Here is a 60948-nt window from a genome sequence, read left to right as displayed (position 1 = left end):
CTTCACCAATTCCCAATGACCTGCGTGGCGAGGTCTGGTGAGACAATTGGACGTCTATATTCTTGGTTCTTTCGGTAAAGTCACGTAGAAGGGAAATAATACATTTTATTGCTGTGGGTTTCACACCTGATGATGATTGCTTGTGTTGCAATTGAAACGTGAGAATTTTTTTTATTTCCCTTCTACGTGACTTTACCGAAAGAACCAAGAATATGAATATAAAATGTACCCAAAAAAGTGTTGATTCTACTTTGGCATTGGAGCACAAATCACATATTACACAAACTCAATCTATTAGTCTATAACACTACCATAAAAGGAAAAGTGGATGACAACATTTTGGGCAAAGCAGATCTTGACTTAAAATTTCCCAAAACGCTGCCTATATAATGTAATTTTGTATTACTGTATTTTTTAAAAGCGTAATCTCAGTGTGCTCTCTGAATCTCTGCACTGCTGCACTACATTTGTACCATTATAGACATCAGCTTACGTGGTATCTGACGGATTTATAGGGTTTCAACGCCAAAGCAAAACGTATTGAATCACTGCATTTGAATCTCCACAGTGAGCCGCTGTGGGCCATCGAGGCAAGGAACGCTGCCATCTCCAACATTTGAAATAACAATTTTATAAAAATGTTCTTGCTGTGGATTTCACACCTGATGATGATTGCTTGTGTTGCAGTCGAAACGTGATAATTTTTATTGTTTAATATTTTTATTATTTCCCTTCTACGTGACTTTTCCGAAAGAACCAAGAATATTAATACCTGCAGTCACAAAAGCTTTATATCAAAATTGGACGTCTGTGAAAAGAGCTTTACAGCTCATGGGATTTCTCCACGGCTTAGTTCGGCCCATTGCATACATTTTTTAAAATATATATCGGTCCCATTGATTTTCGAAACAACTTTACAGCGCACAAACAGTTGAGTTGGCAAAGTAGTCATATTTAATGTATGAGTTTAACGACGTGGGTTCGTTTAATATTTAAGCACATGTCCTTGCTTCTTGACAGCTTGACACGCTTGCCCCCTGAGCCAGCATTTTGCCGAGTCAAAAGTCTGCCGTGTGAAGTGGACATTGAAGACCCCGTGACCTTACCGAACGTAAGCCAGTGAGTGTGTGTTGGTGTCACGGCTCAGTTCCCAAGTTTTTTTTTTAATATATATGCATAATTGCAAAATATGTTTAGTAATGAAAATGGCAGAAATTCAGTGTCACACGTCTGTGAATTGTTTTTTTGCACATGTATTTATTTAAGCACTATTCATCCTGTTTTCAGTAAGTTTAGGCATGTTTCGTGTAAATAATTAATGTTTTTGCTTTTGTTTGCACATTCCCACCCTGCTATGTCCTGTGCTGCCACTGCCAATGATCTTGGGCCGTGGTCATTCTTGTCAGAGAGATGTTTAACTTAATGGTGCTTACAACCTGAAATAATAAGTCTGAGCTGAACACTTTATTTTTTCACATAATTGAAATTGGACAAATAATAGCTGTAACAAAATTAACTATAGCATTCTGAAAGGAAGGGCATGTGACTGCATTGTGTAAATAGTTTGACAATTGAATATACATTATACCACATTATACTACGCAAAGTCCTAATACCTCATAACACTGAGCCAATATTACAGTATTGAAGACCTGGGTTCGAGTCCAGGTTTTATGCACCTCTAATGAAACAGCATTTTAAAAATAACAACTTAATGGTCTACGCCGAGTCACAAATGGCAACATATATAAACCCATCAAATGCAGAACGAAATTTGGTACTGCACCTTGTTTTACTTATTGCAGCCCTGTGAAAAAACGTTGTTTTGACTGACATGTGATGAACATTTTGCTGGGTATATGAAATGCATGTCCACTGGTGTGGATAAAAAAAAAACCTCATGTGGTTACTTCAGAGTTATGATTCATCATCCAGGGGAATTATCCGATACAAAGCTGGGAGACATGACAATGCTGACAGCATAATTGGAATATAATTATTGGTGGACAAAAAGTACCCCCCTCCCAAAAGATACTTGTTGTGATCAGCCTATGGCAGGATTCCTTAAATATATTTTCCGGTGAGTCAATTAAATTGACATTTACTGGTGGGCCACATACGTAATTACGCCAGACGGCGTGATTTCATGATGTTTGTACAGTACAGGAATAGCTCTTCGATGTGTTTTTGGGGTTGTACCGCGTGTTATTTTGCATGAGCATTCAGTTTCTGAAAAAGCTCCCAGCACATGGAGCGAAACGTCGGACATCATGCAGAACAACACCCGGTACAACCCTATAATGTGGGCACGCTATGCAACACAATAGCAAAAACCTAAGCAGAATTCTATGCAGGTGATCACTAATCTGTACCGCGTGTCTCCAGGTCTCATCTCTCGCGTTTATCTCACTATCATCTCACTAACCTTCATCTCTTATCTGCAGCTCTTTAATTTCAATCACTTGTTTAACTACCTTTCAACTTAATAATACTCATCTCTTGTCTACACTCTGTCATCTATGTCTCATGTTTAGTTCTGTTTAATATCGTTAACCTGTATATTACGTATATCTCTTGGCGGGCCACTCAAAGATCCTGTGCGAGCCAGATGTAGCCTGTAGGCCGCCAGTTGAATATCTGTAGCTTATGAGTTAGACAACCTAGAATGGCTGTAGTATAACATAATCACGAAGCAAGCTGCATTTGAGCGTGCAACCTCCTGTGTGACGCAAGAGGTCTTTGTGTGGGTGGTAGGCGGAGTCACGCTGATTTGTATTTGTTTATGAAATTGTACGCGGGCGAATAATAAACACATCTCTCCATTTCTTGGTACAGATTTTTTTTCCTTAGGATGCAGTGCGTGCTTGGCTCCCAGCCATTGCGAGAGGTTATGGTCACATTCATCATAAGCGTCCACATTGTTGCACCAGTTCAGCAAACCAAATGTCGTATTGGAGGTCCGCCCATCGCACCATTTAAAAGCCAATTGGATCGGAGATCCTATTGCAACTTTTATATTCGAGTGTTGGTAGTTTGGCTGAGTGGTGGGGAAACATCGGTAGCTGTATACGCTTGCAGGTGTGATGTATTTATAAACTAAGCCGTGTTCTATAGGATACATGAGTTGAATTCTGAAGCCAAAATTTACTGCAGATACCACAAGAAAATAACAGGAATATTAGATAACATTTCATTTTAAAGCCTCTATATTTCTTCCACCAATCTTTCGACATGTATTAAATCTCTGTTTCTCTGCAAGATATACATCCATTGCTTTCATTAAAACCTGTTGAGACGAAAGAGGGTCTTTAGAAATCAGTCGGGTATCTATAAATGGATTGCCCTGTCTAATCTTTACGTATAAATTATTTTTTTATACCCTGTGTGCCACGACGATTGCCAGCTATTGCAGGGGTCAGAGTACTAAACCAGGTCTGCTGAAATCCTGGGTTTCAAATTTGTATTTCAAGCATGGGTGATGAAATCTGGTTCTCAAGTGTAACAAGTTCATGGTTTTAGTCTGGCCACCAATTGCAAGCACGTGAAAAATCCCATCAAGTTCAATTTAGTTTTAAAGTCATGTTGGCAAAATTCCAACTCTATAGCAGGAAATTCCAGTACCATTGTGTGATCACTTAAAGGGATCTCAAGAAGCAGTTCTGTGATATCAACTTCTGTGGGTCATTCTCTCACAGTAGTTGGTGCACATTTCTTTTGAGAGTTTCTAATGGACATTTCGTTGTCTTCTATCATGATTCAGATTAAATTATAATACAATATAAATAAAGATAAATACAAATCTACTCCATAATTCCCAATATAGTTTGGAGTGTGTGTTTGCACAAAATTTAAAATATGTTTATCTAGTAATGGGAATATGTCACAGTTAAATGTTAAATGGTGAGAATTGCAGAAATCTCATATATATTTAGACTTGTAAGTTATAAATGAATATGCCTGTTTATTGTGTAACCACAAGCATGCAGGCAGCATGCAGGCAGCATACTGGCAGCAAGCCACCAATCAAGAATAGCAGGCTGTTGCTAATTGAAGAGGTGGGGCAATACACGCTTCACAAATTGGCATTACGAAGATCCTGGATGACATTATTTATCATTTTTAGCATGTTGTACACAAAGCGCGTAATATTCCTGGATTTGTACCAATGGGAACTTTCACAAAATGTGATTCACACAGCTTGTGAACCAGTTGTGTGTTTTTTGTTAGCACATTTCGATTCATTGCTAAAAATGGCACTTTTTAAACAAACAAAGAACTAAGCAACAAATCCTGGCATTCAAAAGAATCTGCGCTGAGATTGAAGCAGCAGTGGCGGCGTCTGTGAGGTCTGTTGCATATTCATCGTGCCGAGTGAGTCACAAAGTGGGCTTCTGTCTGCATGTGATTTTCTTGTCCGCCTTCCTTTGGATCCCCATGTGTGCATGCGTCCATGCGTGCTTTGGGATTGTGACCCTGCAGCCACACTAACCCAGCTCGGACCTTTACCAAGTGTGACACGATGACCTTTTTCAGATGAGAAGGCAAATATTGTGCTGAAATGTTCTTCATTTTGAGCTGCTCAGGTCAAAATTCCATTTGAAAAAAGGCAAACTGCCGTGATTCCTCGTGACTGAAATGTGCATAATTATAGCAAATGTTTATTCATTACAGTGACATTATGGATTTTTTTTGCTTGAACGTTACTCCCTTTGTATATTTAAATGTTTTCTGCTGTAAAAACGAATGCAGGGATTAATTTTAGGCAGGTAAATGACACCAGATTCAGTATACCACTTGTTATGGCTGTAGCTAAGTCTAGTGCCTATCTACTTTAGTGTACCAGCGACCCGGAAAATACTGTGCGAGAAATTAAGCCCTTGATGAATGTATTTCAGAATTTAAATACAAGTATTTTTTGTATAATATTGAATTCTACTTATGCAAATTTCCATTTGAAAATATTTCTTTTCGTTTCACTTGCACATTATTCTCAACCACTAGTTGAGGCAATGGCAGGCTTTACTCGACAGAGTACTGTATTTTAATAATTAAGTCGAAATAAAGTAACTGTTTCAGTCCAGTATAGCTGCATTCATTGAACTAACTTTTAGTTATAGTAATAGGTTTTTTACCCTTTCAACTGGTACAAAACTGACATCTTTATATAAGGGATCATGTTTGCAATAACCACAACACAAGCAGTTAAAATGCAAACAAAAAGAAACAACTCTGATAATGATAATGATATGCACTGTCCTTGAAGTTGATTGGTCCACACCCGAGACAGCTTTTCTTAGAGCCTAGTCTCCATTGGTGTTGGACCAGATGACGCCAAAAGACGCCTTTTGACGTCATCTGGTCCAACACCAATGGAGACTAGGCTCTAAGAAAAGCTGTCTCGGGTGTGGACCAATCAACTTCAAGGACAGTGCATATCATTATCAGAGTTGTTTCTTTTCGTTTGCATTTTGACTGCTTGTGTTGTGGTTATTGCAAACATGATCCCTTGTATAAAGGTGTCAGTTTTGTACCAGTTGAAAGGGTAAAAACCTATTACTATATTTTGCCACTGGTAAAGGAGACCTCATAATGTCACTTTTAGTTGTGCTTCATCATTTCAAATTGAGTGACCCATAGCCATGAATGCCACAGTACCATCGAAGGCTCTTGTAATTTGACTACGTATCTTTCCAGGTAGCTGACATACACTTTAAAAAAGATACACCTCCACTTTTTCATGCTGCCACCTCCATCAGTGCATATTAATACATCTATTAACATCACTTGCAATTTCCAGTTTTATTTTAATGTAACCTTGTTTGCTATTTATTTTAAACCAATAGGCTAAACCTATGACATGAATTGCCTCATTTTCCCAATTTAATTAATTTTTCCAGTTTTGTGGGGGCAATCGGCAGTTTAAAATGACTGCTTAATTTTTGGTTAATGCACAAATTGCAAGAAGAAAAAACATATCGCGTAAAAAATATCATTAGGATGGTAATGCTAATTTCAGGGTACTCTTTGTGAATTGCCACACACCCCCTGGGCATACTGATGTGGAACACTTGCAGCTAACGATTCTTGGAGGGATGAGAGTTTCCTTTGGGGCGTCTCGCACCGGTTAATATGCTGCTCGTCGAATATTGGGCAATCCTACAACTGTTGCCAGAGAAGCAGGCGGATAATGTACTAAGCCTTTAATTCCTTCGGCCCACTCCTGTTGCTGAGCACCCCCACCTCCCGACCCAGTTATCGATTGGCGATGCGCATTAAATGAACCCTGTTATGCCAGAGTGGCATGCATGCTGTGTCACTGGCAGGACCAGCATAATTTCTGCATGAATTATTTACAGTGCAGATCGCTCACATTACTAAAAGCCAAAGCACATGTTAGGTCAGCACATGTTGTAATCAAAAGGCAAAAGCCGTACTGCTACATCTGTATAAATCCCTCCAATAAGCCTCAGAACTCAATGAATTATGTTTCCGTTTATGGAAAGACTTTGGAATTAATGGAATCTAAGATCTTTTGGACCAGGATCACATTTTTTTCTCCAGGACTAAGGGAAAAGAAATACAAATGAGGATATCATCTTTGTTCTTATGGTAATTTCCAAGACCTCTAGAGGAATGGTTGAGTGGATCGGTGGGTGATGATAGATTTTAAGGGGTATACTCGCTTCTCCTGGGTCAGAGGTCTCCCGCACAGACCTCGAACAATATCTTTCTGGGAATAAAATCGTATCTGGTGCAATCCAAGAACAAGATTGCATTCTCATCTGGAAAGCTGCTTTTCGTGGTATTCTATCAGCTCCATTGAGGATTTCACAATTTCTATTTCTCCACATTGTGCAAATTTTATGAATACATATAGGGCCAAATTCACACAAACATACGATCATGCTCTTGGTCGTAAAAAGATGAGAATATATTCAGTCGTTATTTGATTATTTAACCGCATAATATCTGCATCGGTTATTCCTACCTTGGAAGTCCGTCTTCTAAGCCATCCACCCCTAACTACCACTTACTAAAAACTACAGACTACGCCTTAAGATGTTCTGTATCATGGTCAGACTTACCAAATTTCAAGAATGAAATGAACTTTGTAGACCAAACAAAGATTAATGTTTGGCTTCAAAAATGCCCGAGGACATGTGAATTACTCTCCCAAGGGTGAATTAGCAAATGCAAACGCAATGGGGACCCTTTCTAGAAGCCAATTACTTTCCACCAGATTCATAGAATGTTTCATTTTCGGCCAAAACCGAAACCAGACCAAAAGTAAAAAAATGACTTTCGGCCGAAACGGAAGCCAAAACCGAAAGTTTAACTACACTTTCGACCGAGACCGAAACAGAAAGGTATATAACCGAAGTACCGAACACAAGATTTATGAAATATGTCATGATGCAATGCTACTTTAATTAAATATAGATCGAGAACTAATCATTCAGAGCCTGCAGTAAGAGTCGCTAAATATCACATTTTTAGGTGTTACTTAGTAATTATATCCAAACATACGAATGTTGTAGTTAAGAAACAAACGTTTTTCCGCATTCAGCCAGACAGTCTGTTGACCGGTCGTATAAACATTAGCAGACCATGGTTGCGGCTGTAACCTCGCTCCCAAGCTGCTGCTGCTGACGTGTGTGTTTGCAGCCTATTGCATAGGATTGCCTAGCGCCGACTGACCGGCCGATAGGCAGAGTGATAGACGTAGCACACGTTATATTCTAAAAATAGATCTTCGGTTGACGAATGTCGACCGAAAGTCAATATCAGTTTCGGCCGAAACCGAAACCAGAACGAAAGTAAAAAAATAACTTTCGGCCGAAACCAAAACTATGCCGAATTTCGGTTGGCCTCTAGTTCAGTCCATCGTTATTAAGAACCGCAACTGCACATTGTGATTAATCAAAATGAGCAGGAATAAACCTCACAAAAGATAATGATCCCCCTATAGTTGTATAGACTGTTGGGACAAAGGCTGTTAGTGAGTAAAAAAACACATCTTCAGAGCAGCTTGCATACATTCTGAAATCGGCTCGCATTCTTCGGCGGAGTCAAGTCACCTTGTTGGCTTCTGCGCAGATCAAACGTATAACTGAGGAAATTATAAGAGGCAGGGGAAACGAAGGGGGGATTGGGCAGCAGTGGAGCCTCTGCTGCAGCTAGTGGGGGCTGGGCAGGAGCTCCTGTTTGCGCAGAATTTAGTGGAAGTGCAGACATATGTTTCTGCTGATAATTAATAAGGTCGAGGCAGGCAAGACATCCAGAGCTGAATGGCTTTTGGGGAGATGAGGGGCAGCAGGAGTAGAGCTGAGGATGATTTTAAGGTGGTTCGGGTGAGGATTGGCTCGTGACATTTTTGAAGACAGCATGTGGGGGCTTTGGTAAAAGCACAGCATGGTGGGATTTTTATTTCATTGGCTTTGCATCGTTGGCATGGGCCCTGGTGCAAGGAATACAATTGGGGGGGGCCCCTTGTCCAATTACCTCCCTGTTTGTAGCCCCACACCTGGGCCCTCGCATCCTTGGGCCCCGGTGCAGTTGGACCGCCTGCACGCCCCGTGTAGCTACGCCACTGGCCATGTTTGTATATGGAAGCCCAGTTTTTTTTTATTGTGGAGCGGTGGGGAGTATTTGGAGGCAAGGTTATATATAGGAAGTCGATGTGGGGTTGTCATGTGTTGGTGGTTATTGGGGATGGAATCATTCACTCACTCCGTAATTCAAATAATTTCGACGATTTGTGGGTCAATTGATTTACGTATAAAATATTTTTTTCACCACGGCATTTAAAACCCATTGTAGTTGCAGGGTTTTTCACAAACCACACATGTATAGTTTATACGATTGGGGAATAATATATTCGTACATGCATTACTTAATACGTGTATCATGAAAGTAAGAATTTCTGGGCAAGTATTGATGACCCCTTATATCCCTACCAGTTGGTATGAGACAAGGGCAGTGGTTGGGAGCAGTCAGGAAATAATAAATATATTGGTGGTGCACAGAAACCCGTGTGGGAGGGGAGGTTGTGGAGAAAGGAAGCAGATGCAGTTTATAATTTTCATAATGAGCAGGTAAGTATTTTAAACATGTTTTACTTTTTCAGAATCTGTATTTATCCTGGAGAAATCCGATGAGATATGAAGCTCTTTTTGACAGATGTCTAGTAGAGGGACCTGGCCACACCGGCCCGCTAAAGACCAGCCACCACTGGCTGGGAGCAGGAGGGTCAGATGGGCAGTGCTTTGATGGGGTTGGAGGCCTGTTACGATGTGGTCGGAATGTTTGGGTTCCCACCACCCCACCCTGGTCCACTACTGTGCCCTGGGGTCCTTGGCATCATGAAACCTGAACCACGGGTGGCCGACTTGCTCAACACGCCTGCACTTTAAAAAGCCACGCTGGTATCCCATGGTGGGTGGGAAAAAAATTGTTTTAAACAAATGCCGTGTTGTAAATAAAAAAATTTTTGATTTTTTTGTTACACTCGTTTAGACGTGTCTACAAAGCAGAACCGTGTTTTGGTCAGGAGAATAAAATGCTATTTCAGGAAAGCCTTCAGCATTCTCAACATTTTTTAAGGATGGTCCTGCTACATTTAAGTGGAAAGTTTTGGCAATTCAATTCGCGAGTGTTTCATAAGTGAGAGGAAACCAGAGAACAGAGAGAAAACCAACTCAGCATAGAAGCTCTGCACAGATGGATTCAATTCAATTCAATTTCTGTACTCCCATTTCTAGGCCACCTCAGCCCAGTGAATTTGGGAGTTTCACACATCTGTAATTCACCAACCCTAGCCTCCAAAGTGCTGGATTCCAATCATGTTTCACCATGCCAAGTGTTTTTACCATAATCCCAATGAGAAAGTATTTTTAAACTATAACATGTTCTTAATTACATCGTTAGATTTAAATGTTTTTCATGGCTAAGTGTTTAAGATTGTAACGTATCACCTTTTCATGGAAACTTTTTTTACGTGCAAACATATTAAAGCCATATTTGGTTAAAGATTTAAGTAATTAATTATTGCTTTCATGAAATGTATTTAATTAATTGCAGTGCACCATATTCTTTGAATAACCATTGCATTGCAAGGGCACTGAGCCAGAAATGTTGAGATCCCGGGTTCAAGGCTAGAACAGTGAAAAGCCAACATCTGGTGTGGAATCTCATGATTATAATCCAACTATCCGCATACAGTTACAACACAACACAGCTTGAATTTACATAGCTTATAAATGCAACCACATCTCAAGAAATTTATATAAATGGGGGGAGAACTTGTTGTATAGAGAGAAATAAGCAGTCACAAGCGGAGGATACAAAAGGAAGGGCTTGATATCCTGGACTTGAACAAGGGTCAGCTGTATAAGGCTCTGCCTCCTAAAACAATTGGTATGTGTTTCATGCAACCACAAGTTCTGGGAGTGTAAATTGGTTGATGGCGAGTGTGAAAGTTAATGCGGCTTGTCATTTCAGCAGGGGGCGTCCACCCGATTTGGCGGTTTAGGGCAAGAACTGCCGCGTAGAGTAACCGAGTTGGCTTTTGTAAGTGAAGCGTACCATTCGTAAGAAGCCGAAAAGTGGTTCACAGTTCATGCACTACCCCAGCGACTGTCTAAAACCGCAGTCTCTACCAACTTAAAAGAGTACGTGTGTGGAACTCAATACTGTACTTCTGGACATTGGCAGCATTCTCGCGATTCACATTGCAAGTTGTGCATCGGCGAGTTTCCTTGCCCTGCTCGATTCAGATGCTCTGGTAGATTAGTACAAGCGCACCGTGAGAGAGAGAAGCAGACAGAATTGGTATTGAGTTGACGCTTTAGGGAAGGGCAGTGTTCGGATTAAAGCTCTTCTCTTGGTCAGCCCGTGCAGTGGAAACAAGCATCAAGTCACATAAGCAGCCATCAAACATTCCTGGAAATTATCTTAACGTGTCTGCTGCCTGACCCAGGCTTTGACAAATATACATAGGCCACTTGACGACGTTCGTTTTTTGATGCAAACAAAATCCGACGCGCAGATGGTGAACCTCGTTTGTTGGTCCGTTTCGGTGCCAATCCCATCGCCCACACACACACCGACACACGCGCGCGACGCTTAAATGTTTTTTGTGTAAAAAAAAAACATCAAAAAGTTGGTTAATGGAAAAAATGTGTGTACAGTACACAACTTGCACACATAACGTGATTAAAGCGTACAGAATTTGTCGGCGAATAACACGTGCCGGGCTAAGATGTAAGGTGCAGGATTTTGAAACAAGGGAACTCGATGAATGCACGCTCATGAACACAGGCTGAATGTGAACTTGATATATGTTTTCTTGGTTCTTTCGGTAAAGTCACGTAGAAGGGAAGTAATAAAATAATAAAAATAAAACATAATAAAATAAGACGCTGTCGCCTCGACAGACCTGGTTTTCACCTGAGGATGGCTGCTTGCGTTGTGGCCGAAACGTCGTGAGAATTATTTTATTATGTTTTATTTTTATTATTTTATTACTTCCCTTCTACGTGACTTTACCGAAAGAACCAAGAAGATGAATCCCTGCAGTCACGAAAGCTTTAAATCGAAAAAATTATATATGTTTTGAATCCATATATTGTGTGTGTATATACAATATCGTATCGAGGTGCAGTGACCTTTTTATAAAGTTGGAGCTTGATGCTGCACTTCTTGACGTAGATCGCACTGACAGACAATCTGACGCACGTGCCCAGGGGGCCAGATCCACATATAGACCAAACCGCTAAGGTCCATCGCACTGCTACGACAATTCACCGCAATCCTCACCATTGTCGTCGGCTCGTTTTGCCAAATATTGTACAAACGGGAGCCTTTCAGTAACAGCGCATGAAATGGGCCCCAATATGCGTTTTCAGATGAATGACTGAATACAAGTGTCCAAAGAAAGTGTCAGGGTCTTGCTTGTAACATCGTGTCAGATTGTACGAACCCCAAAAATATCGAGTTAAACGGCTTGGAAATGCAGTCCAGTTGCACTATGATAGATTATAAAGGTAAATTTGTAGTTAAAGCCATAGCATCTCTGTGCATTACTATAAGTTGTTTTGTCTGTTTTAACTTTGATTGAACTTTGCAATTCGTATATCACATTAAAAAACTATCACTTAAATAATTAAGGTATAGGCATAACGAGATGGAGCAATGATATCAGTTCCTGTGTAGGTGCTTGGTGGATTTATACATTTCAGGATCGTGATATGTGGCAGCAGCTTGGGTAGGCCCTCATCCAGCATGATTGATGATGATAACGATAACGAAATAATGACGTGTTTGGCACCGGGCATGGTCAGTAGTAAAACAGTAAAGGGAAGGAATTGAATATACACAAAGAGGGGGGGGGCCCAAAATTATAACAGCCCTAGGGCCCCCCTCATCCAAACGCCAGGCTGGTCCAAGGATCAGGGCACTGCATCTGGTTTGAGTTCAGTCTTTCTCTCTGCCACAGCGGCGGGACGTCCGGCAAGGAAACGATGGTGAGCGTTTTGCCGGCCGTGGCGGAGCAGCTGCTGGCCGAGATCCACAGGAGCTTTCAAACGAAGGGCAAAGGTCAGGTTCAAACTGAGGGCACGCTGGGCCGTGGCCTCCAATGGTAGTTTCGATTTCCCAACTTGATGAGGGGAGGTGCCCTAAAAATGTTTTTGAGGGGTCCGCTAAATAAAAGTAAAGATTCTATCGTTTCAAAAATGTCATGGGTTACACTCCCGTCTCAATTACAATTTGATGTTGATTCTTTATGTTAACTTCATTTGCAATTGCTTTTGATGTATTTCCTTCTTTGTTTGCATATTAGTACAATAATAAACCTATATATCTTTTTAATGTTTCTGTTGCTTATTTGTGTAATTTGTGCTTTGATCAATCTGAAAGTAATCTGCTCGAGTGGATTTGCACTGCAAGGAATTTAATATTTAGCTTTGATTTAACATTGATTTGTGTTTACAATATTTTGACTTCCTCATGTGACTAGTTTTTATTAGATTTTGGTTTTGATTTGCTAGTTGCTTAATCGCTGTACTTTGTTTTGTTTGTTTTACTTTTGTCATTTGTAGTGACCCAGATCATCACGCTTTTGCAAATGAGTCTATCTCCTGGTCTCTTGAGTTCTCAACCTGGTCAAACAAAATAGACCTGAAACTCATTTCCCAACAACAGTCACCACGCGGGTCAATGGGGGCTGTTGCAGACGTCACTTGCCATCGATGCTAGCCGCACCTCCGATGAGCACGGTTGGCTACGTATGGTGCAAAAGAAATTCAACATACATATTTCTAGATTTGAAGCTTTCGTGACTGCAAGGATTCATACTCTTAGGTTTTTTCGGTAAAGTCACTTAGGTAAAAACTAAAATAAAAAATTACTAAAAGTAATAATATAAATAAAATAAAATAATAAATCACGACGCTTCATACATAGCCATGGCCGAGACTCACCGAGCTTGGAGTGCAGTGTGCAAACCACTGTGTCACCGCTCTACCCCATGATGCACGATGATGTACTGTGACCAAATAACAATAGTGCAATCCTATCGACTGGTATAAGCAATCGGGGTGAACTTTATACGATTGTGGCCTCCCAACTACTGTCTGATGCCAAACGCATTTCACAATAAGTCCAGCAAGAAGAAAACTGCTCATCCCTCATACTTTGCACACTCTTGCTTATGCTGCATTTTAAACATCTTCTGGTGGGAAAAACTCTTTCGTGGGCAATCATATTTCATATTAAGTGATGTTGATCTGACGTAGCAGTGTGTAGTGTTTGTTTCCCCTGCACTGTTGACAAAACTAATCTCATCGGGTGGGATTAGTGCTGAGAAAATAAAGCAAACTTTCTCGACAGTTCAGTGCAGATGAGTGTTACTGTGTCACACCTGTGCAGCACCTTCAAGGCTGTTGTGGTGTACACAGGTTGCGATTCGTTAACTGCAATGTGGAACCTTCAATCGCAACACGTTCTGTCAATGATGAGAAAACCTATGACAACAAGAAAATACGTGCAGGCACGTTAACAAATAGATATAATAACACAGAAAGGTGGTGCTGTTCACAAACAGCATGAAGGCACGACTCCCATCATACCTTGCATGCATGTCATAGGATTCCCACATTGCATGTAGAAGCAACCCCTACCCCAGCCGGTCACCTCTCTGTCGGCAGTTGCTCAGCTGAATGACCCCATGTGGGATTTCTACGGTTGATCCAATCCTGCAGTCGCTTTAGGGATTGAATGTGCCCGTGCTCGTGATCATTAAATCCCTGTGTTTCTGACCCCCCCCCCCCCCAGTGTCCGTGGTAACAGTGCATTGTCAACCTGGGGCGTTTGTTCCAGATAGGTCTGTTAGGCGGCAAAAATAACAAGTGTGAATCAGGTGGCTTGGGCCTTCATTGTCTGGGGTTGTATTGACCCTGACCATACACTGAGAGTCAGCTCGAGATTATGCTGGACAAAGGGAAGGGAGAAGGCATGAGTCTAACTATATAAATGAGAATATATAAATAGAATGGGAGTTAAGATATAGAATGTGTCGCTTGCTTTTTTTTATTGTTTCTTTAAGTAATCGATCTACTGGCTGATGTGTTTGCAGTCACATGGGCACCGGGAGTCAAGAATTCGCAGCAGCTAATAATTCTATATTTATTTTTTAGAGTAAGGATTAATTTAATATTGCGTCTTTCATGCAAATTGCATGTCAAAATCGCTGAGCAACCACATACGCAAGCTGGAAGGCTGCCCAGGTGGTAAGCTGGTGCCAACAATTGCTTTGCAGGACTTGATATATTAAGATAGGTTTCATGCAATTACTGAGTGTTTATGCATGTGGGAGGAAACCGGAGCACCCGGAGAAACTCCACGCGCGCGAGGGAGCAACACTCAATCCCATACATAAGGGACAGATGATATCAGTCCACACTCTGCTGTACTGCATTCTGTTGGCAAGCCAGCGTATTGCACTTTCATGCCCAGAGTGCTGAATTACAGGTGTGCGCCACCATGTACAGATGTTTACGTATTTTTTTTGCAACCTTGGTTCATCCTCAACCGGATATAATTTGCCTCTGGATTATGAAGAGTTAACTGTAATATGAATCTTAGCCATTCCCTGAACAAATACTTGAACTTATACTCATTTTAGGCTGAGTAATCTTGGAGTAGCGCCTTATCAGAAACTCATTTCAGACCCAGGGTTGCACTGTATTTTAAATTTTCACAAAAACGATTGCAATATTGTAAAAAATGTCACCTTGAAGATAATCCATATTTTAAAGCAGGCAGAAAGACACAAATATTTTACAAAGGCCATACATTTTAACGGGATAAAAAACACGTAAAAAAAGCATGGAACTCCATGGTGAGGTAATACAGTAACAATACCTTTAATACTGCAGTGTTAATAATTTACGATTGTTTAAAAGCCACTTTAGCCATTGTACAACTGGAGCACGCGGAGCTGATAAGCAGGAAGGCAGAGGTGGGAATTGCGGAATCCAGCCCCTATCATCACAAATGGACAGGGGGACACAAGGGCTTTTGCCATTATTGAGTTAATGTCTGGAACCAGAAGCCTGCCCCTTTATCTGACACAATAAATGATCCTGTTGACTCACCTCCTAAGCGAGTTTGGGCAATCTGGTGCTCTTGAGCAGCCCATTAAAGCAATAATTACCGTACAACTACAGCTCCGATTTAAAAGTGACAAACTCCAGCAAAAAGGCATGTTCATTTTTTATTCAGTTGAAATTGATACAATAAATATTAGGCCTATTGCCGCACACTAGTGAAGTGTGAGGCAATACATGTTAAAGGTTCTAAAATGTCGTGGTTTGGCCAGGTAAGACCCGGTTTCAGAAAGGCTGGCTGTCCTGGTTACTTTCTACCGAACCATTTTTCGAAAGTTGGGATTTTGTGCCAGTTTAAAACTTGATGTCTTCGTATTCGACTTGTTCTATGGGAATAAAGTGGGGGCTACCCTGGGTAGTCGGTTGCGCTGGCAGATGAGTGGACGGGGCCGATGTCAGAAAGAGTGATGAGGCCACTCACTGTGCAGAGGGGCTAGTGATTGAGTGGGCGTGGCATGTAAAAGTGGGCGGGTTTCCCAGAGGGAGCAGCTGCCAGTTCACCAAGGTGTCTCCTCTCCATTGAACCTCCCAGAAACTCTGTAGTTTTAAATAGGCATTCTAATTAAAAGAAACAAGTCGTGTAGCATACAAACAATACCCTTTTAGAAGTAATTGTAGCTCAAATATGCCTTATTTCAGACTTTGTTTATTTTACGGTCATGGCCAATTAACTTGTTTAACATTGTGTGCCTTGTGGGTTTTGTCTTCCAGTATCTGATGACCTGCTCAGTGGGTGAGTGTTTATTCAACGCAACACAGACACTCAACCCATACAACAACAAAAACTTAGCAAATTGTGTTTGTGCATCATATTTCCACTCTTGTGTGATTTTATATAGTTCATGTCAACTTTGCGACGAGGAAACGTGCTTCGCAAATACCACACGGTATTTACTGGGCGCCGCCTGCATTCAAAGCTCAGAATACATTCAAACTTGTCCTGTAGCAAAACATGCTGACTGCAACACTGTATTACAGCTTGCTCTGCCAGCATGTAATTAATATATGCTGAATAAATAAAAAGCGTGTACCGATTCACGGAAAAATATGACAGCGTTGGTGAAATAAACACATTTTGACTGCATAGGTGTTCACAGTTGTGTGGTACAGCTCCAATGTGTTTTACAGGTTGTAACGTGTATTGTTCGACTTGATGTCCGACGTTTTGCTCCATGTGCTGGAAGATTCTTCAGGAAATGAAATATTAATTTTCACAAGAAGCTCCCGAACAACATTTGTTACAACCCATAAGTCATCGGAGAGCTATACAGGTCAACAGCGACACACCTACGCAGTGGATTCAACTACTGGCGATTCGACGAATTGTCAAGATCCAGGGTTGCCCATTCAATCCAAGGATCAATTCTTTTGTTCACCTTTTTTTATCCTCCCATTTGTATTATCTCTTCAATGTCGTATCCTTCGTGTGTGGTGATTTGATTTCTGGGGACACAGTCTGAGCTTCGTGTTCGGCACCGTCGCTCTGCAAGCCCTGGATTTGACTGACCGGCGCTACGTCTCGCACATCACGACACCAAGCGGCCGCACGGCCTACCAGGTTTATACCGATTGGCTGAGTGACTAGTCGACTGTCTACACTCGCACACAACAAAAGCAAAGATCCCCTGTATAGCCTTCATAGCCTGTTGTGGGCAAGGGCTGTTCGTGAGCACCTATGTGGGCTGCAAGTAAGCACCTACTAAGGCCACTACTTACTCAAATAAAGTCTAAACTTGGCGCAGGGTTTTGCCAAATTCTAACATATTCCACTGGAAAACATTTGTCTGTGAAAACAGACTATTCCCCATTTATTGATTTATTTTCCTAATATCACATACACTATGTTCGCTGATAAGTCAGCATTATACATGCCGGTTGAGCTCACATGGGACTTCTTGCCCCGACGCTCGTACGTACAGGTGGTGGGAAGCTCGGGGAGAACGTACACAAGCCTGGCACCGTGCCTCACCTGCCCGTGTCCCGCCTTTCTCTACTCTGTTCTCAAGCGCAGCGAGACGTTGCTGGTACGAGCTAAACATACGGAAGCATAGACCTGCCGTTCACTTGATTTGTTTCCGCCACGCACCTTTCGTCATCTTACGTGTTGCTAACACGGGTCGATATCCAAATCACCCAACCGCTTGATTGCCACGTCATCGAGTTCAATCTGGCAATTGATTCCACCTAGCGACGTGCAATTGTATATGCCATATATCCCTGGCTGTTTCCATGTAAGTGCAATAATTACCCAAAATCCATGTTCATGTTTTTGCAGCTCAACTTTGTTTTCAAAAGTAATTCGGCCAAGCCAAATTTCGTTGCAGGAAATGTATCTTGTTTATTATTGATTTATGTTCGTGCACTGTTTAGAGTTTTTTTTGTAATGTAGTTGTTTTTGCTCAAATTTCTAATTCGTGTATTTTTGTTCTAATTGTTTTACTTTGTTTTCATGTTATTTGCTTTTGCCATTTGTGGTGGTCAGGTCACTCTTGCAATTGAGTCTCTCTCCTGGTCTCTTTGAGTTCTCACCCCGGTTAAACAAATGTAACTAAAGGGGCAGTCCTCGACAAACAATATGGACGACTTTGCAGAGTAGCTGCATGGTCACATGTAGTAGGCGTGGCGCTTTTCTTACAACGGTGCGAAAATGATCGTACCGAATTGGTTATAGCCACATGGATGTGAAAATGAGAGTAGTGTCAAGCACAATTTAGCTCTTCAGTCTAGTTTATTATTTAATTGTCGTATATGTTGCCTCTACTGCATGGGTTTTGATAATTGTAGTTCTGCAATTCCTTCCTTTTCGAGTAATTATCAAAAATGCAAACTTTGTTCTGGAATGTTGAGACATACTCCATGGGAGGCATAGCACAAATAACGACGATGATGAAGATCATGATGATGACAAGGCAATGTGGCCAGCTGGGTCCCATATATATATTAAAATTATTTGTTGTGGGCATGTACGGCAGTCTGATCTGAATCTCAGGCTTCTTGCCACCATTGAGTTATGAGCCGAGGGAACTTGCTTTTGCGCTGAGCGATGGCGGTAAATAGGATAATGACTGCTGTGAGCCATGAGGTCGTGATGCCACTGACACACGATGAGTTGTCGTTACTTATGCCGTGTTGACATTAGGGGCACCGTGACACACAGAGGTGTCCTTGCCAAATTTCGGTTTGATAGCTTGGAGATCTGAGCACCGCTGGTGGAGGTTCGCAATATGGTGATGAAGTACGGCATTCTCATCTTCCAGGGTAGACCATGTCCAATCCTCCTGCCTTCACCAACCAGCACTGACCAGTGTGGTGAAATATGGTCAAACAATCCCCATGACCCATATGGCAAGGTGAGACCCTCATCTAGCAGTTGATTGATACATTGGCTGTACATGTGCATGAACCAATGATATCCAAGTCGTGTGTTTCAGCACACTGACGCACTGTTTTTATTTTACAGTGGTGGTAGACATCATCGTCAGGCCCGCTTTCTCCTGAGAAAACATTGTAAACTTTTGGTGCAACAAAGATTTTATTTTTACATTATTTTTAGGAGTATTTATGTGTTGCCTACACTTTGTCGTCACAGTAACCATGTGAAATTCGAATACGATTTACACAACACTGCCCCAGTCGTGCAAGTTTGTTGGCCCCATACTTGACATTAACGAAAGTATTTCTGGTGGAGAGGAAAGTAAAAGGGGGTTGGGAAGTTGACAGAGTAACCAAAAAGTATAAATTTAACAAGCAATAGGAGGGCCTGGCATTCCTTCTGTCCCTGGTGGCATGGTCTGCGTGGCATGCGATGCACATCCTGTTTTGACACCTTTGTACTACGACCAAAAACAAGTCAAAAGATAAAAGAAGTGACAACGTCTGGGTGGCCTGTTAGGGCACTTTTGAGGGCACTCAGTGGTAAACCATTAAAAACAAAATTTGAAAAGTAGCAGATTTAAATATAACTAGTTTTTCACACCCACGCTTGAGTGATAATGATATTGCGTCCTTGGCAGTCACATCTCAGATAGTCATTACAATTCATATTTTATCCTTCAGAGCTTTGGGAAATTAAAGAGCAAGGTAAAAAATGTAACGTTTTGTCCCACACTGGCATGACGCCAGTAATACTGGAAGGACGAGGCCAGACTTGTTCATGGGGGGATGTGAAAAAACAGCACGGAATACGTTTTCTTGAAAAGATGCCCAGTGCTAGATTTAGATTTACAAAGTGAATCCCATCCCTATGGGTTTTTTTCAAACCCTCGTTAAAAATACTTTTATATGAGCTTCAGCTTTAGTTTGGGTAAATAACTGCCCAAACAGGCTTAGCCAATTTACACGTTTGTGTCTTACACACTTTTGTGGGGCCATAAAACAAGGGAAAGATGTATGATAGCATGCCAGGTTTTAGCGCAGTTGACAATGCACTGGCACAGAGCCCAGTGTGAAGAAATTACTTTATTCGAGATAGGCTCGCGAAGGAACAAAATAATGGAGCGCATCTCGTGGCCATTCTCCCCCAGTGCTAGCTAAACGATGAAGGCCAAATAAGGCGGGGTGGTGGGGTGTTGGACTTTGGTTGGGGTGCCTTGTCAGTGCTGCCAGAACCCTTCCCAGCTTAAGCATTCTAAAGACAAGTGCCTGAATGATTCATGGATTCAATCGAATAATTTCTTATTTAAGCAAAGTAATTGTTATTCTTCTTATTGCATAATCGGCAGCCTTTTTAAGTTGCTGGCGCTGGGAATCTGGCTGCCAAAATGCAGGACACTCGCCACATTGACACACTAGGGTTGCCACCTGTCCTGGTTTTCCCAGGATCAATTCCTTTTTTCTGAGCAAACAGCTATCCTGGGAAATCTGTAAGTCTTCCTGTGACATTCAATATCCCGGTTTGATCAGTTGTGTAATTACAATAATAATGTTACTTCGCTCTAGACAATGCATTTACAAGTAGCTCTCCCCTCTTCTGGTATTGTCAAATATTCTTCTTCCCATGATATGTGACGGTTTTTTCTGTACCTCTCAGATGTGGCAACCTAAATGCATGGTCAGCGAGACACATTGATGACTGTTGATGAGGATGACGACCTCATCGATCAGCTCCCACTTCAACAGCGCCTCCAAAGCCTTTACTTATTTCTGCAAATTATATACAATGTATACACTCATAATCGGTAGATGAAGCCATCATTGCAATAGCTGATTTGTTTCAGCCATAATATCCACCAGCGCAGGAGCGAACTGCGTTCAACGTAGCGGACCTGACAGTGAAATATAACCAGTATGCTGTAGTTTCATGACGATATGCAAGCTCCTTAATGCCCATTGCTATTTGCTTGTAAAGAGCGGAGTCATATGCGATAATATCACATTTTTTTTAGAACTGATTTTTGTATTTAGTTTGTTGTCCTTCCCCCGCACCTCCAATTAGTATGGTTGGCTACGTACTGTGCGAAAGAATATACGTACATATATATGGCAGGGCTTTTGAGTTGGAAGCCAGGGTTTTACAGCTGGCAGCAGAAAATTTGGAGACCACTTGTCAGCACACGAGGGCCCTTAAGGCACGAGTCAGAGTGCACAGTGGCACTCGGCACTGCGGTCGTCGTTAGTGTTGTCACTGGTCTGCCGTCGGCTCACAGGTCATGGCAACTTTTTCCCGTACGGTGCTGTCAGTTTTTGAGCTGTATCCTGGCTGTTATGAATTTACCAACTATCGCATCCTTGGATAGATGAGATAGATAGATGACCATATGACCGAGTCAAAGCACATTTCCCCATTGGGAGGATTGGTGGTGAAGTTGTTTGTGCGCTGTGCTGTTAACTGCCACGACCTGAGTTCGATTCCCGGTCATGACTACCATCAGTGGTGATATTTGATTGGTTTATGAGCTCCCTCGCGTCATAAACTTGGATTGACCAGCATGGCTAAATATGGTCAAACAAACTACCATGACTGACGTAGCAAGGGGAGGCCTTCATCCAACAGGAGATTGACAAAGGGCATGTGTACAACAAATCATTGCAGCCAGGGTAGCAATGCGATAGTTCTTGCCTAACGATTGGAAGGTCGAGAGTTTGAATCCCATTCAGGGAGTTGACTCACTCTTTCATCCCTTCTGGGTTAATTCTATGAATGTAACATTTAATCAATTCGATGTCAATACTGAAGTACGCGATACATGGATTGAATATTATGCCAAAGAATAGTTGTTTTCACGTGGTCCCGTATACTCACTCGAAGGCGCTACAATCACCACAGTGTAAAAATCCATTGTTGAATCAGACTGTGTCTCTGATTCGCAATAATTTGTAAAATCGGCCAGGGGTGGCAAATTGTTATACCCCTAGGTCAGGGGTCGGCAACCAAAATAACAAGAAGAGCCATTTCTTTCCAATTCGGTACAAAATTCAGTATTTCAAGAGCCGCAATGCATCTGAGTACATACTGTACATACGTACATATCGTCAAGAAGCAGCCCGTAAAGAGCCGCATGCGGCTCCGGAGCCGTAGGTTGCCGACCCCTGCCCTAGGTGATATACACTTTATGGGAAAATTCAGAATGAGAATATTTTTTTATACTGGAGGAATCCAACGAGCTCTTTTTCACAGGTAGGAGCAGGTAAGAACGTCATCACAACACAAAACAAAATCACTATCGGAGTGCAAAGTATAGGAAAGTTAAACAATTCACTTGAATAAATCTACAAATAAGGCTAAACTATGTTTTATCTTACCAGGCAAAGCTCACTGAGGTATTAAGTTATTTTTCAGAAGCGACCTGGCCACAAATGATAGCTCAACAAAGTGGCTGATCATGTGGAATGAATGATTAGCAATGATTACCATGCGGATAAACAGACCAAGGCCATAGCTTTGTGGATTTCCAACAACTGCCTCAAGGGCACCAGTGGAGATAGTTTTTGGGCCAGAGCAGAAACTGGTACCACATTTATTTCCCGTGGCTATTAATAGTTGATAATCCCACTCAAATTCACTCTTATTGGCCACGTGAGGAAATTGGAAGCGTTAAAGTCATGCCTTCATCAGGTGGTACCGACGGGAGAAATATCTGGTCTGGGCTCACAGACTAAGAGGCGCGCTGCCAAACTCTCCGTGAAGCAGGGAGACGGTTTTTCATTTACGGCTTTTTTTGCATTGGCATGAACTTCACACTATTCCCCTGCGTGAGAGCAAATGATAAGTGATGTTTTTGGGCACATACTATAGGAGTCGTTGTTGTGCATGACATTCGGGTGTGCCGTCTTCAGCTAGAGTTATCAGACTCGGGCAAAAGAAGGGGGGGAAAAACATTGAATGAATGTGGCAAACGTTACGTATATTACAGAAATTCAGTATGACGAGTCCGAGTTTGGATATTTATCAGGACAAACACGAACTAAATAATTAAGCAATCCCATTTAAGAAATGACATCTGTTTTCACTTAAAGTATAATTTTGAACGATAATGGAAAGTATTGTGGAGGCTGGCTTGAAGACAGATTTGTACAGTCAGTGCCAGTGTCGTGTGTCATGGCGTCGCCGCAAACTTGGACCCCATCTTTGCGATTGATGGTAAACAATAATGCGGCATAAATTTGTAATTTCTGCGGATTTTCGAGAAACCTTGCCAACGAAATCTACCAACGCACGCTACAACACATTTGACCTTTTCCCCCATACACCCATTTGGCACAATCCATCCAAGGGATTCATCTGCTGGACTTTCCAAGGATCCTAAAAGTCCAGGAAAATTATATTGTTTTTACAGTCTGTTAATCCATTGCTGGATGAAGGCCTTTCCATGCTGACTTGGTCTCGGTTGTTGTTTGACTGAGCTTCATCGTGCTGGCCAGTGCCGGTTGGAAAAGTTTAGGAGGGTGTACCAGAAATGGATCAGATATTCTTTGGTTCTTTTCGGTTAAGTCACGTCTAAAAATAAAATAATAAATTAAAATAAAATAACATATTGCGACGTTTCGATTGCAACACAAGCAATCATCATCAGGCATAAAAGAAATAGCAACAAAAATCTAACTAGAAAAAACTATAGACAGACATACAAGCAGACAGACATCACAACGGCACACAGAGAGAGGAGCAAGCTGACAACGCGGCACGGGCACGCAAGCCTGAAAATTAGGAGGCAGGCACACGAAAATTAAATAACCTAGTAAAATATCGAAATGTAATGTAATACAACACAGAGAGTCGGTTAACACACAATTAACGCATAGCCTGGTTGATTACGTGTTTCAAAATTTGCTAAGTTAGAATTTTAAGTGTGAGCAACGAAAATCTAACTAGTAAACTATAGACAGACATACAAGCAGACAGACATCACAACGGCACACAGAGAGAGGACACACATCGGCACAAAGAGAGGGGTCGTTTCTGTGACGGTCCCTTAAATATAGAGAAGAGGGGGTGGGGACGGGGAGAGGGAGAGGGCGGAGAGAATCAAGCATATCAAAGACTGCACGCCAACGTACCCTATTGTAAGTAAACTGACAACGCGGCACGGGAGCGCAAGCCTGAAAATTAGGAGACAGGCACAACGAAAATTAAATAACCTAGTAAAATATCGAAATGTGATGTAATACAACACAGAGAGTCGGTTAACACACAATTAACGCATATCCTGGTTGATTACGTGTTTCAAAATTTGCTAAGTTAGAATTTTAAGTGTGAAAATTCCAAGGAGAGCACACAGGCAGAGAGAACAAATAGCCAGAAAGAAAAAGGATAAGTTTAAAACTTCCCCGTAGAAGTCGTTCAATCTTAATTTAGGAGCTTTCGTGACTGCAGGAATTATTCTTTGGTTCTTTTCGGTTAAGTCACGTCTAAAAATAAAATAATAAATTAAAATAAAATAACATATTGCGACGTTTCGATTGCAACACAAGCAATCATCATCAGGCATAAAAGAAATAGCAACAAAAATCTAACTAGAAAAAACTATAGACAGACATACAAGCAGACAGACATCACAACGGCACACAGAGAGAGGAGCAAGCTGACAACGCGGCACGGGCACGCAAGCCTGAAAATTAGGAGGCAGGCACACGAAAATTAAATAACCTAGTAAAATATCGAAATGTAAGATTGGATCAGATATATCATCCGCCACTGATGTTAGCTGTGGCCGAAAATCAAACTCATATCGTTGGGCTCATAGTGCAGTGCGCGAACTGCTGTGGCACTGCTCCGCCACCCAAAAGTAGTTCAGTACAAATGCCATTGCTGGACATCTGGTGGCGGGCTTAAATATTATGCTTCACAAATGGAAAAAATGTGCCAATATTCTTTGTTCTCTGGGAGTAATGATCGTGCACCACCAGCATTTGTTTTCCCAATACACACTAATTATTTCTTTGGAAGGACCCACGAGTTCGTGCATAATTCTGAAAGGGGCCAGGAAACTAGGCCATGTTTGATGGCTTGTCTTTGAATGGAATTGACGGGCGATGGCCCAGAACTGTGTGCGCACAATTTGAACCAGGATGCGCGATATCTGTAGCGCTGCAGCCCCGACAGTACGCATCGCTGTGGCTTGCCAATGCTCGTATCTTTTCAGTCGACTGCTACACTCGTGCAATATTTAACAACACAAAGATGTGCGTTGCATGTACAAAAGCATTCAGCCTTATCCAGACCACCATCTCAAAAGAGCTGAATGCGTGGTCACTTTGTCGTTTACAACAACCAACCCAAAGAGTTGAAGAAAATGTGTCCGTCCCAACGCAATGTGAGACAACGTACACATGCATGCACGTTCCGATTTGTGAATACACTGCAAGGTGAAGGCCTCCCCATGGCGTGCGGCCTGTGGGGTTTATTTGACCATATTCCACCAGTGTTGGGTCAGTGCGGGTTGGTGAAGGTGGGAAGCAAAGGCTTGGGAGCATAGAAGTACAGTACAGCATGCATTGTGTTGCACTGCTCTCAGCCACCTGCCAAAATTCCCTGCAGCCTGCATCCACTAGTGGCCGCTACTTTCACCACAATGTTTTTTATTGATCCTTGGAAGTAAATCATCATCACCCTGAGCCGTGACAATTCATTGGTATTGTGGGGGAGGGTTAATCATTAAGCATGTGATCTGTTCTGTGACAAATTGGCGTCATTAACTCACACAATTTATTTTGTATACATATATACAAATTATTCTTGTCAATCGCACAAGCCGCGAATGGAGCAGTTGCCAGAGAAAGCAATCTCTATATGAGCGGTGGCAGCGTCGTCTGTGGCGAACACTGTGCGCAAGTAATCTCACTTTGTGAGCGCGGCAACGTTTTACGAGGTGTCCTCTGCTGACCGTGCCATGTGAGCCGCTCGTTTGAATCTACATTCACTCTTTGCGCGCAAATTTCCACACAACTTTCTATTCTTCCGCAACTCGTTTTGTTCTCCTACTAAATGAGCTGCACACGCTAACGCGTTCATTCACTTGGCGCAATAAAAAAAAATTGGCTGAAAGCAGTGCCATTGTTTAGTTAAAATCATTAGTACGGTTTTGTATTGTAGTAACAAAAAACCCCATAAATCGATCGGTAGAAGTTTAATCGTCTCTAAAAATCCATTCGTCATTTCATAACAGCTTAATTCAAAATTCTTATCAAAGCACTGCACCCGTGAAGTTCACGCTCACTCAATTACATTCTTATTTATTAAACACAAGCCTTACCAATGGGACACATGTGGGAGCTACACATTGCGCATTAATCACTCGAGTGCTCGTTCAAGTGCAAGGATGTTCTGTTGTTTCACGCCCACGTCCCGGGCCTGCTGTACGCATTTAATATTTTCCTATTTATAAATCCACTGACTGTGCTTGGTGTTTACTGGGGGTGTTTTTTTTTCCCCGCACACATTTAGACCATTGGCCCAGAGCAAACTCCGCTACTTGCTAACGGTAGCAAAACTCTACGAGTAACGATTTATACAGCCAATAAGAGTGATTTATTCGCTAACCCACCCGTTTCAAACAGTTCTCACGTAATTCACTGTTATTGACCGCGTTAAGAAAGTTGGAACCGCTGATGTTGTCCCCCCTCACGTGGTACCGACGAGTGAAATATCTGGTCTGGGCTAAATGCACTAAATTTGGGATCCAGTGAGCAAAAAAAATGTTGACTAACACCTCGACACCGTTCAACAAAGGCCGCGCAAGGAGTCATCGCACAGAGGCCTCCCAGAAATTGCCCACAAATCTCGCGATTCCACTCTTGACGCCATAAAGCGCTGCTTACGTATTGTCAGCTTTGTTCTTGCAATTGGTCTATTGTCGTTGTGGTGCGTGACATGCACAGCTGCAACAAGGGCTCGTATTTTTAGAGGTGTTCTTTTTGAGCCGCGATATCCGTGGATTCGAGCTGTCAAATCTTGCTTCCCTGGGGCACATCTTGCTGGTGCGTTGTTTTTGTTGTTGTTGTTGTTGTTGTTGTTAATTCCACTGAGCTTTTAACGTCGAGATACTTTTTAACCGTCACGGTGAAGTATTTTAATAACAATAAAAAATAACGTCTCCTACCCACATTTTGTCTCTCCACATGAGAAATATATAAAATAATCTATTCCACAAATCATCAGCTGTACGGCCTTCTGGGAGTGCATCATTGTTTCAACACAAGAAAACTCTGTGGACCGGTTTCGACATTCAGCGTAACGTTTGTGCCTCACTGTAAGCAGGTCCTGGGTTCGATTACCGACTCGGGTGCCTCTCTGTGTGGAGTCTGTGCGTTCTCTCCCCCTGTTTTGCATGGGTCTCCTCCAGGTTCTGAGGTTTCCTCCCAGAGCTAAAAAAAAACACATAACATACAATTTTTACTGGTATTGGCCAAACGTCGCATTGATGAAAAGTTAACATCAAATTGCTCGATTGGTATTGCACATGGCTCGACTGTGAAAACTTGGCAGGACCCTCCTGACAAAGCGTCTTGAGCCTGAGTAAGGATGCCCTGGGTAAACAATCATAATAATAGTTGTATTGCATTATATTTGCAATAGTGTTGTATTGCATTCTATTTCTAAGTTTACTAGGTTTGTTTTCTCTTTCATTTGTACCTGATGATGATTTCTTGTGTTGCAATCGAAACGTCGTATGCAATTATTTAATTTATTCTATTCTCTTTTTACGTGACTTTACCGAAAGAACCAAAGAGAGAATAATAATAGTTATCGGCAGAATCATGCTTCCTTGAACCATGTTGGTTGAACTGCCCAATGCTTTCTTTCCAGGCGTGGAATGGGTCCTCGTTCATTCGAAGCCTATACGATATATAACACAATGTGATCATCATTTTAATGTGAGGCTCGGTTTTCACGAGCCGGCACATTTTGTAAAAGGTCTCGGCCGCATTAAAGTGCAATCAGGGGACTTTGGGAGACAGTCACGAAACCCCATGTCCTGTAGGCTGCTGCTGCGACGTGCCGCTTGTCACCATGACATTTCAATAATGCGATGCTTTGCGTCGTTACCGCCTGTGGAAGTGGCTACATTTGTTAAGCTGTTTAGATTATTCGTATACGCTGGGAAAATGAGCACATGCGACGCGACTGAAGTCAGCACTCTCAGGGGACCGGGAGACAGAGAGAGTGTCCCTTTGAACCTCGCCTGGTGAGATTGCATTATGCGTGTGTGTGTTTAATTTATTTTTCAGCCTCATTTTTATTCGTTTACATTCACCAACATAGCCAGGCATTGTGCGGTGTTGATTTTTTTCTTCTGTTGGTGACAGTGGTGGTGTGCTGTTGTTGCCCTTTGCAGACTTTAATCTGCATGTGTTGTGTCTACAGAATATTAATAATATAAGGAATGCAGGCAAATGCACACACTTATCCTCCACAGTGCCAAACATTCTTCTTATTTTTCTCAGACAAAAGTCCCATTCCAGCATCGCATGGGGCCAGCTGCTCGGATATTTTGTTGTTCACGTGTCTCTAGTCACATCCACTAGCCTTACATTGTGATCCATAGACTTACAGAGACCAATAAACTGAAATACACTTACATGAACCATAGGCTTACATAGATACAAAGGTTAAGAGTCTCCCGTATAGCCTTAACCGTCCGTTGGGGCAAGTGCTGTTAGCGAGCACCTAAGGGAGGCTGGCACGGCTCACAAGGGGGTGGGTAGCCAGCACCACGCCCGGCCCCCCTTTATCTCCCCAGTGGCGATGTTTCCACACCACACCAGGCACTCATTTGAGGCCGAGTCGACCTAGGGGAGGCCTAGGACTGTCAAATAATCGTCACTGATGTTAGTCGTGAGTAGAAATCGAACTGGGGTCACCGGGTTTGTAGCACAGCGTCCTAACCACTACACTACTACTCCCTCTACATGAATGCATATAGTCTCGCATGCACTTATATGATCCATAACTTTACAAACAGACCCATAGATTCACATATATATTGACGTACAGACCCGTAGATTTATATCTTCATTGATAAAATCTGCATAGGATCGGCTGCTTACATCACCTACTGCGATTCTCTCATCACATCCGTGCTCCTCGTATCCCATTTCACCATGACTTTCCATCTCGGTCTGCTCTACTCTTTCCGCCCTGCACCTTTTGCTGCTCCATAGCCCTTTTAAATGCATCTTCGTCTCTTCGCAGCACCACGTGATGCAATCATTAAATTCTACCTCGCTAGTCTTAGACGGTACTGTACTTTGAGAATTCACCTACTGGAGGGAGTGGGGATTTTTTTGTGCAAATTCGGGTCCCACTTGAGCATTCACGGTTCGACGTGTTAAGCGATCCATCAATGCCAGCTATTAACATTGTGCAGATCTTTACCCTCTTGTCACACCCTCAAATGCGCACTTACAAATGTGTCTGCACTGTTGTTATGGGGTCGTTGTTCGTTGTTGTCATCCTGGAACTTCCCACTGCTGGACAAAGGGACCCCTCGATTGTTTTCCGTTCCTTCCTTTCCTCTTGGTTACTCTTGTCCAATAGCAACCTCCGAATAATTTTACTGTTAACAGTTGAACGTGTTCGACGAAATGTCAGGTTGCTTCACTGGATATATAAAGAATATCATTTTTCTGGAGAATTACACGTTTTTTCCGGGTAAATAAAATCTAAAGTTGGGAGTGCATCTTACAATCTCTTAGGTGTGTGTTTATGATAAAATATATACGATTTTATTGACACCAAGGACAAATTTGGGGTGTTTCTTCCTCTCTGGAGAGTTTTATAACCCAGAGAATACAATATTTATCGTTTGCGTATATATATACACACTACATTCACACGTGATTCAAGTTACTGTCAAAATTGTGATTAAAAATGCAAGTTGAATGAACTAATCGATTCAGTTGTTGTGGCAAACGCGCCTGATTAATTCGCTCAGTGACGAATCATTACATCCCCTGCATGGGTCATCGTCGGAGGCATGCGCTTCATTTGTGGTTCAACGGGCCGGATCGTAAACTTTGCACTATCGTCACGTCACACAAACGGCACTGCCACACCGACCGCGAGCGTCGCTCGATCGTTCCGTGGCCTCGCAACTGGCCGCATCTATCAATGTCTCTGTCCCTCTCATTTACGGTCAGGGCTTAGCGTAAATGCTGAAGGAGGCGCGCAGGCCATTGATCGGTGAGGAAAAATGAGCGACATGCGGTTACCGCACGGCAGACGCAGGGCCGGGGATTGCCTTCGCTTGCCCGCTCGTCCCCTCCTGAGGTCCGCACCACGCCTGGGAGAGACTGACATTTAACCGGGGGGGGCGGCGGGGGGGGCGGTTATTGACTTTAGAAACGCCAGCAATTTTTGTTGTTTGCCGTGGTAGATGCGTCATAGCTTTTTCCGTTGGTTCGTTCTGAGACGGCAACAAGAAGCGACCCAACTGCGCCGCTTCCTAGGCAGGACCTTTGTGTTGACCTTCCCCCAAAAAGCGCTCGTAAATCCCCAGCAGCCAGCTCCCACCGAAACCACCGCGGGCCACGGAAAGGTTGTTGTTCTCTATTATTGTTTTTTTCTTTTACACAGCGGTGTGTAGAAAACGTTCGGCAGAAGGGTGGTTTAATGTTACAGATTAGTTCTAGCGGGTCATATTCAATGAGCTCGGTGGTGCGGGGAGGGGAAGAAAGGTGATATTTTGGTGCGACACCTGACCACTTGGTTCCGTTAATTTCAGGAGGCGTTTTTCATATATTGTGCTATCACGTGCGAGTAACGGTAAACACAGCCGCACTCGCTTTTGTAATTATTTTTGTATGCAACGCAAAAAAAGCAATTTTATAGCACGCTTTCTAGCATGTTATTCAACAAATATGTCTGATCGTGACTGTCAAACTGAGGTCGATCTCTATTTTAAAAGACCCAATGATGTACAATATACTTCCGCTATAACGGTTTATGCTCTGTTTTGGTTATAACTTCAAATTGCGGTAATAGTTGTGTGCATTCCTGTGTAATTTCGTGTGAAAGATACGAAAACGCAGACTTCTTTGGTTTGGGTGTGTAAAAATAATGGGGGACAAACTATTATCCTTTGGTGGTCTTGCTCTGTCATGTGGAAGGAGCAAGTTTGTAAAGGGCTAGAAAGACCATACAACACAACAGAATAATAGTGCAGGATCGAAACCTACACTTTTCGAACAACACGCAAATATGGTGTAAGAAGCAACACGGTCATTGTTCTTCTGGCACTGACTTTTCCAGCACATTTATAATGAATAGACCAGGATAGTCTTATTTGCATGAGATAGTTTTAGTTAATTACAGGTGCTGATCACCCATATATACAGTTATACAAAACTCATTATATACGAGAGTGTAACTTTAACACCGTAACTTCATATTTGGCTGTAAGTACGAGTGTGTGATACGAGCAAGGGAGGATGAAGTGCGCATTGTTTTTAAATATTCGGACAGTCGCTTGCAGTGCCAGAAAGTCAGGCATGCCCCGCGTTCCGTTTTATTGACATGTAACACATCGCATCCACAGAAATCTATATTTAATTGCGCCACGACCGAGTATTTTAATCCCAAGCGTACAATTTTGCACTGTCCGTGATTGCCCGTCATCCAGCGGTGTCGCTAAATCCGCAAATGTTACCTTGCTGGAAGATCGCAAAAGTCACAGTGATTTCCTGCTCTTAACGAGCATTGAGGTATTGGTGCTCATCTCATTTTTACAGCACTGAACCAGTGTGGAAATTCCACATTTCTATGGTGGGGAGGTCTCTAAAAGGAGAACCACTGTTGATTTCCCCAGAAAGTAGTACTTAATTTATCACCCCTATAAAGATGATGGCCTGAGTCAACACCCAAAAAGGATTTAAACTCGCAGCCTTCCGATTGTGAGCCGCTCGCGCAACCGCTGAGCCACCTGGCCGAAGAAAGAGTGACGGACGACGATGGCTTTAGGTTGAATCAATCCTCTTTCCACGCCCACCACCATGCTTGTCAACCACAGCACATCAGCTTCCTCCTCTTCCCACGTGCTTTGTGTGTGGTCCACGATAGCATTAACTGTTACGCTGGCTATTAACTGGTTTTCCAAACACAGATTTGGAGGAGAAAATGAAAACCGGTCCTTTTAGCGATGGGGTTCATTGGCGTGTGACCTCATGCGGCTATTTATATTTTTATGGCGTCAATACGTAATCTGTGGCTAAACGCTCATTCATAAAATTGCTTCCCGCAATAATTGATAAGAATAATGTAAGCCCTGACTGGGAATCATACTCGGGTTTGCCTGGTTCATAGCAATATATATTATTCAAAAATTACTCAAATATCCAGTGCCAGAAGGACAATGGTAATTAATTCCTTTTTTTGCAGCATTACTTTCGCGATAGCAAATGACGTCTTCTAAACGCAACCGCGTATCAACGTGCTCTGCGCAAATAGTCGGATGCGACGGGAACAAATGACACGAAATAATACAAGCAGCCACAAAGCAACCACGTTGCAACAGCTGCCAGAGAGTTTCAATGGGGACAAGCCACCCCCCGCCCGCGAGTGAGTCATGTGTGTCTTTCAGATTGCAAATGTTCCAGTGTGCACGCAGCTTAGTGCCGTGTGTACGAACGTGTCTGGTTGTGGCAGTTCAATGGTGGTGACTAAACTGGTAATTTAACCCGGAAATCAGATTACTTTAGAAAATGTAGTCTTTGGCTACTGATCAGGAGTCACATAATTTATTTAATACAAATATGTGTTGAGTTTTTTTTTTTCGCCCACTCATTTTTAAGTTTTTGGTCTGTTTCCTTAACTAAATCTCGATTGTGCTATTGGCATTATGTCATGAGATGGAGTAGGATCACATTCAAGTTTAAATAACAACGTCCGTGCTATAGAATGCAAGTCGGATTTATAACTTGTCTAAATCCTACCACATTCTCACGAACTCTACATACTGCGCACTTGGATATTTTTGTTTCTGTTTTGACACCAGCCCCTCCCTCTTGTGTTGCCTTTTCGGCCTCTTTTATTTCCACCGTGATCACCTCCCACCTCCATTACGGGCAAAGATTTAACGACCTCGCACCTGAGCGTTAAATTTTAACTCAAAATCGCATTGCCATGCCGCTTGGCTGAAATATCTCTCGCAATAGAGTAAATGGACGCTGTGCACAAATTCGAATGCGTGACTGTGAGATTTTAATCGCTGTGGAGGCACCGGTCAACTTTCTTACTCGACTACACCACGGCAGCACGAAGCAAAACTGCTCAGACAAGGTCTTTCATCCCGCCACAGCCATGCCAAATCTAATCAAAAGCAGAATTCACACAGCTTGTACTCGTTGAAAGTTAACGCTCGAAAGGACTATATTTACGCAGTGTCAGAATTCCCCCTGTGGACTGTCAGCGATGTGTACAAGTAGACATTACGACATGTTATCTATGTCTTGCGACACGGGCCCCTGGGTGTGCCCTCACCATAGTGAGTTCTTTGCTCATTCCGTCAAACTGTGAAACCCGCCATTATAGCAGAAGTTTTCAGTGTTTGTATCGATCCCTGGAGATAAAACTATCGGTAATTGTTTTGTTTTGTTTTGGTTATGTTGTCGGTCCTCGTTATGGGTCTGTAAGTTTGTTTGGTTATGTATTTATCTTCTTTTAAAATAATAATTGACCTCCATTCACCCATGAAAGCCTCGTCTGAGTCCCAAGACTTTAAATAACCCGCCTTGTGTATACTCATCTCCTTGTGTAAACAACCCCAGGTACTTATTTCAGACTCGTGACATTTTTGTTTAAGTGGCAGCAAACTCATTATGTCACTTTTCATTTCAGATTTTCCAACAAAAAAAAGACCCTCTTTGGAATATGGGAAGCAAAACACGCAGCAATAAAACATATTATCGTATTATCCACTTTAATGTGCTTCCATGCTGCTGAATGCCACTAAGCCAATGTCACACGGGTATCTGTAAAATCCTTTTCGGTGGACAACTAGCGCACGCATTTTTAAATTGGCACTCGTACGTTTATCAGATTTCCACTCAGACTGACTGAACACAAATGAGCGCTTCCACTACAAAGATCCGATCTTATACCGCACGTAATGAAACCAACGCTGCTATGGGCAGGTTACGACCCACCTCGCCATCGGCTCCATCTGATAAAATCTGCAATTTCAGATTTAATCTACGGATTTCCTAACAACCGCTGTGTCAATTTCTTCACGGCATTGGGAAGTCATCGGTGGTCCTCCTATACAAAGACTGGCCCCCACTACAGTAATGTGGAATTTACCAAGGTCGGGGCTGTCGACAACACCAATTACCGTTCCGACTAACTGTTTTGTGTTCAGCAATAAAATGCAGTGTTCTGCAGTGTATTTTCGGGGCCGTCCCACGCGTTGTTTGTACAGGATGTCCGATGTGACACTCACAAGCTCGCAGCACATGGAGCGAAACGTCTGATATTGTGACAAACAGCACTCGCTGCTGCCCGAAAAAAAACGCATAACGGAGGATAAAAGAAGTGAAGAAATTAGCATGGCAGGAGGAGATGGGGGTATTGGTAAGATCAGGAATAGATGAACGAGAGGGGATCAAATCCTCCTGTAGCCACTAGTGATCCCTGCGACTGAGCCCCGAGTGATTTGGTTTATTTTTTTTAATGAGGTGAGAGCTCAAGAGACCAGGATAGTCTCATTTGCAAGAGTGACCTGGGGGGGGGGGGGGGGGCGATAATTGTATAATCAGGTATTGAAGCGTTGGATATTCGTTTACTAATTGATCTGAAGATGAAAACACTTGTAGCATTACACCGGTGAAGCTTCTTAGCCAAGGTCCTTTGCGATGGCTTGTCATTCTTTGCGGCTTGTAATCGTTGCAGTGGTGATGATGATGTCGTATAGAGGAACAGCAACATTTTACCGCGAAAACCTGCGCAGTACTCACTGCTGTGGTAATGCCGTGTTTATTTCACCATTGCCGTCTCGTTTCTCCGTGTGGGTTTCCATTGCTGCTTCCGCCCCTCTTTCCAGTGCAAACACCTGCTCGCCGTGCACCTGAGCCAAGCCATGGGCCTGTGCGCCGACGTCGCCGTGACGGACCAGGAGCTCTCGCGCATGCTGCTCAATAGGCGTGATTAGCAGAGGACGGCCCCAGGTGATCGTCAGCATTGACAGGCCAGACGCGCGCCGTAGCATCTCATTGAGCCCACACGCGTTCATTTTGTCCGTACCTCGTGAGTGCACGTATCTTAATTGCAACCATATGGCAGTTCAATTAAATTATGGTGTTATGATGATGTATCTGCCAACTAAAATAATTAAATTTTGTGGCGTGGCATGGTGGTGCGGCGATTAGTGCAATGCACCACCTGGCCCTCATGCCCGGCCATGGCTGACATCAGACAACAACCTGCATGACTGACACTTCATGGGGTGAGTTGGGGGGGAGAGCTTTGGGGGGGGAGAGCTTTCAACCAGCAATGGGTTGAGAAAGGGCTGTAAATTATTGTAAATTTGACATGCATTGTTGCGTACATAATGCACGAATATATATATAAACTAGTATAGGTACACACATTTTGACCTCGGCACATGGATTACATGTGGATAAATGCACGAATGCGCAATGAATATGAGATGCCCTGTGGTGTTCGCCTTCTATTGACCTGTTATTTGTGCAGTGGCCACGTCCGTAAATTGCTCCGTCTTCTCTGTTTGATCTCTCGTTAGGGCATTGCTGGTGAATGCTAAGCATCGAGCCACCCCACGTTCTCCAACCTCCCCCCTCCACCACCGCCACCACGGCCGTCACGAACACCGCCACAAAAAGGCCACCATCACCACCACACATCTCCCGTGCGACAAACACCTGACGGCACAGGCGTACCTCGCGGGTCGGAGAGCAGTTGTGTTTGCTCTCGTTCTGTGAGATGCCGTCTGCGTTGCTCATCGTTAATTGGCGACCGGTCCCGCATGAAACGGGACAAAGTAGTAGCAGAGGAGGAGGTGAAAGCTGAACCTCCGTGGCCTACCATGAACAGCAAAGCCCTCGTTTGATTTTTTAAAGCTATTTAAAAACCCGATGACGCCACGATGGTATAAACTAAAATATTTTAGCGGCAGCGTACCTTGTAAACATTTGCATTATTTTATTTCTGTAATTATGCAATATAACAGCATTATGGAATATTACATTTATACAAAGCTTCCTTGGAATGCGTACACATGCAAAGTCTTAGTTAAGCAGCTTTAGACGAAGAATTCAGCTGCGTCAATGCGTTTGTATTTTTTATTAAACAATTATATTTTGTCGTCAAACAGTACAACTAATGCAGTGTTCACAGCTGTTGATACATAGCCTACGTGACTGTCTGCACTCAAGACTTTTTGCTCGCTATTAATTAGCGGCCACCCATCCAGTGGGATAGGCGTGATGACAGGGATTACAGCCATCGCCCAGCACTTTCTGAAGCCACATTAATGACCGATGCCTGGTTTGGGACCGTAAATACACAACCTGTTCCCAGGAGGCCCGGCAAAAGGCCTGCTGTCCTCCAAGCGACCGTGAAATCGCAGTTTTGCTTGTTTGTGTAATTGAATGTGTGTATCTTTTGTTTTGTTTTACCGATGTCCTACTTTTATGGAAAACTGTACGATTAGTGTTTCTGGAATTCAAAGTGTAAGAGGAAAAGTGCAGGTCTTTAGATCGTGTGAAAAACAACACAATTCCGCAGTGCTCACACCATCACCGTAAGATGTACATGGATCAGCTTTGATTCATTAAGCGGCTTAACCAAAACGAGCCATCGACTGGGCATGGTTTTTAAAAACGCAACTATCGGGTCAACGTCGTTGATGTGTTCTCCGACGTGTTTACGGGTTGTGCCGCGTTTTGTTCGGTATTGTGTCCGATGTTTCCCTGCACGTGCTGGCAGCATCTTTCGGAGAGGTGTAGTGTCAGGACCACGAGAGATGGCGATTGCTTAGGGAGGTCTTCATCCAGCGGTGGATAGATAACGGATGATGAAGATGATGAGCTCAGAAGAGGGGGTCACAACGAAGTAATTTCAATTCCTGGAGAAGCTGCCAGCACGTGGAGCGAAACGTCAGACATCGTGTCAAACAGCATGCAGTACGACCCGGACGTCGGAAATCTGTACAGCACAATTGCAGAAACATACGCAGTATAATTTATTTGTTATTGAAATGTGAAACTACATTCAATCATATGCCTTGGTTATATTTATGACGGTTGTGTATTTTTTTACTTTGGCCTTGTTTACATGTACATCGTCCATGTTTGTGTTGGTGATTTTAATGTGTATGAGCATACTTTTGTAATAAATGTCAAGCTGGTCCAATATCTGTGAGGTCTCGGTCCATTTATTGCCTTGTTTTATGTATAAAATATGTTTTGTATGTTGTGCATCACCAGAGCTTAGGCGATTTCGCCCAGATAGCGTAACGTCCGAGGCGCATTACTCTATCGTCTAATGGCATTTCACAATCTCTGTCATCGTTAGCTTCCCTTGCATGTTTCGATTTAAAGCTTTCGTGACTGCAGGGATTCATATTCTTGGTTCTTTCGGTAAAGTCACGTGGAAGGGAAATGATAAAATAATAAAAATAACAAATAAAATTCTCACGACGTTTCGGCCACAACGCAAGCAGCCGTCCTCAGGTGAAGAACAGCTGTCGGAAAGACAGCGTCCTAAGGATCACTTAAGGATCACTTAGGACGCTGTCTTTCTGACAGCTCTGTTCTTCACCCGAGGACAGCTGCTTGCGTTGTGGCCGAAACGTGAGAATTTTATTATGTTTTATTGTTTCCCTTCTACGTGACTTTACCGAAAGAACCAATAACATGAATCCCTTGCATGTGTTTCATGCTTAGAGTAAATGCAGTTCTGTTCAGTTTTTTTTCTTTGAACCACACGAGAACACCGCAAGGACGCTGCCGACGGCGTTGTGCATGCATGGAGACGCAAGAACACTTCACAGTGCAAGTGTGAAAGATAACTTCAAAACGATGGAACATCTGGTCGTGAACACCTATCCACCGTTACTCATTGCCCCGAAACATCTCTGAAATGAACTTGTGCATTGCCCTTGACTGGTTATCAAAATTGAACGCCAATCTGTAAAATGTTGCTATTCCTCCATATGACATTATCATCATCACGGCGACACTGATTATATTTGGCAATCATCGCCCCCTCCCCTCCTCTAGGTCACTCTTGCAAATGAGACTATCCTGGTCTTTGAGCGCTTACCTCGTTAAACAAAATAAACTAAACCACTTGGGCTTCTGTCGCTGGGATCACTCGTGGCTACAGGAGGACTTGATCCCCTCTAATCTGACAATAGCCCCATCTCTTCCCACCATGCCCATTTTTTAAACATTTTTCTCCGTGTTTTCGTTCTTCCTTTTCCTCTTTTCTCTCCTTTTCCCACTTTCTAGATCACAGCCGGGGATCACTACGATTATACGTGCACGCGCCGGTCACTAGCCGGATGTGTACCGACCCCGGGACTATGTCTCTTGTATTTTTGTTGAAAATTTCCGATATTTCTTTATACTATTTTTTTTACTTTACGAGGTAAGGCCCACTGAGGTGTGTGGCTATTTTATCAGAAGCGACCCAACCACACGTGATGACGAGCCCACTTCGTTGAGCCATCACGTGGACAATTATGGCAGCCGAATACTCCAACCGCGTGATGTTGATTCTAAATGTGGAAGGGAAAACCGGAGGACCTGGAGAAAAATCCACGCCACCACGGGGAGAGAGAGACATGCAAACTCCAAATATACAGCAGGCGTCAGGGTCGGGATCGAACCCACGACCTCCTGTATACCAGGCACGGTAATTAACATCTCGCCACCGTTGCTAAGACACTTTTAGTGCATTTTCTACTGTTGCGTCGACCTTGTTTGGTCTGGTATATGTTATGTTGGTTAATAGGCGGGGCTTGGTGGTTTCACACAAATGTGTGAAACTCCCAAACGCGCTGGCTTCCGAGGTGACCAGGAGATGGCAGTACAGTAAGTAATCTATGCAGAGCTTGGAGCATTATCCCCCCGTATGTGTATGGGTTTTCTCCAGGTACCACACTTTCCTCTCCCATTCCAAACAATTACGAGTGTAATTGGCCAAACCATCCCAATGAGTCTCGACACTCACATCGGACATCTGTACAGCACAACCGCAACAAGCTTCACAATTGTTAAAGGTACCGTTTACTGCGTAGGCGTAGTCAACTATTTGGGTAAAAGGTGATGCTCGATTATTTTGAGTGCCTGGATAAGTGTTCCAATGTGTGAGCAGGTTAATGCCCTGTTGTTTTTTTTTCCCCTGAGCCTCCCGTCATTAGGCGGCGGGCCACGAACTCGGATTAAAAATATCACTGCCGCACAAAAGGGCACCCTTATTTCTGCCCACCCACTTGTTTTCATTTGCGTGCAGAACACCGCTCTGCACCGAGTCCCTCCGGGAACGTCACATGACAGACACACGGCTGTCTCCTCCTATACCGACGGATGCTTGAGGAGAGTCCAAACCACGGACCGTGCAGCAACGCCCAATGACCGCTTCAATCATTCATCGGCAAACGTTTCAGATATTCGTCAGGCTACTCTAGAAGCCCATCCGCTGACTCACTCAGCAGCGGATGGCTGGCTCACCCAGCTTTGAAGTCTGCGAGTCTCTGTAATTCTTTGGGTCTTCATGCTGATCCCTGGGTGTCAATGTGAAAATAAGGCTACCTGTCTTTGGGTTGCGATGTGAATCTATGGGTGTCTATGTAAGTCTGAATCTCCACTCGAGTCTACGTCTCAAACCATGGATCACATACTGGTAGCAACGGCACTGCCCGCTTCACTCATTCGCCGGCAAAGTTTCTGATATTCACCAGGCTACTCCTGGGTTTTCCAATGCAGACCATGTCCGTTAATCACGGCGCTTTCGTCATAGCCTTGCAACATAAGAACGGCACAAAGAACCAAAGGTACCCAATAATATACTCCTGTTGCTGTCCACTTGACCACCCACCCAACCTCGACACAAACAAATGAAACCTTGCCGATCCACTCACACCACACGGTGGAACAAAAACAACAACAACAACAACCGTTTAAATTTGCATTTGTTGTTCGTGGGTGGATCTGGTGATAAGGCGTTGGGCGAGTCCACTGGTTCACGTGTCCAGTGGTGGCATGCAGATGTAATCGGGGTTAAAGGTCAAAGTTTGATTCACTGCTGTTTTCGCAAGAGGGTTTTTGGAGGAGTGAGGCTCGGGCAGGGAACATCGGCAAGCGGCACGGGGAGTCGGTCGGGATTACACGCCGGAATATTCCGCATGCTTGGAGTTCTTTGCAAGTATTTTGTGTGTGTGTGTCTCGATCGCTGGCAGGGCACGTCGCTAACAAGAGGACGGTGACCCACGGTCGGCGAAGAACGGTGGGAGTGGCCACCCAGGGAGTGGAGCGCTTTCGAGTAGGCGACCACCACGGAGACGGAGCGATGAAATCCGCTCACGTGCATGCGCTCGATGGACGATGACCGCGGCGAGGGTTGATAGCGGGCCACGTCGCTGGAGCGGATGACGCACCGATGGTCGAGAATAACGACAGAGGGTGGCAGCTGAGAGAACTCGTCCCCTTGGGAGGTCGACCTCGAAAGAGAAACCACGACGTGTGCAGGAGCTGCTGGGTGGATTGTTGCATCGCAGGTCCGTGAGGGATCTAGCAGTGGCTCGATCACGGATGGTTATTATGATCACTATTATTATTGTAACATCGAGGTGGCGAGATGTTAATTCCCTCGTCTGGTATGCAGGAGGTCGTGGGTTCGGTCCCGACTCTGACGCCTGTATATTTGGAGTTTCGCATGTTCTCTCCGTGGTCGCGTGGATTTTTTTTCCGAGTCCTCCGGTTTTTCCCTCCACATTTAGAATTGACACGCTTTTAGAGTGTTTGGCTACACAACATTTCCACGTGATTAGCCACTTCGTTGAGCTATCATTTGTGGCCAGGTCGCTTCTAAAAAAAGAGCTATACAGCTCAGTGGGCCTTCCCTGGTAAAAAAAAAAGTTGCGTTTTTAGTTTATTACTGTTATGCTGAAGGGTCCTTTGTTCGAGACGTCAAAAGCTAAAGGTCAAACCCTCTGTCGCTGTCCGCGCATTAATTCCGCGGAAGTGTGAAGCCACGGCTACGTGGAATGTGCGCGCTCACAACGCGCGCTGTTGACGTTCGTGAAGGCTGCAACGCACGGCAAGAGAGGTGCACAGTCCAGACTCCCAGAGAGGTCAAACGTCCAAGACACGGGTGAACGGCGGGCACAAAAAAAGGCACCGTGAAGGAAAACCAGTGCAGTGATCTCTACTTTGGCCAAATACCTTCCGAACCGAGCTGAGCTTAACATGTTCCTGATGACCTCTCCACCGCGTCCGGTCCACTCGCTTGTAATCATTGGGCTAGGGGTCACCACTGTTACGCAAGTGTATTTTGCCGCAGCGGCCGTGTGCTGCTCATAAGCCGTTTGGTAGAGTTATAATTTCCATCAAAGCCCCGTGGTGCGTCGGGCAGCCTCCAAGTTGGTATTCGCGCAGAATCCAAGGCCTATCTCAATGCTTATTTATTTGAGCAGGAAGGAAATCACGTTGGCTTGACAGCTGAAGTCCAATATCAACACCCCCGCCATTCGCCACGAAGTGACGGTGACGTCACCACGGCGCCTGTGCCAGGCCAGGTGCACTTTGAGGCCACGTGAAGTGTCGAAGGCTCGCTGACGGAGGTCACGGGACAGACCCAGCAGGTACCATGGGTTGGCTGGCTGAGATGGCCGGTAGATGCACACCAGCTGTACCCAATACTGTGCCAACTTAGCTGCCCGGCGCGTTGTTGTGAGAGCGTCGCTCCTCTGCCCTCCGTTGTTGCTGGAGGACGACTGCCTCCAACTGCCCGAGCGACAGACTGACTCACAGATGAACAAGTGATGTGTCTGATGATGTAGAGCTGTTGGATTCTTATTATCATGCAGGAATCCATTCCGTTTACAAAGCACGGATCCTCTCGCTCAGTTGGTGCTGCCCATAGGGCAATGCTTGCGGGGCTGTTGAGTTGGAATCCAGGGTTTGTTTCCAGTCGGCAGCAGGACATTTGAAGGCAACTTATACACAACAGACTTTTTTTGGGGTTAGATCACGTAGATAGATATAAATGTGTTGTTAAATCCGCGACCACCCCACACAGCCACTTAGTAAGGTTTGTCACGTCAACTAAATATGCCAATTAGTTACTCTTTCAGCACCACCGGTGCGTTGGAGAGTCAACCCACAACATTTCCCATTCGTATTCTTGGTTCTTTCAGTAAAGTCACGTAGAAGGGAAATAATAAAATAATTAAAATAAAACATAATACAAATTCTCACGACGTTTCGGCCACAACGCAAGCAGCCGAAACGTCGTGAGAATTTGTATTATGTTGAATTTTTATTATTGTATTATTTCCCTTCCACGTGACTTTACCGAAAGAACCAAGAATACGAATCCCTGCAGTCACGAAAGCTTTAAATCGAAATTTCCAATTCGAGTTGACCGTGACGTTTCGCCAGTCATTACAACCAACCTCACCAGGTGACAGCGAGAGTTGTGGGGAAATCCTCCTGTTTCGGTCTTACACGGGAGGCCACTTGTCAGCACCTCCGATTGGCACTTGCTGGCTACGTGCGATGCGAAAGAATCTCATCGTACACGAGGGCCCTTCAGGCGCGGGTCAGAGTGCACAGTGGCACTCGGCACTGCGGTCATCGTTAGTGCTGTCACTGGTCTGCCGTCGGCTCACAGGTCATGGCAACTTTTGCCCGTACGGTGCCGTCAGATTTTATTTACACGCTTTCTTTTAACTCACTCTCTTGTTGTTGTTGTCGTTGTTGCATCCTCAAATCTTGTAACTCAATTTTAACCCACTTCCCAATGTGGTTTCGACTGCAAACTTGGTATACTTATGTCATACTGATGACAATACTATATTCTATCATAAAAAATACATATTTTTTAACATAATGTTTTTATATGTTATGTTTCGGCTTGGGTCTAATTGTCCACGGTCAACTGCCGTTGGCTGTACATCACCACGGTCCCTTACGTTATGGCAAGCCACTTTCTCGAGTCGTGGAGTTCTACCATTACTAGTACATTTCATTGAAGCGTGTTGAATTTTTTTTTTAAATATTACTTATTTTAGCTGTATCCTGGCTGTTATGAATTTACCAACTATCGCATCCTTGGATAGATGAGATAGATAGATGACTTTCATGATCGACTAAGAGCACATTGTCCCCGTTGCGAGGATTGGCGGCTCAAGCGGTTCATTCACTGTGGCCCGAATTTGATTCTGGTGAATAAATGACGGTGGTGAAGATGACGACGACGACGATGACGCATCAATGAATAAACGATGACAACTGCGATGACGTCGACGGTGCATCGACGAGTGATGTACGACGACGATGACGACGATGACGACGTCGACGATGTCGACCGCGTCCACGAACAAACGACGACAACGATGCCGACGACGCCCAATAAATAATTGCTTCGCGGAACGGGCGCGGCCGCTGGAATTCTGCGGGGAATTCGCAAACACTCCCGCCGCGTTCGCGCTAATGGGGCTCTCTATCTATCTCTCTCTCTGGCCACTGCTGCCAATAAAAAAAACCTGAAACCGCCGTGAGTACACGGCAGGGTGCATTCTCACCAGGGTAATGCAATTTCCCGAAAAAGCAAATTACTTTTTTTTATTGCATCGGAGTCCTTTCAGGATCAAGAATGCACATAAATTATCAGAGCCGTTCTTTACCAATAACTTTGCATTACTGTTATTATTTTCCCTTAAAGGGAGCAGCAGCAGTAATAATAATAATACTCTTTGATTACGTTTTAAATGAAATAGATACAACAAATCTTTATATTCCAGCAGAGGTAATCTGTCCCTCAGAGCCTACTCTGGGGGGGAGGGTTGTTCAACTGTGTAAGCTGCCAATTCTCAAACGCACTCGTACCATCGTGGCCAAGAATAACCAGATACTGATGAAGAAATACCGGCATTCGATCAGATCAATTGTCCGAACCTGTGTAATACTTTCCGATGAGCACAGAATAGAACTTCACCGGAGGCGATGTCAGGGTTGTAGCCTCGATGTCCGACGTTTCGCTCCACTTGCTGGAAGCTTCTTCGGTGGATAGCTCGTGGATGATGATGATGATGACTTCAGAATACGTTTCCAGAACTGCACAATACCGATCGAAACGTCGTAGTTTTTTTTTTGTTATTTTCTTTGAACCTATCTACGTGACTTTACCGAAAGAGCCAAGAATATGAATTCCTGCAGTCACGAAATCTTTAAGTCATTTCTGTTTTGTTTAAGCAGGTACATCCTCAATGGATTTTGACTTCCCTGAGGCTAATCAGCAAGGGGTGGCCTTGTCAACAAACGTTGCTGGGTTGACTGATGTTACAGGCAAGCTGTTACAGGCAAGATAACTTCAAAAACACTCATGGGACCCGTTCATTGCAGTGCAGCAGAAGTTTCTGCAAGTCGGCTGGTTCTGTATCGGTAATACACGTGTATCCTAAACAGCAACAACAACAATTTATATTTGCCACTAAAGTGGCGATGTCGCCACAGCGCCTGTGCCAAGATAGGCCGCACGTGGAGGCCACACGAATCACATTTCTCGCTTGGCAGGAGGTCACAGGACATCCCACGTGGCGAAGCCATCTCCCTTTGCTTGTGGAGGCTCCTCTGGGGGGTTACCTGGGCCCGCACAACAGACCGGAGAGCCCCCCCCCCCCCCAGTTCGCCGCTGTGGTGGACGTAAGCGCGCCATGAGGGTGAGCAGCCGACTTTGCCCCCACTGGCATTGGCCATGGCACAGTGCTACCGTCTGACAACCACAATCAGGTGGAGGTTGTTTTGCCAGACTGACAAAAAGCCAACGTCAAGATCCCCCCAGTTGCAGCCTACGAAGGTCGTTGGGGCAAGCGGTCGCTGTGGGCGCCTATGAAGGCCGGAGTGGCGCCTTTGTCTCCCCAAGTGCTGCACTCATTTAACGCCGAGTCGACCTAGGGGAGGTTGAGGACTTGGAGGCTGGGTTCATAGCGCAAAGTCTTTAACCACTGCGACACCGCTCCACCAGACTACAAAGACCCCCCCCCCCCTCACGATCAGCACTTGGGGGCAAGTGCTGTTAGCGAGTAGCACCTATGAAGGGCGGCACGGCACACGAGGGGGTGGGTGGCCAGCACCACGCCCGGCCGCCTTTGTCTCCCTCGTGGCGATGTTTACACACTGCACCAAGTACTATGAACACGCACATGCACTCGCAGTATCGTTTCTGTACACAGAGGACACAGCTGGAATTTCCCTTTTAAAATAATTCACATTCATCATCGCTGCGTCGCGTCGCACTCCCACTCCTACTTCCTCTCTCTCTTCCTGACCCGTCTATGATCCCTGCCTCACTAGACCGCAATGACCAGGCATGGTAAAATATATAGTGATGGTTGAAGTAGAGTCAAAAGACCCGCACGGTGTGGGGAGGCCCTCATTTTGCAGAAGATTGCCCAAGAGTGGGCTGTACAATGTGTAGTGACATAGCGCTGACAGCAGCTGCAACTGCAGGCGGGCACTTGGCGCACACGGTAGCACATTCGTCGCCTGTTCGAGAAGTTCACGGTTGGAATCCGGCGGCCGCCCCGGTTATTACCGCGGTGTGCAACAACCACACGCGCCGTCTGCTTCGCAGTGGACACGTTAAAGATCCCCTGACGTCATTCGCAGGAGTAGGCCACTGTGTGCCGGCGTCAGGGTCCAACAATTTGTTAAACGACTCAATAATTTCCCCCCTACTGGCAGAATCAGAATTTGTATTTAGACTGGAGGAATCCGATGCGCTATATCTTCAGTCGCCAGTTAATGCCCAATGTCATTCTTGCACATCACACTTTTCCTTTCTCTCGAGTTCTTACCTGGTGAAAGAGAATAAAAGGAGTGCCACGGTCAACGACCTCGCTCGGTACACGAGGAGTTCGTTGGTTTTAGCCCAACCCTGACGCCTCCTGCTGTATATTTGGAGTTTGCATTTTTTTTTCTGCCACGTGAATGGCTTCGATTTTTCTCCGGTCTTTCCCTCCACATTTCGAATCAACGTGCGTTTAGAGTATTTGGCTGCTAGCGCACCCTGAGAACGATAAGGGCGCTTTATAAATTTTAATTCATATTTTTATTAAATGTCCACACGATAAGCCACTTCGTTGAGCTATCATTTATGGCAAGGTCGCTTCTGAAACAGAGCTATGTAGCTCGGTGGGCCTTACCTGGTAAAATGCAACATAGAATAAAAAAAAATAGGAGCCCAGTAGTAGTCTTAGTGAACTTAAAAACACGCAACTGCCTCGCCTCTCCAAGGCCTCACAAGGTGGCCGGCGATGATGCAGAGTTCACCCCCCACCGCTTCCATTATCTGGCCATGGGCGTTCGCTTCCTGTCGACCTCCGCCTCTGTCTGTTGTGCTCTCCTTCACGCCGTCGACCCACCTCTCGTTTACGGGGACACGTCGTTGAGACTGCGCGCTCTCGCCAATTGCGTTTCGCAAAAAGCGGCAGAATTTGATTCAGAAGCTCCGACTCTGCTGATGAGACGCGGAACGTCGAAACCGATCCGGGATTGAATTTGCTTCAGCGAATGCTGCTGCTTGACGGCATTGGTCTGGAAAGGCAATAGGGCGATGATTAGAAATGTATTCATTTGTATTTGGAGACACAGAGATTGGGTCTGTTTATAATTGCTTCAACTCTTGCATGCTGGGCCGTCCAAATGGATGGAGTGCGGGGAGGGATGCGGGGCCTGGGGCAAACCCCACCATGCCCCCCCCCCACCCCCTTCTGATGACCACGCGACATCGAAGCACGGAGCCCCCCAAAGTGTGGGGCCCGGGCCGGTCGCCCCGATTCGGCCTCTCCTCGGGACGGCTCTGCTTGCATGGACGACTGCGCGTCTTAGTTTTCCATTGACAAGGTAAAGCCCACTGAGCCATTAGCTTCTTATTTCAGAAGCGTCTTGGCCACAAATTATAGCTCAACGATGTGGCTTATCACGTGCACATTTATAGCAGCCAAATAAGCTCATCTAAACGCATGTTGATTCTAAATGTGACCGGATTCGAACCTAGGGCCTCCGCTCAGCGGTTGTCCGGCTCAGCCCTCCTGACCGCAGTGCCACCCAGCCAACAACCACTACTCCTCCAAAACATCAAATCGGATTCTTTCATGGAATCGCAGGCCACGAATCATGGCAATTCATCAAATCGCTGGTGGGGGCGGGCGGGCGGGGGGGGGGTGGGAGTCGGCCGTGAAAACTCAATTTGAAAAAATAAATGTCGCACGAATCGGTGAAAACGTCGCGCACTAGCGGAGGCGACATTCCCCACGGCTCGTTGAGGCGACGGGCACACGCCCCAGATATGATGTCAATCTCGGCAGGATCTGTCGCGGCCATGCGGAGGTCACGATGGACGCGGAGTTACGTAAGACTGCTCCCCGATGTCACGTACCGAGGAAGCCGAAAGTGAATTGTGGTAAACATGAAGGGGCGCACGTCTCTCCAACGCCGTTCCCCGAACCTCTTACGCGTTTCCTGTCGCCTGCTGTGGCACGGACTCAAAGTCAATTACGCATTCAACGAAATCGTGATCGCCCCTTTGATGTGCTTTACGCGCTGCGAACCACGTAATGTCCGGGGGCAAGTTGGTCTTCAACCCAAATAATAAAGAAGCGCTATTTTTTGCGAATTCGGTAAATTCAACAACAACTACAACAAAAGTTCTAGATTTGAAGCTTTCGTGACTGCAAGGATTCATACTCTTAGTTCTTTCGGTAAAGTCACGTAGGTAAAAAAATGAAATTAAAATTAATAAAAATAAAACAATAAAATCACGACGTTTCGAAGGCAACACAAGCTTCCGTCTTCAGGTGAAACTGTCACAGCAAAATAACTGTATCACCTGAAGACGGAAGCTTGTGTTGCCTCCGAAACGTCGTGATTTTATTGTTTTATTTGTATTAATTTTTATTTCATTTTTTTACCTACGTGACTTTACCGAAATAACTAAGAGTACAACAAAAGTCTCTATTTCAAGAGCCGCAATGGACGTGAACACGAGTCGGTGGAGCAGTCCTTACAAGGGCCCACATGCGGCTCCAGACCGGCAGGTTGCCGCCGACCCCTGGCTTGGGGTGACGTGTGGCTCCACGTGCTGGGAGCGAAACGTCGCGTGCCAGGAGCGTCTTCAGTTTCCGAAGAAGCCTCTGGCACGCGGAGCGAAACGTCGCGTGCCAGGAGCGTCTTCAGTTTCCGAAGAAGCCTCTGGCACGCGGAGCGAAACGTCGCGTGCCAGGAGCGTCTTCAGTTTCTGAAGAAGCCTCTGGCACGCGGAGCGAAACGTCGCGTGCCAGGAGCGTCTTCAGTTTCTGAAGAAGCTCCTGGCACGCGGAGCGAAACGTCGGACACCGGCGTGCCGAACAACGTGCGGCAACGACCCAAAGAGCTGTGTACAGCTCAACCGCGAAACAATCTAGGCACGGTAGTCGGACCAACATTGGTTGGGCTCGAAGCCGCACGCATCCATCCCCATGGCGTCACCACAATCCATCTCGCTTCTGCACAGGAAGTGATGTCACCGCTCCCGCTCTGCGGTGAAAGGCCTCGACCGTCACTCGCCTTTATTCTTTCTAATCGTGCAACCTGCTCAAGCCCACGCCGGTGGACGTCTCTCAGATCTCAGCTGAGTGATATATATATAGTATCGACGCGTTCACGAGTCAGCCAGTAACAGGGTGAGCGAGTGATGTAAATTCAAATGATATAGAGCTGAAATTTGTCACAAATCGTTAAAGTCTGCTGTATGTTCACAATAAAAACAAAAATCTGAATAAAAATAGGGTTTCCACTTTTTTCTGGCAACAAAACAGGTGTTAAGATGTTAGAACACCAAAATGAAACATACGCATTGTCTTTGAAACTGAATGTTTTCGATTTCAAAAAAAAATATTTTGGATCCTGCCTAGAATTGGAGGCAATTTTCTTATGTTTTGTAAATATTGACACGTGAACGATTGCAAGTGGAGGTTTTAAATCTGGGTGCTGAATCCAACCGCACGCAGCGTACTTTCATTGACACAATTTGCTGGGTACTGTTTTTTTTAGCATAGCTTGATGCTAAAGCTGGCCAAATTTAAAAGCAGGCATTCACTTGCAAAACAATAACAAGAATAGACATCGGTCAAGATTGTGAATACTATAATTGTACAGGTAGCACATGCCCATGTTCAAATGCCACATGTGGGATGAGACAGAGAGAGAGAGACGGACAACGAAAAGCAATGAGCGGCTCAGCCGTTCCTGAGGCTAATAATCCTCTTAACGCTCGTGAAAGCCATTTCCAGGAAAGTCCCTCGAAAATAATACCCCACTTGCAATGGAAAGCAGCGTTTAAAGATAACGCGCCTCCCATCCACAATGACCCAAATTCCAAACTCCAATGTGTACGAGGCCTCCCGCGGGCCCCCGGACAGGTGAACATCTGTGGCCTGATGGGTCATCATCGCAAATTGAGATCCCCGTTCACCCAGAGTTGGAGAAGCGGAGCACGCGACTCGCTGCTTTGCCTGTTGACATCAACGGGCAGTTGCCTGAGTAAGTGTTGTAAGTGTCTTCGGGCAGAACACCTCGCTCGATGGTGACTCGATGGCCAAGATGATGGAGCGCCACGGTGGCGATTTGTCAACTACCTCGCCTGGTATACAGGAGGTCGTGGGTTCGATCCCGACCCTGACCCTGACGCCTATATATGTGAAATTAGCAAGTTGTCTCCGTAGTCATGTGGATTTCTCTCCGGGTCCTTCGTTTATGGTATTAGGCTGCTATAAATGTCCACGTGCTGATGATGAGAATCCACTTCGTTGAGCCATCAATTTCTGGCCAGGTCACTTCTAAAAAAAAAGCTAAATAGCTCAGTGGGCCATACCTTGTAAAATACAATAAAATAGTTTAGTTTAGATTGACTGAAGGTCTAGAATCATGAGTCGTGGCAGGGAAGGGAATGCGTATGAGTGGACATCTACCTAGGAGATGGAGCGATAAAATCAGCTCGGCTCGTGTGCAGGCGCTGGTTGGGTTGTTCTGTCGTCGGATCGAGAAGGATGGAGACAGCTTGGGCAGAACTTCATCCAGCAGTGGATTGATCGTGACTGATGATACTTTTGATGAAGATGATCATGTTGTGTTTGTGGCTACTTACTCCAAACCCGGGGCCATGCAACAGCTTCGCATTGTCCCAGATACAAACGTGATGGTCGGTTTGATGGGTTTATCCGCAATTCGCAAACTCTCAGACCAAGCAAGAGAATGTCTAAGTCACTCCAGTAGTCGCTCTCCGTAGTCCGTGTGAACAACAGGCTGTTTATACTGGTAGGAACCTCCTGGTTACACCAGCCCACAGGGGATTATTGTGTCCGTCCGTCCGTCGTGAATCCAAAAATGCGAGGGGTGGGGCTGGGTGGAGAGGGGAGGAGATGGGTGGGGAGGGGCTGGTGGGGAGGGTGGGGAGTGGCTGGGTGGGGTGGGGAGGGGCTGGGTGGGGAGGGGCTGGGTGGGGGGTGGGAGGGGTGGGAGAGGTGGGACTGGGTGGAGAGGGGCTGGTCACCACGTGGTGCCCTTATAAAACTCAACGTTTAACCTACTCACGCCGGCTTGTGCCCGCCCTCACAGTCGGGCATATTTGCGGAATACACCACGCCGCCGTTGACCCTGCAGGCCATTAACCGAGCAACCCAACGTTCCTACCAGCTCCCTCCGCAGGAATGTGTTTCTCTCTCTCTCCCACTTTCCACTCCCTTTCCACCTCCGTAGTTTCCCTGTCGCTCGCCCCCTCGACATAACGACTCAGACCCACGCTTTGTTTGTTGTTGTTTGTGAATGTTTTCATTGTTGTTTAAAATATTTACAAAGGAGGTGCCCTCATCCCCAACCCGCCTCCCTCGGGTTGACTCAGAGGCCAGAGCGCTGAGCCAGTAGCACCGAGGCCCCTGGGTTCAACTCGAGGTCTCAGCCACCGCCTGTGGTCAATCCAAGTTCTCCCCAAGGGTAGTGAAGTTAATGGTTTCGGCCCAGTTGTTTGTGGCTGCAATATAATTGTGGTTTTGCGATTCATTTTCCGGGTCTTCCGTTTTTTTTCCCCTCCACATTTAGAAACGTGCATGGATATTATTGATTATTATTTTGCTGCTATAAATGTCCAAATGATAAGGCTGCTTTGTTGAGCTATCATTAGTGGCCAGGTCGCTTCTGAAAAATAAGTTAATACCACAGTGAGCTTTTCCTGGGAGGATGGAGATGGTTTAGATTCATTTGTTGTGTTTGGGCCATTTGTTTACCTTGTACTTTGCACGACATTACATTTTTTTGTATTGTTTATTGTTGTAACGTTCTTACCCGCCCCTATTGGACATCTGTGAAAAGAGCTTAATAGCTCATCGGATTCCTCCAGTAGCAATAAATATTCTGAAATACAAGTTCGGAGATGAAATGTCTGTCTGCCACGCGACGAACGGTTTGCTCGCAAATGTCAGAGCGGGGTGGCAAAGTGCTGCCCCCTCCTACTGTGTGGGCCACGTGACCCTTGAAGCCATCTCCAAGGTAGCTCTGAGCTATCCGCTTCCATTGAGCGGTGTTTATCGCCGTGCTCCGTGCGATATCCGAATGGATTTCTTCGTGACCGTGAAACCAACGCCAGAGCATAGCAGCACCGCGTGCTTAGATGGATTACCGGTTATTATGCTTTGGATTGAAACCCACTGCTTACAGTGAGGGAATAACGTATTTGATCCCCTGCTGATTTTGTACGTTTGCCCACTGACAAAGAAATGATCAGTCTATAATTTTAATGGTAGGTGTATTTGAACAGTGAGAGACAGAATAAAAACAAAAAATCCAGAAAAACGCATGTCAAAAATGTTATACATTGATTTGCATTTTAATGAGGGAAATAAGTATTTGACCCCCTCTCAATCAGAAAGATTTCTGGCTCCCAGGTGTCTTTTATGCAGGTAACGAGCTGAGATTAGGAACACACTCTTAAAGGGATTGCTTTGTTACCTGTATAAAAAGACACCTGTTCACAGAAGCAATCAATCAATCAGATTCCAAACTCTCCACCATGGCCAAGACCAAAGAGCTCTCCAAGGGTGTCAGGGACAAGATTATAGACCTACACAAGGCTGGAATGGGCTACAAGACCATCGCCAAGCAGCTTGGTGAGAAGGTGACAACAGTTGGTAGTTCACCCGTTATTCTGTTCATGAATCCGGAGTCCCCCCCCCCCCCCTGGGCTACTTGGGTCGCTCAACTTCTGCTTTGGTTTGCTCATGACCAGCGCCACGGACGCTGCAATATGCGCACAGTGGGGGGCAGGGGGGCGGGGCGGACCCCAATGCAACACAGCACAGCAGGTCGGCGGGGAAAGTGGCGATGTTTGGGCTCCCGAAATATTTCCGCTGGTTCTCCTGTGTCCGGAGGACACCCCAGGGATAGGCGGGATCGGCTTGAGGGGTGGGGGGTGTTGCGGTTCGCGACTGTTTCAGACGTGCAGTTCAGTGCGAGTTGTGCGAGAAGTTGGAGCGGTGGTGCAGCGGTTAGCGCACTGAGCGACGAATCCCGTCACACCCTGGGTTTGTTTCCCCCCCCCCACCCCCCCGGTGAGCACGGTTCGCTACGTAGGAGTTGCGAAAGAAGTTGCGACGTGCACATAACGGAATTTCCTGCTCACGGCCAACACCACGGTGACGATTATCCGAACCGGTCCTGGGCCTCCCCTAAGTCGACTCAGCCTAAAAAAGTAGTACCTGGTTTAGATGGCGGTTGGGCACGGTAATGGCCACCCACCCCCTCGTGTGTATGTTCCGGCCTTCATAGGTGCTGCTACTCGCTAACAGCACTTGCCCCAACAGTCTGTTTAGGCTACACGAGGCGAGGGGGGGAAGGTATCTGTCTCTTTGTGTACCACCGAGACAACTGTGACTCATGCCCTGCTCAACTCCCCCCTCTCTCTTTCTCTTTGGCCGCGTGGAACATCGTGGCCCTTTCCTGGCGATGGTCGGTACAATTTCAGTGAGCAAACGCGGCCCCCTCCCCCCCCTCCCCGTGTTTACACAGCGCCCGTGGATCTGCCAGGTCAATGCTGGCTGGCGTTGAGCATTTTCTCGTTCCGCAAGTGGACGAGACACTGGAAATGTTACGCGGATCAGCGGTTCAGAGACACCTCCCCGATCTCCTTTCACGACGGCTCCGGACAAATGCTCGAACAATGGAATTACTTTGGCTGGTGGGTGGGTGGGAGGGGAAATGTCCTGGTGGTCCGGGAAATTGTGACCGTGGGGGGGGGGTGGGGGGGGGGTGCTGGTGGCGGTGTCGGTGGTGGGAGGTGAGGGTGTTACGGGGCCATAGAGAGGAATGAGGAGGAGGAGGTGGTGGTGGTGGCTGTTACTGCTTCTGCTGCCAAGTAGATTTCTTGTTCTTCTTCAAGCCAGCTCTGGGTGTGTGTGTGCATTTGCGAAAGAAAACACGTGTTTGACCCCAGAGGCCACAGTCGTAGCTTAACGTCAGTCGGCGAAATGTGTGTATATATATTTGTTTTTCCTTTTGCAAACAGATGCTTCCCCTGCTAAGCGAACACTGCGTGTGCAGCGGCATGCGCCGGCAATGTTGTTCCCTCTCTCTCTCTCACGGCTGCGGTGCTGACGGCTCTACTGGGGGCCCGAGACATGCATCGTGTTTGGGGGGGGTGGACAACCCCAGCCCCCCACCACCACCACTAACCCCCTTGTCACGACAACCACCGTCAATGTATAAACTCCGAGTGAGACTACAGAACGTACGTACGTTGAACTTCTTTCGCGCCGTACGTATAGCCAACCCGTGCGAATCGAAGTTGCGGGCGGAAGGACAACTTTGAACGGATGGGGACGTGGACAAGACGCGGAGGTGTCGTGAGATGAGAGAAATGTCGAAGGGGCACAAGGGAAAAAGTTGGCGTGCATGGAATGAGTTGGAGATGTGGGACGCTGAGATGAGAGGAGAGAGACGTAGACACGTGACGAACGAGGCAGATTGATGTTCTTGCTTACGTTCCTTCGATTGTTGCGCTTATCAGGATTTTAATTGAAGCTGCCATATATTTTTGATGCGCCCCTCTTGTACGTATGTGTACGTTGAACTTCTTTCGCGCCGTACGTAGCCAAACCGTGCTCACCGGAGATGCGGAGTGAAGGACAACGAACTAGGGGTCTCTTTGTGAGTCGATGGGTCTCTGTGTGAGTTTATGCATGTGTGTTTGTGGAACTTCTTTCGCACCGTACGTAGCCAAACCGTGCTCACCGGATGTGCGGGGGGAAGGACAACGAACTAGGGGTCTCTTTGTGAGTCGATGGGTCTCTGTGTGAGTTTATGCATGTGTGTTTGTGGAACTTCTTTCGCACCGTACGTAGCCAAACCGTGCTCACCGGATGTGCGGGGGGAAGGACAACGAACTAGGGGTCTCTTTGTGAGTCGATGGGTCTCTGTGTGAGTTTATGCATGTGTGTTTGTGGAACTTCTTTCGCACCGTACGTAGCCAAACCGTGCTCACCGGAGGTGCGGGGGGAAGGACAACGAACTCAACAACCTTCTGCTTGGGTTGCTCGTGCCTCATGACCGCCACTGCCTTGCGATGTTCGCGTTGCTGAGACTCCAGACTCCGACAAAGTCACCGCGTCGCCCCGCGTCCTCACCACCAGCGTTGGGAACCAGCGGTCCCACAGTCAGAGTTGGAAATTCCAACGTTCCTATGGCGGGGTAGAGTCCATCCATGGCACAAACCGCCGTTGTTCCCCACGCTGTGGTTTTGTCGTTTCAGCCGACTCGATGGGCTGAGTCAACCCCCCGGACCAGGAGTCGAACTCGCAGATTTTCCGATTGTGAGCCGCACGCTCTACCGCTGATTCATAGGCACCCGGCATCGGGGGTTAACAGGGGGTTAACAGGGGGTTTGACAGGGGGTTAACAGGGGGTAACCGACACGCGCTGCTGTTTGCCCGGTGGAGGCGGTGGTGCTGTGTTTGCAGGCCTCCTTGTGCTGCTCTGTTAATTCTCGTGCTTATCGATCGGGTGGCTTGCACTTCCTCTTTGGTAATGGAATTTCTTTTTTGGGGCATGTATGTTGAACTTTTTTCGCACCGTACATAACCAACCGCGCGAATCGGAGGTGCGGGGCAAATGACAACAGACTGAAGACAACATCGCTGGTTCTCGAGAAAAGAGTTTTCAATGTTCTCCTGGCTGGCAATTTCCTGTTTAATTTTTCAATCAATTCCCTAATCTCAATAACAAATACGTCTCCTCCCCCCACACATACGGTGTGCTTATATAGAAAGACGTGCAAACCAACACGGCCACTTGCTTACAACACAAGAAGAACACGTGTGTGTGCGAGTGTGTGTGTGTGGGTCATCTCAGTCAGTCGACCCGTGGCACCTGGGTCTGCCTCGTGACCTCCTGCCAGCGGGCGTTCGACACTTCACGTGGCCTCAAGGTGCACAAGGCCTGGCACAAGCGTCGTGGTGACGTCACCGCCACTTAGTGGCGAATGGCGGTTGTTGTTGTTGTTGTGTGAGATTGTCCGCGGCCCTCCGGGTGGTTCCTCTTCATATGTCCGCGATGGCCTGGCCGCAGGAAGAAGGTGTCCGAACCGCTCCCCGCCACCTCTCGCATGCCGAGCGCTGTGTGCGCAGTTGATTGACAGCCCTGTTGTCAATCCACTGCTGGATGTCGATCTCCCAAGACGCCGTGTTGCTTGTCGGTAGTAGTGGTGGTGGTTAATCCACCAATAACTCTCTGGTCAGTGTGGGTCGGTGACGCGTGGTGCTTGGGGTTATTTTGGGGAGTTTAGAGTTACACGCGGTATTTATATTGTCTATATACAAAGACAAAGATCCCCTCCCTCCTCGTATTACCTCGACAGACTATTAGGGCAAGTGCTGTTAGCGAGTAGCGCGTCTGAAAACCGGCACGGCACACGAGGGGGTGGGCGGCCAGCACCACGCCCGGCCGCCTTTGTCTCCCCAGTGACGATGTTTACTACACGCCGCACCAGGTCCTCATTTGAGGCTGAGTCGACCTAGGAGAAGTCCCAGGACCGTGTCAGATAATCGTCACTGGCATTAGTCGTGAGCAGGTCTCGAACTGGGGTCGCCAACCACTACATAAATACCCAGTCTCGCATGCACTTATATATATCCATAACTTTACAAACGGACCCATAGATTCACGTGTATATATTGACGTACAGACCCGCAGACTTACATCTTCATTGCTACAATTTGGATGGGATCGGCTGCTCACATCACCTCCTGCGATTCTGCATGGACGAAATAATTTGTGCAATCGCCCATTTTTTTTTCCATGAACCGAATCTGCCCCCCTCCCCCCATCGCCACTTGAGCTACTTAAGACCCTAATATTGTTCTTCGTTTCGCTTTGTGCCTTCAGCGCCACTCACGGCATCGCCACCTCCTTCACCAACACAGCGTCGCCGTCAGCCGTTACAGCGGCAATGAACTGCGGTGGCACCCGACTCAACGGCGACGTGCACATTGACACTTTGCTCGCGTGGTTTTTGAAAATGTCAATAACCCCCCACCGAGTTTAAAAAAGAAAACCCTTAGAAAGTCGTTTTCAAAATATAACATCGGTGGCGAGTAACCTCTATAAAATGGTCCAGGACATCCCCCTCCCCCCCACCACCACTTCACTTACTCGCACAGACCAGCGTGGTGAAGTATGGTCAAAACTAAAAATAACATAACTTAAATAAAAAACGGCGACCTTTGTGCCCGACTTCTTAGCTGTTTACAACTCGATCCTGTATCCTGTAACAACGGGGCTCAATTTCCGCATGCAATATCTCCCGAGACCCTCCAACTCTCAAGTCCTGGTGGTGGAGGGGGCCTTTTACCGGAGCAAAGCCCCGGACAACTTCGGCTGAAATGAAGCCCCTGTGCGTACTTTCATGAACACATTGAAGGGGGGAGGTGGGCGGCGGGGTCATCGCGTTCACAATTTACTCGCGAAATTATTGGCGGTCACTGGGGGTAAAATGAAAACGATTAGCGGCACGCACAGAGCGAGTGATGCAAGCACGGAACAGACGGACAAACGAGCGGACAGGTCCCCGTATAAGTTACGTGTCGTTTTAATACAAATCGTCAAAACACAAAACGAGCCGTGCGTTCACGCGACATGAACAACCTCGTTTTTAAAATGGGACAAATTCAAGAACTCGATTACCGGTCGTGACAACAGTACAACATCTTCACTTTTCATCGTTTAAAATTGACCGTAGAGTAGCAACGAAAATAAATGCAACGATTGGTGGGCGAGTTAGTCGACTCCCCTCTGAGTAGAAACGCTTCCGCGATCGATGCTGACGAGACTCAACGGGCCCCTCTAAAGACTTCCATCACCGTCCCACTCGCAAACCGCGAGTTTAGACGACGAAGGTGATGCTGATGATGATGTGCGCGCTTTATAAACCGCGCTGACGAGACAAGTTCGATCCGGCCCGTACGCCGAGAAGACGTTAATCACTACGAGTCGTGCGTTCATTCATTCATTAATACACCCCCCCCACGGTATAGCCTTAACAGACTGTTGGGGCGAGTGCTGTTAGCGAGCAAATATGAAGGCCGGCACGGCACACGAGGGGGTGGGTGGACCAGCACCACGCCCGGCCGCCTTTGTCTCCCCAGTGGCGATGTTTACACACCGCACCGGGTACTCATTTAAGGCTGAGTCGACCTAAGGGAGGCCCAGGGCAAGTTCAGATAATCGTCACCGGTGTTGGCCGTGAACGGGAATCGAACTCGGGTCGCCGGGTTCGTAGCTCGGCGCGCTAACCGCTACACTACCGCTCCCCACACACAGAGACACATACCCGTCAACCCCTTATCAGTGCCCTGTCTTATCACAGACCAACTCACACCTTGCTGGTCACCCCGTGCCCCCTATACATCTCAACGTTCATCCTACAAAGTCCCATCACAAGGGAGAAACACAAACCAAAATTGACAAGAAAGCAAATGTTGCCCGTTTTGAAACGGCTGCACGCCGTATGGACCTGAAAACTAAAATTTCCCTGCACAAGAACACGGGGCAAACCGTGTGGGTTTGACACGCGGTATGCACACGCCACGTGCAACAACGGGGCGCGAACAGTTGAGCAGCGGTCGGAACGCTGCGCTACGAATTCGAATCCTGGCAGGGGCTGAACACGAGCGCCGAGCAAAATCTGAACCGGCCCTGCCCACTCCCTCCTCCTACTCCTCCTCCCCATTCAGCAGTCTGCACCGACCAGGGTGGTGAAGTATGGTCAGACAATCCACCCGTGACCGACGACTAGCAGTGGATTTACACCATTGGAACCTCATTTGCCAGTAACAAAATATGATCATTGTTTTTTTTTACCCTTTTATCTGGCAACAAAACTGACACCTTTTTTTTGGCGCCATCTGATCTAACACCATGTGAGACTAGGCTCTAAAGAAAGCTGTCTCGGGTGTGGACCAATCAATTTCAAGGACAGTGCATACATTATCAGAGTTATGTTTTTTGTTTGCATTCCGACTGCAGGTATTGTGGTCAATGCAAACATGACATTTGTTGCCAGATAAAAGGGTAAAAGAACAATTATCATAGCAGTGGATTGGCAGAATGGCCGCACACGAAATTGTGTGCGTGTTCAATGAATTATACGGCGTCGTGGATGTACATACGTTGAACTTCTTTCGCGCCGTACGTAGCCAACCGTGCTAATCGGATGTGTTGTTAATGCACGTCTCGGTGTGGTATCACGACGTCTGCACGCATGCCAATGCAGAACACCACGTTGCCCGCCAGCCAACACACCGTAATTGTATTGTGGTTCGCCAGAAAATATAGCCGTGAAGGCCTGGTTCTACAGACCTGAACCATACTAATGTTCCACATCGCCCCCATGGGCCGAGGGATGAAAATATTAGTTTATTTATTCATTAAACACATGTACATTCTCGAGAAAGAAAAGCCTCCACAAGTCGCAGTAGGCTACGTAAGTACATTTCGACATCACCAACATCAAGAAAGCATCAATCGGTGGGGTGGAAGGTGGCCATTTGATCGTTTTCCAAGAGTTCAGTGGATTGAGACCCAAACATTCTAAGAGACTCCCTCTCCCAGGTCCATTTGGCAAACTACAACTACAAACTGCGAGCAAAAGCCAGAGACCAGTGCAATTTCAGGACTGTGTCGTGTAACATGCTCTGGTGCTGTTATTGTTGTTGTTTGATGCCTACGGGGGAGATCGGTGGCCTCAATCTTGACCCTAAAGTAGTGGAGTGAAATTGGTCCTCGCTCAAGGGCAGTCTAGTGGCACACTAAAACTAAACAATGTTTTATTTGACCCCGGTAAGGCCCACTGAGCTATATATAGCTCTTTTTCAGAAGCGACCTGGCCAAAATTGATAGCTAAACGAAGTGGCTAATCATTTGGACATTTATAGCAGCCAAATAATCTAGATGCGTGATGTTGATTCTAAATGAGGAAGGGGAAAACCGGAAGACCCGGAGAAAAATCCACGCGACCACGGGGAGAACATGCAAACTCCAAATATACAGCAGGCGTTAGGGTCGGGATCGAACTCACGACCAACCGCATACCAGGCGAGGTAGTTAACATCTCGCCACCGTGGCGCCCCGTGGAGGCATTCGAAGTCGGCAAGTCGGTCGGCGTTAACTGTCGAAGGATTGACGGCAAAAATGTGAGCCGAGCGCGCGCCAACGTCAACGTGGTCGTGTTGATGAATTGCCGAGGCGTTCACGTGCGTCCAAGCCAAGAGCCCCAGCGACCGCTCGACTGGACCGCAAAGCAATTCAACCGGTACCACTTTGCGGTGAAGTTAACAGCGGTTGTCTTCTGGCATGCCGCGACCCCGCCATAGGAATGTGGAATTTCCGCCAATTGACTGTAAACAGGAGATGAGCACCGCCTGAATGCTCGTTTTGACGTCGAAGTGAACAACTCGAAGCGTGGATGATCCCAGTTGACTGTAGCGAGGAGCGATGCCGTGAGAGGTGGTTTGGGATGCAGGAAATTCCCAAACCATTCACTATTATCACTGGGTCAGACGAATAGGGTTCAACCTGGGCACAAGTTCAGGCACCATTGCCACTGATTACACATTGCCGTGTTGATAATTATGTCAATTCGTGTATATACCGAGAGTGTTGCTGCACACTGTACTTGAATTTTCGGCGTTCCCATGAAGAGAATTGCCTCCCTGCCTGCCTTGATAACTGATTTTACATTACTTACATAAATTATTCGGTGATGCTGCAGCTGCTGTTGCTGCTGTGTTAGCAGCGGTACATGAGCACAAATAACAAACTCAACAACATTCATATTCTTGGTTCTTTCGGTAAAGTCACGTAGAAGGGAAATAATAAAATAATAAAACAATTAAAGTCTCACGACGTTTCGACTGCAACACAAGCAATCATCATCAGGTGTGAAAACCCACAGCTTAAAGAACCAAGAATATGAATCCCTGCAGTCACGAAAGCTTTGAATCGAAATTCAACAACATTCGTGAATAACTTTGTGGCCTCATAAAAAAAATATATATATAATCGGTGACGTTAGAAAGACCAT

At 45.6% G+C, this 60948-nt stretch overlaps 1 protein-coding gene across 1 annotated transcript; it reads left to right on the top strand.

The window, feature by feature from the left end:
• Positions 1 to 12503: 12503 nt before the first annotated feature.
• Positions 12504 to 36070, top strand: ZSWIM7 (zinc finger SWIM-type containing 7). Its single transcript, XM_078873936.1, has 6 exons — positions 12504 to 12597; positions 16380 to 16401; positions 17124 to 17226; positions 17588 to 17692; positions 35141 to 35264; positions 35840 to 36070. The coding sequence occupies exons 1-5, from the start codon at positions 12522 to 12524 to the stop codon at positions 35246 to 35248; spliced, it is 414 nt and encodes a 137-aa protein (XP_078730062.1). The 5' UTR covers positions 12504 to 12521; the 3' UTR covers positions 35249 to 35264; positions 35840 to 36070.
• The last annotated feature ends 24878 nt before the right edge of the window (positions 36071 to 60948 follow it).

This window comes from Lampetra fluviatilis, chromosome 37 (genome assembly GCF_964198595.1).
Source record: "Lampetra fluviatilis chromosome 37, kcLamFluv1.1, whole genome shotgun sequence".
Taxonomy (NCBI): domain Eukaryota; kingdom Metazoa; phylum Chordata; class Hyperoartia; order Petromyzontiformes; family Petromyzontidae; genus Lampetra; species Lampetra fluviatilis.
This window is presented reverse-complemented; position numbering and strand designations above follow the sequence as displayed.

Coding starts and splice junctions, on each gene's coding strand:
- ZSWIM7 (XM_078873936.1), top strand. CDS start 12,522: ATGGTGAGCGTTTTGCCGGCCGTGGCGGAGCAGCTGCTGGCCGAGATC. Junction 12,598..16,379: donor CTTTCAAACGAAGGGCAAAG/GTCAGGTTCAAA, acceptor TTTGTCTTCCAG/TATCTGATGACCTGCTCAGT. Junction 17,693..35,140: donor AGCGCAGCGAGACGTTGCTG/GTACGAGCTAAA, acceptor CCCTCTTTCCAG/TGCAAACACCTGCTCGCCGT.